The sequence below is a fragment of the Papaver somniferum genome, chromosome 9, assembly GCF_003573695.1.
Source record: "Papaver somniferum cultivar HN1 chromosome 9, ASM357369v1, whole genome shotgun sequence".
In the NCBI taxonomy this organism is placed as follows: domain Eukaryota; kingdom Viridiplantae; phylum Streptophyta; class Magnoliopsida; order Ranunculales; family Papaveraceae; genus Papaver; species Papaver somniferum.
Window position 1 is genome coordinate 25,315,032 of NC_039366.1, and position 60,948 is coordinate 25,375,979.

Sequence of the window (60,948 nt, forward strand, 5' to 3'; positions counted from 1 at the left end):
GCCTTGTGATAGCGGTGAGGCCTTGGGTATCAAAGATCCACTGAGCTTCCCTTGCCTCAATTCAACTTACTTTGACTCGAATTGATTCCAGAGGGGTTTGCTTAAATTGTAACGAATTCCCTTTCGAAGGATTAGAAGCTGGTCTAGAAACAATCTAAGTGGAGCCATCATGCTTGTTGTTTGCTAGATTTTATAGGTTTGATTTGGTCGAGTCAGCCTTGTTTGTGATTGTGTAGAATTCCCTTGCAATTAAGAATGTCGAGCTGGTATGATAGAAGCCAATACAATGATTATCGACCTGAATTTGAATATGGACATCATCCTTTTTACGACCATGTTGGGAATAGTGTTTGGGAACGCCATCCTTTGGAAGGATATGGGTCATACCCTGGTGAGCCCAATTACTATCCACACATGCATCAGTCTTACGAGCAAGAAGATTATAGTACTAGTTCTTCGTCTCTAGAGGATACAATCAAACTATTGAAAAGTAGTCCTTTTTATGATCCCTCTGTTCCTATTCCTCCTTTAGAAGAGTCCCTCAGGAAGTTAGCTGAGTCGACGCGTAAGTTAGCTGAGATGAATAGTATAATTATAGATGAAAGAACTACAATAATGAGTGAACCTTCTTTAGAAGACAACCTCAAGCGGATAGCTGAGACGAACGAAACAATTTCTCGAAATTACTTTAATTGATAATATAGTGTATCCAATAATACCCTTGAGAATGAAGATAGTTATTTACATAATCAATATAACAAGGTTAGAATTGGTAGCACTACTTGTTTTGATGAGGTTCGATCTTTTTCATGTTATTATGATGAGGATAGTGTTGATGGAGAATCATACTTATGTAGGAATAGTGATCAGGAAATGGTTACTCCAATTGAGCTTTACAATGATAATATTATTTCTAGTTCAAATCCAAATAATTTTAATAATTATTCACCTATTCAAAAGGACGAGGATTTGACTAGAGATACCCTCGTTTTAGACGATGTAGTATTTCCTGTTTACAAAGCCGATAATGATTTAGAGGAACGAGTTTATTCTGAGAATAATGTTTTAGAGTCTAGCGATTTAGAAACAATAGTCTTAGACGAAGAAGATGAACTCGTAGAGATGAGTGAGGATGAACCTGACTTAGAAGAATCAATTGACCATTTCCAGGAATCTGATGACCTAGAAATTAGGGAAGTTGTGACTAGTCTTTCTAGAGACACAAAAAACTCTAAGTTTGGGGGTGATTATCATTCTCCATGTGCTTTAAATCTTATAAAGTTCCTTCGTGTAGGACTTGACATTTATGCCTCAACCATATTACAAGATTATCTTCATACATGTTTTCCCGAACCTAATGATGTCCATAGAGAAGCTCAGTTGTTAGAAACTCATCCTCTGGTTGATGTGGTTAACCCAGGCTATGATACCAAGATTGACTTTGTTTTCCCACCAAAAACTTTTCTTACAATTGTGGGAACATATGATTTACAGATGTGTCGGATATTAAGTTTTGAGACTAAACCTAATTACTTTAGGATATTAGGGTCGACACATTTTCTTAAGAATGACCATTATTATGGTCAACTTTGTGAGTCAAAGCTAATTGACTTAGAGGATCCCCAATTATTCAGGTTGTTGTTATGTGCTTCTAAGTTCTTAGTTGAGTTTTTCCAGACTCTAATACCTGAACCGGATCTTATCTTTGAGGAAATCCAACCGATGAAAACCTTTTATTTAGACCCTTTTATAGAGCTTGAACCTGAACTACAACTAGATGTAGTTGTCTTAAGCAAGGGTATGTTCGGTATCTTCTTGGTCTGTTGCAATTTCCTCTTCTTGTGGGTAACACTTTTTGATCCAGATTACCCACAGTTATTCCGTCTACTACAATATGATTCTACGTGGTGACTAATCCTTTCTTAGTCTGGCTGAAGACTTTATACTTAGCACTTCTTGGGAGGTAACCCAATATTCATGCGACACGGTAATATCTTTCCTTATCTCTTTTGCTTCATTGGTAACAGTTTATCCTTGTTCATGCTTTTAATTTCATCTTTAGAACATTGAGGACAATGTTAGATTTAAGTTTGGGGGTATGGGAGAAAGTTCTTAGTTGCAATAAATAAGCTCCAGAGACTAGAAATTTATGCTTATTAAGGTTGGCACTAACTAATCTATGTGGATGGAAGCATTTTGGTTGTAGGATTTGAGGAACCAATCTGATTAGATGGAAACATCTAAAGAGTCTATTCATAAAAGCACAGAGCTCAGGTGTTAGAAAAAGAAAACATGGTAGTTTCCCCATATCCTCGTGATGGAAACATCGAAAGAATCCTGATCACTTCTTTTTATTTTTATTTTTACCATTGCTAGTTGACCACTGGTGCCCTTGTATATGCCAGTTGTGTTGACCTAGAGTTAGGTTTATCAACCACTGGTTCCCTTGTATATGCCAGTGTGTTGATACTAGTCCAGACCAGTATCTCAGTCCATTAGGATAGGTTCCCCTTAGTCAACATCATCCACATTTTTCTCTACCTCCATCTTCTTAATCTATCCATGTGATTGGTTGACTCCGGTTTATGATGTCCAGAAACTATCTGAGTAGAGCTCTGTCACTTTATATGAATTTTAGTATGCTTGAGTGCAAACTCGTGTACATCAATTGGAATTTCGCATCAAGGTACTTCCTCCTGTAGTCAATAAGTATGCCAACCAAGGAGATTCTTTAGTGCCTTCCAAGGTTCTGCATAGATAGCTAGGGTCTGGAGTAATGGTTTTGTGGGCACACCTCTGGTAAACCCTCCCGAGATTAACTCGGTTTTATTTTTTTTATTAGTTTTGCTCGAGGACTAGCAAATAATAAGTTTGGGGGTATTTGATAGACGCATTTATGTGTCTAATTTGTCCTCAATGTTTCGTATTGTTGGTACTCGTTTTCGTCCTTATTATGGTGTTTCGTGTATTTTTAGGTATTTTTGGAAAATAAATATTGTTGGAAAAATCGGCTCGAAAAATCACTCGGAACACCCCCGGAGGACACTTGCTATACGGAGCCCAGATTTGGTTAAGGGGCACATCAATTACTAAGGGGCACCCCAGGTCACCCCCAAAACAGGCAGCTGCTATTCGCACCCCACATCTGGTTAGGGGGACACCACCTTCTTCGTTTGAACTTAAAAATTGGCGGGAAAAAAGAGCAGCTCTCTGGTGAATTTTTCGATCGAAATTTGAAGGATTTCTGGGTAGACTAAAGGGATGAAACTTAATGGGTAGTTGTGATATGTCCTAACAAAGCTGGTATGGGTGTTTGTTTCGATCAAAATTGGCTGGAAAATCCGTGACAAGAAAACAGGGCAGCCCGTGCATGAGAAGAATAATTCACGAGTTTTTGAAGATTTATGCGTGTTCTGTTCGTGTATGATGACTCTAGCAACACTATGGACCGTGTAAAAGGAAAATAAGGAAGGTTGGACAGCTGCAGATGCTCGGATGAAGAAAAAATATCCGGAAAATATTTTCTTTAACTGCCGAGTTTAATGAAGAATATTGAGAATTTTGGCGTAATTAAATGGGGCTAAGGAGTATAAATATGTTGAGGGGATTATAGAGAATCGGGGGGGGGGGGGGAGATTTGGAGAAGTTTAGAGCACCACAGAGTCACAAAAAATCGAATTCGCAGAGAGACCACCTGTTGCTGCTGCTGCCATTGAAGAACACTGAAGAACACGAAGAACGGACCTGCACTAGCAGTCGTTTTCCTACAGTAATACCGACTCAGACCTGTGGGTCGTACATCAGGCAGACTTATTTGCTACAGCGTTTGCGACACAGCTGCAACAGTCTTATTTTGTCACTGAGGGTCGTAGTTCTCTGGTTTGTAACAAATATAATTGTTACAAACCCGGTTTTATTGTATTTCTCATATTCTCATCATTTGTAAACCATTTTTGAGCATCAATGAAATTCTCTGAGAGGTTTTCCAACATGATGAGCGGCTAATTCTCTCGTAACCAAGGCAATGGATGAAGCTATTCACACATGAACAATGGGTAACTATTTCATTTTCTCTAATATTTAATTATAATTCACTCAATCACTGATTTTGCAGAGTTCTTAAAAGTTTACATAATTTTCTTCATTAGTTGTGATTCAATTAGATAAGTTATGCTTTGGTTAGATAATCTATGCTTAAGGGATACAATTAATTTTCGAGAATATGTTTGATTATTTGTGGATTAAGAAATAAAGGATTAAAAGGATAATTAGAGTTATGAAATATTTGACATCATTCATGTGCAATAGTGGATTCTAGTGTCTTGGTACCTCTCGCCCACTTTGTTAATATTTTTGTATATAATTTTATCAAATCTTTAAATTTAATCTTCACAAGTCCGAGAGTTTGAACCTCATTACTACAACATCATCAAAAACAAAATCAACAAGTTGAGTAAAGCAATCCCAGTGGGGATTTGGCTAGAGAAGTGAAGAAATTTCAGGGTGGAATTTGAAGTGTTGAGTGGAAATCCTGCGAGTAAAGTGGGTAAAATGTTTAAGGTTGAGCTACAATGCTCAGTGAAGAAATCATGAAGATGAGATACAATGCTCGATGAATTAAGTTAAAGAATCTGGTTTTGTGTTTGGTTAGCAAGTTGTATAGAACATAACAAGGTGTTTCTAGCTTGTTAAGTTTTGTGTACCGCTGCGATGAAGAAGAATGTGAAAGAAATTTGTGATTATTGCCATGGTATGATAGCAGTACGAAGTGAGTATTTGATGATTGTTGTTAAACCAATGAAGAAGATTGGTTTTTTAGCCGAGTTACAGTTTGAGTTGCGGTTTGTGAATTGAGTTTGATAATGATGACGGAATTCTGGAATGAGAAAAGACAAGAACGTGTTAACGTTTATCAATGGAACAAGAGGAATGGAAAATGATAAAAGACAAGGACGTGCGAACGTCGATCAATGGAAGAAGAGGATTACGGAATTCTCGTTAAGTGATATCTTGGTTTAACGGAGGATGTTGGAAGTTAAACCAAGATATGGTCATTTGGTTCGTGGATCAACATATGATGTTGATCCAGTCCAAGTGGATCAACTGCTGCAGTTGACGCAGTCAAGTTGGATCAACATACGATGTTGACACACTATGCGATATTTGGAAGTTCGAGTTAACTAGAAGAGCAAGTTGTGTCGGTTGCTTGTTTTAGAGTTTTACTATATTTAGAGTTTTTTTGTGTTTCTAGAAGTGTGCTTTATTTAGAGTTTGATTTTATTAGGTAAGTACTTAGAGTGATCGTCAAGTTTGTGAGACTATAAGTAGGCTATTAAGCCATGAGTTTATGTACACCAAACTGATTATCAATGTAATCGTTTTATTTGCTTCGCGTTGTGCTCTCCTTTCTCTTGCTCGATCCTACACTCACTAGGTTTACTGCTTTAAATCATAACAGTCTTAGGTGATTGTTCCATAACTTTAGTAGACCTCTGGCCACATGATTTTACTTACGCAACTGCTTGTCCTCAACGCACCATGGTCATTGACGAAGTAAATGGATCAGCTTCGGTTGTACCATATGCTCTTTCGTATATTTGTAAGGGTAATCACAACTTCTGCTGCAAGAGGTCTTTCGTTAGCGTCTTCTTGTAAACACAATTTCACAAGATCGAGAGCTTGGACAAGTGCACGATGTGGATACTGTCCTTTCATGAGTGGGTCAGCAATTTCTGCGAACTTCTTACTGTCTTCAAGTAATGGCCGTGCCTGCAAAGCCAAAATGGAGATACGTTAAGGAAATGCATGAGTAAAGATAAAACATTTCTTCCCTTGTCTCTAGATTGGAGTATGGAAGTAATAAAATAGATGGTGGACAAAGGGAAAAAGTAATTTACCCATGAAACAATACTGCGCCTTATGGTTGGATCAAATGCCTTCTTCCCACAGATCAACTCAAGCAAAACAACACCAAAACTGTAGACATCAGACTTATTAGTGATTCTGCCAGTCATAGTATACTCTGGATCAAGATAACCACATGTCAGGTTGATCATGGTGTTATCCCATGTGGCATCATATTCTGCACAAATGAACTCTGACAGCTTTGGATTATAATTCTCATCGAGCAAAATACCGGATCCTTTCAGGTCAGAGTGGATTATAGGAGGATCATTTTGATCATGCAAGTATTTTAAAGCTTTTGCAACACCTTCTGCTATCTTCATCCTTGTCTTCCAGTCTAGATGCTTTTCCCCGGGTTTAAGGTCTACATATGGAAGATCAAGTTAGTTCTAATAACTGATTTATCATGCTATGATCCACAAGATGGTGAGAAATTAACCTTACCATGTAAATGAAGATTTAACGATCTTAATGGAACAAATTCATAAACAATAATGTGATCTTTCCCTTCATCACAATAGCCAATCATCTTAACGAGGTTAGGATGCTCTAGGCAGCTGAGTATTTGAACTTCCTTGCCCAAATTTTCCTGCCGATCAAACCTTTTCACGGCAACTTCCTGAAAATTTTGTTTATCGGTTCATCGAACAGTCATCTATCACTTAATTGGGACTAATCTTGCAAAGTATAGGTAATTAATAACAACTCGGGACTAAATTTGCTAAATATAGGTCGTACAACAACTCTTACCTGTCCGTCTTTGAGAATACCCTTATACACTCGTCCCGAACTTCCTTCACCGAAAACACGTCCTGGATTGAAATTATCAGTGGAGACAATTAGCTCTTTGGATTCGAAGACACGAACATTGTTTAGATCATACTGAAATTCAGCTTGTTCTCCTTCATAACGATCTGCTTTACCATTCTGAAATTCAGCTTGTTCTGCTTCATCACGATCTGGTTTAACACCAAGCAATTTCTCTCTGTTAATCTAGTAAAAAAAATCAATATTCAAGTAAATATAACTAGTTGGTTAAAGATTCAGAAGATTACCATCTCTTCTCTCCGAATGTGAGCGCTGCACCTTACTAAATCCAAGACAGGAGAAAAACCGAAACCTAGGCATACCCAGAAGCCAGAGGAAAACGAAATTAACAAATTGTGGGAAAGAAAATTTTAGAGCTGTCGCCTTGTCAAGTGAAACGCCTTATTAAATGATGCCGCGTTTTCATTCTCCGTCTTACTCCTCTACTTCACTTTCGGTAAGAAAACAATGTTGAATTTTTATTTTATTTTATTTTATTGGGACATTTTGATTTTGGGTCCCATAAAATGGTATACCTTTGCATTTGGAGCCTAACTTTGTCCAGCTTTGAGTTTGGGTCCCGGTCAAAGATTGACTATTCTTGACCATCCAACAATCAGTTAAATATGAGATATTTTAACAAAAATAAAACGTTTTCGTTAGTCATTTCACTGTCTTGGATAACTTGGTAGAGTTAGTAAATAAATAAAAAGTAATATTTTCGTTAAAATAACCCATATTTAACTGATTGTTGGATGGTCAAGAATAGTCAACCTTTGATCGGGACCCAAACTCAAAGCTGGACAAAGTTAGGCTCCAAATGCAAAGGTATACCATTTTATGGGACCCAAAGTCAAAATATCCCTATTTTATTTTGAGAATAAATGTGGAATTTATTTTAGATTAATAAGTTATATTTGTAAACCACTGTACAAAGCTTTTATTTTATTGGGGATTTTAATAAAGTGCCACACTTCCAATTTGCGGTTCAAGAAAATGCCACCGTTTTTTTCAGAGTTTATTTAATGCCACACATTTGACCTTTTTCATCCAAATAAACAGTTGCCATCAGTTAATGCATAGGTGGCAGTTATCCAGCTTAGTAAAAGACATATACACCCTCAAATTCATAGTGTACCCGTCTATAACCAATTCAATAACCATTGAGTTGTTCTGTTGCCATGAACCATCATGAGAACGACGAGACTCCATACCAATTTCTCTGTTTTTGTTAATTTCTACCGCTGAATGCTCTGTTTTTGAGTTTGTTTGAGTAATTTACAGCCGATTATCTATATATCTTCTCCTAGAAAATTTTATCGCGAGTCGTGACATTTGATAGAGTCAGGCAGGTGACAGTGCCACGATCAGCTTAATTGGAAGCCATCCCTATTAGGCTAGTAACCCCTTTTCTAACAATGTGACAACTGAACCGAATAGCATGTATGACTCTCATTCCTTCTATTGATTCAGATAAGTACAGTCCTAAAAGTTTATAAACCCAGTAAACCAGCTTAAGAGAAATTAATCCAGGACTTGGTACACAACCTTAATGGGGCGTTGAAAAGCAAAATTAACATGGACAAAATGATACCCTTAGCGGGTAAAACAAACTGAAAAACCCAAATCATTGATCATTAAACGGTAGCTGCGATACAATGTCAAACATCAATTCTGCAGTGCCTCCTCTCTGGTAGTAGTGGTGGACCGGTGGTGTTGCTTCATTGGCAACAATTGCAGGTCTTTGCAAACCCAAAAAGCCTATAAGAAAAATTATTGCCACTGTAGTTCACAAAACCAAATCCACTAGCATTCCCTTTGCAAAAAGCTTCACATACATCGCAGAAGGCTATATCTGAAAGACTTGGCACCACCTACCAAGCAGAATCCACAGCCAGCGCCGGAGCCGAACTAACACCCCTGTGTGTAAAATGTAGCATTAGAATAAGATCCATTTTGATTTTCATCATCTTATATATATGTATACGGTAAAAAATACATCATTACAAGGGAAAATAATTGCAGCAATGCTGCCAAATTCCTGGCAAGACATGCTAGAGCCATCAAAATGAACAGAGCAGAAGCTCTACTTTGGTTAGCGTAGAATTGCTGGGGCTCCGTGAATAGAGGAAGCTTGCACGGCTGAGTCTTAGCTAGTATGGCCTCAATTTCTGAAAGTGATGTACGAGCATGTTTCTTTGAAATTGATGTACCGCCATCAACCAACTTTTCCCTAGCCTTCTCTGGCTCTTTTATGTCAATCACTATCCTGGCTTCTTTTAGGGAACTCGCAGTTCTGATACGCTTCTCCTCAACTAACACAGCCTCAATCTCTGGCTCCGTCGATGTTACTCTGCGGGCCACACTAATGCTTTGCTGATCAGACATGAATGTATCATCCCCAACAACCCTGTGCATCCATACCGTAAACATACATCCATTATGTGTGTTCCTTTTATGAGATTCATTATTATAAATTGTAATCTGGAAAAACTGAAATGGGGTATACCTGTAATTGTAATTGGTGCCCATAACTGGTGCCTCCGGTTTGTTGATGATTCTCGCCTCCGTGTATTCACCTAGTAGAAGATCTGCTTCTTCGTCTGAAAATAGCCAAGGAAGATTTTTTATCTAATACGGTCACAAGATGTTATTCCTCAACAAGATGACACCAAAGAGACAGAACTAACTTATAAACAAGTTTTAAAACCTGTCGCACGTTACATCAAAACCCCCGATTCAATTCCTTGGTTGCTGTTTGAAGAAGTCATGTATAGGAATGGTAGGCATCCACCATCTGCCACACTTGTAAATCCCAATTCAAAAAATTGAAATCGACCATTGCTTCAAATTGAATCGGGATTTAAACATGAATCGACCCACCAATCACAACAGCTCAATTCATGTTTTTTCTGTGGATACAGCTCAATTCTTCAAATTAATACTCAAACCATTGCTTCAAATTGAAATCGACTCACCAATCGGGATTCAAATCAAAGACATCCTAAGTTATCTTTTCTCCACAGAAAAAACCCTAGCTCTTCGATTTATCTTCAAAATGGTTTCAGAACATTAATTAAACTTCAACCCCTTTGTTCTACATCTGACAGCAACCCTAACTTCAGAACTCCTATGTTCGATCTACAGCAGCAACTCCATCCTCTTCATCCCGTGCTCAAACAATCACAACAGCATCACCGACAATCAACTCTTAACGTTTCTCTTAAGTTTCTGATATCATAATCACAAAATCTTCTCACGGAAACACGAGAAGAGAAGAACAGGGGAAAGAGGAAGAAGAAAGAACTAACGGGGAAAGATGGTGAACCCATGACTAGTATAATAGGGTTTTCAAGGGTAAATATGTAAATCGTGACAGATTATTTTGACCGAGTCAGCGAAAAAGACCAAGTGTGTAGGTCCTGACAGAAAAACTAACGGTTGTGGCATTTAATAAACTCTGAAAAAAAACGGTGGCATTTTCTTGAATCGGGATTTACAAGTGTGGCAGTTTGTTAAAAATCCCTATTTTTATTTTTATTTTTTTTTGACGAATTTACTACGGTCATTAGTGACAAATTAACTTATTGTTTCAAATAGCTAGTTAAAAATTTTCCATTTTCGGCAGTCCTATTCATGTCTCACGCGGTAGTGGATAGATATCAGCTTCACACTACTGCTTTTGTCCGATGAGAAGGCGGGACACGCCACCATGATGCAAACCTTAAAACAACAAAAAAAACAAGCTTTTAAGTACCGTTTTTCATATGAACTAAGACTTTTTGTATCTTTTCTGTAGGCCTTTTCTCTTTTTTCAGCTTTTAGGGAATCCCTGGATAATAATTCAACCCACTAGCTGCGCAGAATGTTAATGCTTGGACTGGTTTCATTAACTGCACATGTATGTTGGTAACTTTTATTCTGACAGATTTTACCGCATGGTGATTTCTGCATTCATCAGTATTCCCCTAATTTGTTTTTCATCAATTCTCTGAAGTTTTCTTTTTGAACTTCTTTTCTGCTTTCTAGTTGGTTTACCAACAATCTGAAGAAATGGCTCTTGCAGTGTCTCAACAATCGCACACAATGCACTTACTGCGGAAATGAATACTAATACATTTTTGAAAACTATCATCTGCGTCCGGGGCTTTTTGCGTTAACTCTAGATAATTTTGAAATGGCTGCCTGTTCTAATAATAAGCTGACAATCTTTCGTTTTCACTGATACATCTAACCTTAAAAAGAAGAAAGTTTTTAAATACATTTTAATTCATTTCTGTTGTCTTTTTTCTCTTCTTTCACAACAAATATAGTATATTCTTCTTCTCTTTTGAATTACCATGTTTGGTATTGAAATGTGGAACTTCCAGGTATGTTCTCAGCATTAAGGGGGGATTTTAAAATTAATTAACGTCACCAAACTATCGGTGCAACAAGAATTTCGCTGTACTAAAATAGTGTTGGACCACTCGATTATAATTTTTTTTACTTTGCTGATTAGCAGTTATTTAGCATGTGATAAGTAACTAGTTAAATTTTTGGATTTGTTATTGGCCTTACGAACACACACGATAATTTAGCAAATGTTATCTTCGGAGTTGTCATCGCCGGCAACATACACTTTTTTTTTTCCCTAAATCAGAAAATTTTATTGATAGTCTGCGCAACAATTTCATCTTATTTCAATGATAACGAGTAGACTTTCAATACAAACAAACACCACCCGGAAACAAACTTGATATAAGAACATAATGATCAACGTTTGAGAACAAAGCTTGATACACAGACGAAATACAGATGAAATTACAAGAACAAAGACAAAGATCAGCAATAGATTATATAGATCAAGGTGGCATATATCAGTGTCAACTGATAATTAATTAAACCAACAACTTGTTTACGAAACTTATTACAAAGAAACGATAAAGGAAGATAGTTTCTTTGGTACCATGTCCACGTTTGGCTCATGACAATTCTATTGGAGTTGGTTGCTGTTTATCTCCAGTAGCAACATATGCATCCCCGTTGACCAGTTTCTTCATTAAACGAGGTGTCATAGTATTCATAATTCGGGTCTATATCCTTACATCCATCATCACAAAAAATGAAGGCTCCGTCACCTAACACTGGATCCACACCAAGATCAACAGATCCAACAGCCCAGCACGATTTAGCACGGACGTACCTGCATGCAATTTAGATATAGTTAATCTTTGTAAAATGCTCGTTAATATGATATGTTCCAAAAGAACAACCACATAAAGAGCAAGATATATAAAGCATGCATATAAACACATAGGAAATTAACAAAGAGTTGGTCTAACTTACGTTAAATTTGAAACACACAAAACCAAGAGAAAGCCGAGGAGAAAAGGAGAGAAGAAACTTAGATGAATAGCTTTTGCCATAATATTCTGATTTCAATTAATTGGTTCCTAGTTCGATAGAGTTTTGAATACTCATAGGGATTCATAGCCTTAATTTATAAGCTCTCTAGCTCGGTGATAGTTTCCTACTACGTACATTTTCCTATCTATTTTGTGTGCGATGTCGACATCGAAAATAACATAAATAATTGTTAAATAGAGAATCATTGACATATGTTAGGATCAGTAATATAATTATAATCCCACCAATAAAAAGAACAGGATACCTTTAGATATACAAAGACGACTTCATTGATATGGTCTTGTATTTAATTATCGTTCCCTTCAGTAATGCAACCAGGTGCGTCAGCATATGCTAAAGCCTAGTGACTTATGTTTCTTACACTCTTTAAGGTTAGTTTAGAGCCACCCAGAAACATAGTACATGCACATTGAAACATGATTGATGACAAAAGTAAAGAACTCGATGGGTTTCATGCAAAATCAGCTCAGCGGCCGGTATAACTTTCTGTTCAATTCATTGTTTCCGTAGGGTGGGATACTGAATTTTTCTACAGAAAATCGGTCATTTGTCCAAAATTTTTTAAAACATGATTTAAATGGACGAGTAAAAATTAGTATGAGTGAAATGAACACAAAAAAAGTAGTAAGGATGAAACTGGATTCATCGCAGTTTAAACTTAAAAAATAGCAAGGATGAAAATGGATACATCCTGATATAAATTAAAAATAAGAAAAAATATTTGCAAATGGGTAGGATGAAACTGGTTACATCCTGGCTATTTTTATATTTTTGTCCATTTGAACATTATCTTTTTAATTTTTGTCCATTTAAACAGTATCAAAATGTACAAGTCTTTTTCACCCAAAAATTATTGATTTTGGTCTTTTTAATCAATTTTGTGATTTTTATATGAGCAAAATCAGCTGGGTAGTGCAATTTTTTTTGTATATATGCTGCAAAATTTTGTGGGAAAAAAAAACAATATTTGTATTGTTAAAGAAGTGAATTTATTGGCCCTAGTTGATGTTAATTAGTAACATAAAATAAAGAGAATCAGATGCCCTTACGAATATACTCTAAAATGTACTTACTCAAAGACTTCATGGATAGTCTTGTATTAATCATTTATTAACTATTCCCTTCAATAATACAACCATAGATTTTACCCTGAAATAAGGTACGTCAGCATAATTCAGCCAAAAAATAGTATGTGTCAAACGCAAAAACTTATTACTACTCATCTTCCATCATTCAAAATGCTTGACAATGTATGTGCATTTTGAGGGGGCACTTGCCTTTGATCGGCCTATTTTATTTTGATGATTAATATAAGTAATACATAAACATTTTCCAATACAAACAAAATAAAACGTATAAACCTACCAGGAAATGAGAAAGGAAACTTAATATATGGTGGGTGCCATCCATATCGACGCTAGCAGATGACGGTGGAGCCAGCGGTTTATTCGTCGATGTAACATATCCTATTGTGACCCCCGATTTTATGCACGGTGCTTAAAAAATGCAATACACCACTTTTGCAGGGTGTCTGCAATTTAAAAATTATGCCAAACTACGTATATACCGTGACCATTGGTTGTCTTAAGAAAATCTACCAAAGGCTAATCGATATAAATTCACAATGGAGGGAGGCTATAAACGGAAATCTTTTGGATATCCAAGGCCAAGATGTGTAGGTAATTCATCTTCCGTCACGTGTCCACAATGACACATGTGAAGGACATGCGGCTGAGAGCATCAAGATATGATATCACACGTGGACAGCCAAGAGACGCGTCTTGTCAAGATAGCGTCGCCACGCACCACATCCAACGGTAGAGGATCGAGGAGACAGAAACACTAAAACACTGCGAAGCACTGGGGGATAACCCAAGAGTCGCTTTATCCTATCCCCAGAAAGATCTAAGATCTACGGCTGGGGATAGTCAGACTGACGCAGACAAGACAGGGGAAGAGGACGCTGTCTACCGCGGACAGACATCTCAACTACCCGCATTAAATACCCTCAAACAGCATACGTGTCAGTCAGCCTGTGGAGGAAGCGCAGATAGCACTGAATATTCAAACGGAACACGCAAAGAGAACCGAGAACACGAAAACCTCTGCGTAAGCGGCACAAGACACAAGAGGATAAGGTTATAACGGGCTTCAGAAGTGGACCCCACGTAACCACCCTATAAATACCCCTCTCTTCCAAGTGAAGAAGGGGGCGAAAAACATTGAGAAGAGAATAGGAGAGAGACAGAGAGATAGAGAAAGTGTGAGTGAAGTTCCTCCTGCTACGCAGGCTTATATTGGTGTCAAAGTCATTCGACTATTTCTGTATCCCTCACACATATAATGAAAAACCCAATCCCGGAGACAGAGATCTGAGTGAGAATCATATAAGTTAATCGTTTCGTCTATATTCATACATTTATACTTTATATGTTCAATTCGTTACTTATGGCACATCATGTTCGTACATTTTATACTTCGTCCACTATTTATCTTATTACATGAGCTAAGGAAAATGATTGTAGTTGATGAGACGAGGAAGAGTATTAGAACTCTGAGTCAAGGATTCGACATAACCAATCCATTTCCCTCAGGCGCAGCCTATTTACTGTATTGTCATGAGTCTGCGCGCATTGTTTGTGAATACTCAGATGACTTTGGTCCGTGTGTTCACAATCTGGCGCTAGAAACAGAGACTTTCATCCCGGTAAAAGATTTATCTTCTCCCGTGACTTGTTTCAGGCTTCGTTTTCTGAAAATAACGATGTATGGAACACTACGGTTTTTTCCGTTCATGATTTCAAAAACCAAAATTATGAACAGATCCGCGTTTATCTAAGTAGATCTGATTCTTCATGCGTTTTCTAAGTTTTCACACCTTTGAAAACCAAAATTATGAACAGATCCGCGTTTATCTAAGTAGATCTGATTCTTCATGTATTTTCTAAGTTTTCACACCTTTGAAGACTAAAATTATGAACAGATCCGCGTTTATCTAAGTAGATCTGATTTTTCATGCATTTTCTAAGTTTTCCCGTCTTTGAAAATCAAAACTTCGAACAGATCTGCGGTCATCTACATAGATGGGCGCCTTTCGTATATTCAAGATTTTACACCTTTGAGAACTCAAAACGCTAATAGATATCATGTGGGGCCCATTGTCTTCGTGATTTTTTCTCTCTTTTTCAGGAAAATATTAAAATATGGAGAAAAGCAAAGATATCGGGAAGGCAAAGGCTTCGTCAAAAGAGATGCCAAGGACAACCCCAGTGGTAACTAGGAGTAAGCAGAGAGGTGAAAAGCTGAAGGCAGCGGATAGCGCGCAGGATAATGCGGAAAGCACGTCCCCCATCAATGCCAACATCATCGCAGCAAATGCAGTAAATGCCACTACGGGAAAAATCATCATTGACGACTACAAATTAGAGTTGTAGTACCCCTACGACAACTCCATTTTATGCATTATGGAAGGGGGGTATTGTAGAAAGTCCAAGATTTTCTACAATGCTTGACTAAGAGTTGTAAAGGGTGATGTGATTCATGGTTCGACAATATTTTGCCAAAGTTGTGATTCTCTTTCGATTTTTTTTTGAAAGCCTAACACAACTCTTGCTTGTGTTGTAGGACTCTTTTACACAACAAAGGATGCGTATCATAGAAATATGTAACACAACACTTGTATAAGTTGAAGGGCTATCTTAGACAACCTAGGATGTGTATTGTAGAAATATGTAGCAACTCTTATTACTATTATGAATAAGATTTGCACGACACTTGTTAGAGTTGTAGAACTATGATGGACAACACCTAGTAATGTCGTAAAGACATTCTTTCACAACCTTTGGTTTGTGTAGTTGAAATATGGAACACAACTCTTATTAGAAGTTGTGTGCATAAAACTATTTTGAAAAAAAAATTTATAGCTGAAACCAAATTGCCGAAAGTATTTTACATTCACATTAAGCTGCAAGACATTTACATTCATTCAAGTTAACCTGCCATTCCAAATGCATTACCTAGCTAACTTCAAATCATCTTGTATGAAAATATGTTGCACAACGAAAGAAAAGAAAATGATAGATTTTTTGAACATGACCAAAAAAATATCATATAAATCGTAAAACGCAAACATTGGCCTCCCCCTACAAACGTGGCAGTAGCTCCATTTGTTGCATCTCATATCTACCCATTCATCTCATCAGACTCACACTTTTCTCAACCCTTCTTGCACAACCATCTCCTTCAGCTCTGCCTCAAGCCATATAGCTCGTCAACACGGTACTTAGTCTGCAGCTGCAATATAATTCTCAGCTCAAACCATTCAATCTCACACTCAACAGCAACCACCACAACTGATTTCATGGCCTCAATATCTTCATTAACATGAGTTCAATTTCAAAACTCCTGCTGCAATACTTAATACCACAACATCTTCCTGTAGCCTTTAATAACTTCCCAGCAAACCATCCAATTCATCTCACCAACAACACCTCAGTTTCTCCGGCAGTAAATATAAACCACTTAACCAAAATCCAATCTAACCACATCAGCTTCTTCTGCAATTCAGATCCCCGTCAGCTCACGGAAAAAACTCATCTTCTTAACTAGGGTTAAGAGCTAATTCAGCAGATGCAGACTAAGTGCCGAATTGCAGATGGAAGTTATCCTCACCAAGTTATGCCAAAGAAATTATATTAGCGACATATAATGGATTTATATGATCTATAAATCAAACATCAGCTTGCATGATTATAGAATCCAAGTTAATAACCGCTACAAACAATCACAATTGCTGAAAACCAAAGCATGTATAAGTGCACAAATGGTCTTAGACTATTCTAATAGATGAAAAAGAAAAGAAAAAGGTAAGCATATGCAGGTGGGAATGCTACCCGAGCTTAAAAACATGAAATCAAGGCATCATGAACTAAATATCTTGGAAAATCATAATTCATGTAGTCATCTTCCGACACAAAGTTGGTACCAAATTTACCTATTTTCTTTAAATAGCTTGGATGTGTATAGTATATTTAATAAACAGGAGTGCTGAAAAGTGCAACGTGCTTTAAATAGACACAATGCTTTAAATCATCTATCTACATGATTAACATGAAAAAAATCCTACTTAACATGAAACACATGATACATTATGTTAACCCTATCAGGTGTCTTCTATAGTCATACAAATCAGAACCGTCACTTAAATTTAAGATTCAGGTAACAAAGAAGGAGATGTAGGTACAGTTCCTGCACCACTTGATGTCTTTCAGATACTTCATAGCACCTTCGTCAACGTGCTCTGTGATCTACATTCTAGAAAGAGTAAATTAAACAAACAGTTCTGGAATTTTATTCCAACGAGGAGAAAATTGGCTAATCATATCACTTACCTCCTCCATCAAACTTCATTTGTCTTCATAGCATTGAGCCAAAAATCGGGGACACCCTTCTCTACTGCAAGTACACAATCTAGTTAAGATAATCCAAACACTGTTTCAAAATGGAAAAACTTGAACAAAGATTTAGTATATCTTATACCTTCTGTATCTTTATCTGCTTCTTTGTCAGCCTCAACCTATTTTGTAACTCCGTTGACTTCGACCACACCATTTACAATATCAAATCTCTGCAACCAAGTCAAAAACACCACTTTCAGATCTCCAAGGTGTTGTCCTTAGTTCACTTTCAAACTAAGACAATTAATGGAATCTAAACACCCAAGGAACGCCCAAAAAAAAAACTTTTAAACCTACAAATTTCTGTAAACCCAAAAACCTAATACCCATAATCAAATGTAATGTAAAGATTCACCCAAATATTGAAATTCAAAGTAAAAGATCTATCGAGAAAGGGATGCTCACTAGCACTAGCATTTGATATGCTTGAACTGCTCCACCACTTTATACCAACACCATCTGAGACTGAAGCACCACCAGTAACCATTCGTATCTTCTCTTCTCAATGAGCTCTTAACCCTTGTCAGATTCAACAACACCATCAATTCAGTATAACTTGGTGAGGATAACTTCAATCTGCCACTGATGGACTTGTACCACAAACCCCACAAACCCTCTATTCACGGCTTGCAATCCCAACACCTGCTACCACCATCCCACCAAGCACGATTCAAACCATCTTCTTCTCACTGAGAACATCACCACCAGTTCACGAATCAACATCACTCATGTTTAATCATCCATTGAAATAACATCTTCCATACCCTGTATTACCAAATCGAACCCACCATCTTCATATCTTCTAAAACCCTTGACAAACACCAACACATAGAACAAAGTCAAAACCAGTATGCTTTAAAGAGAACTAAATTAGAATTTGAATAAATAGTAACTCAACCCATAGAATTTCAACACGAAATCGAAAGAAAAGTCAATGATACAATTTACAGAAAACCTAAAAAAATCTGAAATCAAAACCCTAATTTTTCAAATATGAATAGAAGTTGTATAAAACGAAATTCTCCCATGAAATACAAGAAAATCGGTAAGTTACAAACCATAACAACAAGAAGAAAAGAAGAAAATGGTTCAGGAAGAATCAATCGTACCGTTATTTGTACAAGAAATCAACAACGAAAAGGTGAAGTTACTGAAAATTACCCAATATTCATCAGCACCAACATTTCTTCGGATTCAAACAAAGTCCCAACATCAACCATTCCATCTAACCAGCAACACCAACTCAAAATCAGGTTCGAGATTCTGCCAAGCTTGAGCTTCAATTCCTCATCTGCAATTTGAATTTCACCAATATCCTAATTTCTTCATCATAATAACCACCACCATCATATCTTGATTTCTCATCAGTTCAATCTTCTCAAACCCCTAAAATCCAGTGAACCCATCTCTGTAAGTTCAATCCTCACCTTCATTCTCCCACTTATCCATTAATTCAGCAACAAAAGCTTCATTTCTTCGACCTAGTCTTCTCGGAAAAGAAAACTTCGTACATCTGTTGTTTCTTTCTTGACTTGGCCTCAGAGGTCTCTCTAAACCGAACAAGCACATCCTAGATTTCATTTAAGTGAAGAAATCGAAGAAGAATGAGACGTTAATGATAGAGATTTAATATCTAGATTCACCGCACGACTAGGTTTTTCTTCATTTTTTCCGGCTAGAAGTTGTATTTTAAATCTTTAAATTGAGATTCAGGGTCGATTAGAGTTTCAGAAAACGATTTTGGGGGTAAGAAATTTAGAATGAATTGAGTAAGAAACTGGAGATTTAGGGTTATGAAATTGGATTTTCTGAGAGTGATTTAGCCTTAGAAGATGAAAGTTTAGAGTGGGGAAAGAGGAGAAATTAGGGTTTGCAGAGAGAGACGCAGGTAAGAGGCGGAGAATGAGTAGAGGTTTTCTCTCCCTTCTGTAGTTTAGATAACTCAAAATACTCTGGACCGTAGATAAGGAGGTCATACGGATTGCATAAATTATGGGACGGTGCAGATTAATTTTAAGATGCTCATACGGATTGAGAAACTTGTGTGTTTCTCTTTGTGCTAGTTTAAACTCGTGTATTCAGTTTAATTATCAACTTTCGATATGTATAAAAATCGAAAAAAAATATTAATAAATTTAGGACATTGTTATCGACATTCTGATATAAAAAAATCCAAAAAATATATAAGAATGAAGCTGAAAACTAAGAAGTGAATTTGATAATTGGTGTGTTTCTTTGTGCTTTTGTGCTTTCTCTTTGTGCTTCTGGTTTGAATTTCGACTAGTTACATAGGTCATGAAGTAATTTCGACTAGTCATACAGGTCATGAAGTAGCTTTAGTTCACATTAGTAGCATGATACATCATCGAAATTGATGAATATGAAGCTTAGTGTTGATTCGAACTTCAAATGTGGTATAACAACATACAAACTATGAACCAAGAACCTCTGAGAGGTTTTTGACTTCAAACTTAGCATGATACATCATCAAAATCGATAAGTATGAAGCTCAATGTCGATTCGAGCTTCAAACTTGGTATAATGGCATAAAATCTAAGAACCAAGAAGCTTTGAACGACGAATCCATCAATTTACAGGTAAGATTCCCTCGGAATATTCTACGAAACCTTATACAAACCCTATTTCTGCATATTAGATGCAAACCAGGATCCGAGATCGAAAACTGGCCGCGAGTGGGCTACTCTAAGTCAGAAACTTGGTAAGAACGACGAATACATCCATTTACAGGTAAGATTCCTTCGGAATATTCTACGAAACCTTATACAAACCCTATTTCTGCATATTAGATGCAAACCAGGCTCCGAGATCGAAACCTGGCCGCGAGTGGTCTACTCTAAGTCAGAAACTTGGTAAGAACGACGAATCCATCCATTTACAGGTAAGATTCCTTGGGAGTATTCTACGAAACCTTAAACAAACCCTATTTCTCCATATTGTATGCAAACCAGGCTCCGAGATCGAAATCTGGCCGGGAGTGGACTACTATAAGTCAGAAACTTGGTAAGAACGACGAATCCATCAATTTACATGTAAGATTCCTTCGGAATATTCTACGAAACCTTATCCAAACCCTATTTCTGCATATTAGATGCAAACCAGGCTCCGAGATCGAAACCTGGCCGTGAGTTGACTACTCTAAGTCAGAAACTTGGTAAGAACGACGAATCCATCCATTTACAGGTAAGATTCCTTCGGAATATTCTAAGAAACATTAAACAAACCCTATTTCTGCATATTGTATGCAAACCAGGCTCCGAGATCGAAACCTGGCTGGGAGTGGACTACTCTAAGTCAGAAACTTGGTAAGAACGACGAATCCATCCATTTACAGGTAAGATTCCTTCGGAATATTCTACGAAACCTTATACAAACCCTATTTCTGCATATTAGATGCAAATCAGGCTCCGAGATCGAAACCTGGCCGCGAGTGGGCTACTCTAAGTCAGAAACTTGGTAAGAACGACGAATCCATCTATTTACAGGTAAGATTCTTTGGGAGTATTTTACGAAACCTTAAACAAACCCTATTTCTCCATATTGTATGCAAACCAGGCTCCCATATCGAAATCTGGCCGGGAGTGGACTACTATAAGTCAGAAACTTGGAAAGAACGACGAATCCATCCATTTACAGGTAAGATTCCTTCGAAATATTCTACGAAACCTTATACAAACCCTATTTCTGCATATTAGATGCAAACCAGGCTCCGAGATCGAAACCTGGCCGCGAGTGGGCTACTCTAAGTCAGAAACTTGGTAAGAACGACGAATCCATCCATTTACAGGTAAGATTCCTTGGGAGTATTCTACGAAAACTTAAATAAACCCTATTTCTGCATATTTTATGCAAACCAGGCTCCGAGATCGAAACCTGGCTGCGAGTGGGCTACTTTAAGTCAGAAACTTGGTAAGAACGACGAATCCATCCATTTACAGGTAAGATTCCTTCGGAATATTCTACGAAACCTTATACAAACCCTATTTCTGCATATTAGATGCAAACCAGGCTCCGAGATCGAAACCTGGCCGGAGAGTAGACTACTATAAGTCAGAAACTTGGTAAGAACGACGAATTCATCCATTTACAGATAATATTCCTTCGGAATATTCTACGAAACCTTAAACAAACCATATTTCTGCATATTGTATGCATACCAGGCTCCGAGATCGAAACCTGTCCGGGAGTGGACTACTCTAAGTCAGAAACTTGTTACGAACGACCAATTCATTTAAGGTAATATTCTTTCGGAATATTCTACGAAACCTTAAAAAAAACCTATTTATGAATATTGCATGCAAACCAGGCTCGGAGATCGAAACCTGGCTGCGAGTTGACTACTCTAAGTCAGAAACTTGGTAAGAATGACGAATCCATCAATTTACAGGTAAAATTCCTTCGGAATATTATACGAAACCTTAAACAAACCCTATTTCTCCATATTGTATGCAAACCAGGCTCCGAGATCGAAACCTGGCCGTGAGTGGACTACTCTAAGTCGGAAACTTGGTAAGAACGACGAATCCATCCATTTACAAGTAAGATTCCTTCAGAATATTTTGCGGCTTAGTCACCTGAGCATTTTTTTTGTACATTATATTTTGTTTCACAACTCTTATAAAGGGTTGTCTTAAAATTAGTATATTAAAGAACCACAAACTTGACAGAACTTGTGATAGTGTAGGAATGGTTAGTGGTGTAGACTTTCATGCAGGAGGCTGAGGATCAAATCCCCCCATCCTCATTTCTGCCAATGTTCTATATTTTTACTTCAACAACACTTATAAGTGTTGTTATGCATTTTTATTAAGAAAAAAAATAACCAAAACTTGTGAACGGTAAGGATGGTTGATGAGCTAGACTTCCATGTAGTAGATTCATGTTCGAATCTCCCTTCTAATCTCATTTTTTCCAACATTCTATATTTTTACTTCAACAACACTTATAAGTGTTGTTATACGTTTTTATTAAAAAAGAAAAAGAAAAAAAAAACAAATTTTGTGAACTGTAAGGATGGTTGATGAGCCAGACTTCCATGCAGTAGGTTCATGTTTGAATCTCCCCTCTAACACTATTTTTGATCATCATATTTTGGTGTTCTTCAACAACTCTTGTGAAAATTGTGATAGGGTTAGTCACTACCTTTATGGAACAGAGTTGTTATAGCTAAATGTCGTCACAACTTTTTTGCTTAAGTAGTTGTCGTTTGTTTTCTTAGCGCAACCCCTTGTTTCCTAAGGGTTGGCAGTGATGATATACGACAACTCTTCCTTTGAAACCAGTTGTAAAACATATGACTTTCTACGATGTTTAGCGAAGAGTTGTAAATCTCCAGTTGTATATGTATATTTTTCCCGTAGTGTGTCGCGGCATCCAAAGAAGGAGCTTCAAGAGCTGGCGGATCCAAAGTTGGAGATCCCAGAGTAACCAATGCTCAACTACAGGAACATCAGGAAGTCGTAGCAGAGTCAGGAATACAACAACCCCTCTATGGGATGCCTTTAACCAACGAACAAAACATACCTTTTCCGACCAAGCAACCGCTTCTAATAGCAGGTCAACCCTCACAACAACTGTCGGGGTCCCAAGGTGCACGGTTAGATCCACTAGAGCCAGTAATACAGATCGTGGATGAGGAACAAACCATAGCCGACGATGAGAAATTGCGGGCAGGAACACCAAATGAAGGGTCAAATCATTCCGCTCAGATGATGGCCGAGCTGACAGAATTAAGGAAGAACCAGAATTAAGGCAGATGTTGTGGCGATATTAGCACAAGAGAACCAAACACTCAAGGAAAGAATCATTCATAGCGCAGAGGTAGAAAACCAACGCGACGAAGCTAACTCCAAGGCTGTAGCACCTAATCAAGATAGAAGAATGGTGATCGCAAACAACCCGCTTCCATTGAACCGAAGAGGAGCAAGGAGCAGCCAAAGATCGGACCCTGATTACAATCCCGAGATCTCGGACTACTACGACGGTACCACCCTCCTAAGAGCAAAATCTACCATTCGTGAAGAGCACCAGATTGCAATGGAAAATCTGCGTGCTGAGATGCTGGCAGAAATCAAGGAGCTAAAGATTAGGCAGGGAGGCGGAAGACTAGAGAAAGTGATGAAGGAAGCAAACACTACCCCGCTGACGCCACACTTGGCTAGGACTTCCATACCGCAGAAATGTTCGGTTCCTGCTTTCGATTGCTATGACGGATCAACTGATCCTGCGGCTTATCTTCGATATTATAATCGAATGATGGCCCGTTGGGATAACGAAGACTCCATACTGTGCAGATACTTCCCATCAAGTTTAAAAGGGTCCGCATTATCGTGGTTCGATAACCTGCCATCAAACTCCATCGATTCCTACGACCAACTCACAGAAAAAATCTAGCAAGCTATTCTCGCTGGAGATGAAATACAAAGAGACCATCAGAGAATATACTGATAGATGGCACAAGATTTTCCAAGCTATTGGCAACGTAGATCCCGTGGTTAGTATCAACTGCTACAAATGGGGGATGGACAGGATGAGTCCTTTGTTTGTTGAGATCCACGGGACCATCCCTACCACCGAAGGAGATCTCCGGATAATCATAGAAAATCATGCAAGGTTGGAAGAAATTCAGCGTGAAAATCCCAGAGCTCATACTCAACGTCCCACACGCACAAATTCCGTGGATCAAGCCAGCGGGTCTAAAAGAGGAATCACAGAAGAGCATCCCAACACAGAAAGGAAAGAACGAAGGTATGATAGACGAAGAGATGATCGAAAATTTGAAGATCAAGTCTATACCAAGAAAAATACCAGTTATTCGCGCATCCTGAGGGAGATCAAGGGGAGGGAGAATTTCGATTGGCCATGGTCCAAGGGAAAGAAGCCTCCTAGATTAGAAAAATCCAAGGAATACTGTGAATACCACTGTTTCAACGGTCATCAAACAGAAAAGTACAAAAATCTCAAGATAATGATTCAAAAACTAATCGACGCAGGAGACCTGAAGCAATATATACGGAATATTGATAACAAAGATAGAACCAAGAGAGGCAAGCAAGTTCAATTACCAGAAGGAAACCGCACCCTCAACACGATTTCATGTTCAGAGATTCAAGGACCATCCCTAACCGCCCAGATTGGGAAGAGATTGAGAAAACAATTCGAAGATTATTGTGAGATTTATAAGATCGATGGGAAAGAGGTAAACGAGCACGAACAATGGATGGACGCGCCCATGACTTTCGATGCGGACGATGTGGAAGAAGACATGGAAGACCATAATGATCCTCTAGTCCTCACACTCCCAATAACAGGGTGCAATGTCAAGAAAATTCTCATCCATGGAGGAAGCTCAGTCAACGTCCTGTTCTATGACACGTTCAAGCGTATGGAACTCAACGACGAGCAACTGCTGTCATCTTACTACACCATCTACGGATTCAACGGCGCAGGTACAAAGCCCCTAGGGGACATTGTCTTACAAGTAGACGCAGGACCCATGAAAGTGGGCACTCGATTCAGCGTCGTAGATGCACCTTCACCTTACAACGCCATCATCGGAAGAAGATGGGTTCACAAGCTCAAGGGAGTAGCATCAACCTACCATCAATATCTCAGATTTCCAACACCCCAGGGAGTCATGGAAATTAAAGGAGACCAAGTAACTGCGCGGGAATGTCAGACCTTACAGAATCAGATCAATAACGAGCGAGAAGAAAACCACCAGTCCCGAAGAGCCAAAAATAAGGAAATAACCATAGATACATATCTGGAAGAAATCTCCGGAAAAAGCCTTCTGAACGTAAGCACCACTGGCAGCGCAGAAGCCAGCACCTCCGCGACAAAAGAAGACGGAGAGCCCACCAAATAGCAATCAAAGAATGTTCCTCTCTTGGGGGAACCAAAACCCACGTTTACACCTGTCGTAGTAGCTAAAGAAGTCAAAATAGGTACCGAGGGAAATCCGAAGATTATCAGAATAGGCACCTTGATGGACGAAGAAAGAGAAGCCGCGCTAATCAAACTTCTAAAGGAATAAGCGTACATATTTGCCTGGAAATTAGGGGACATGCCGGGAATTGACCCAAAGTTAGTTCATCACGAACTTCGAATAAAACCAGGTACCCCCCCCCCTTTAGGCAGAAGGTGCACAAAGTATCTCCAGAATACCATTGAGCAGTTGAAGTGGAACTCCGCAAACTACTGGACGCAGGATTCATCAAAGAAGTTAAGTACCCAACATGGATCTCTAACATGGTCATCGTACCGAAGAAAAATGGCGGAGTAAGGATATGCATCGACTTCACCAACCTCAATAGGGCTTGCCCTAAAGATAGCTATCCACTTCCAAGCATTGACCAACTTGTTGAGGCAGTTGAAGGATACGGAGAAATGTCATTCATGGATGGATACTCTGGATACGATCAATTATTCCTAGCGGAAGAAGATCAACAACATACAGCATTCTATACACTGCACGGCCTCTATTACTATGTAAGAATGCCCTTTGGATTGCAAAACGCAGGGGAAACCTACCAAAGAATGGTGGATGCAATTTTTAAACCATGGATTGGAAGTACGCTGGAAGTATATGTGGATGATATGCTCGTTAAAAGCAAGCTGCGCAAAGATCATCACCAAGACCTAAAATATATTTTCCAAGCAATGAGAGTGCACAACATGAAGGTAAACCCAGAGAAGTGCACTTTTGGTGACGAAGAGGGGCATTGAAGTCGATCCCGCTAAAATTGAAGCCGTCGTAAGAATGCCATCCCCAAAGAATTTGAAAGAGGTTCAGAAACTCAATGGTTCGCTGGCTGCGCTGGGGAGGTTCATATCCAGGTCCTCGTACAGATGTAAGCACTTTTTTAATATTCTCAAAAAAGGAAGCAAATTCGAATGGACGGCAGAGTGCGAGGAAGCTTTTTGAAATATCAAAGAATACCTGGCCGAGATCCCTATATTACAAAAACCAGACCCTGATGAAGTGTTGGCACTATACATAGCAGCAACAGAAGATGCAGTGAGCGCAGTATTGGTTAAAACCAACACGAAGATCGAGCATCCCATCTATTACTCTGAACGCAGCAGAAAGGAACTACACGAAGATCGAGCAGCTCATCTTGGCGTTAGTATGGGCAACCCTGAAACTCAGAACTTACTTTTTGACTCACTACGTCCGCGTCCATGCAAAGATCCGCTAGAAGCAGTCCTTAAAAACGCAGGAAAAGTAGGCAGAATTGCAAAATGGAATACTCACCTAGATCAATTCAATATCATCCATGAACTACAACACTCTCAGAAGTCACAAGTATTAGCAGATTTCCTAGCAGACTTACCATTGGATAACTGCGAAGAAGTCATCATCGAAGGACGAAAGGCAGCAGGACTACCAGAAATGGACGAAGGTAAAGACCCTATAGACATCTTGGAACCAAAAAATCCTAGGCAATGGGAAGTCTTCGTAGATGGGTCGAAAAATAAAGAAGGGGCGGGGATAGGCATCGTAATCACCACCCCAACAGGAGACAGGATCATACATGCTTTCAGGTTAGAATTCAAGGGGCATACCAACAACATAGTTGAATATGAAGCAGTGGTGCATGCCCTTCAGTTGATAATAGAAATGGGCATAACTGACGTGCGTCTGACAAGCGATTCACAGCTAGTCATCCGACAAATAGGGTTGCAATATAATGTTTATGACAGAACATTGTCAGCATACATGGAATTGGTGCAAACACTGGCATCACAAATCCCAAACATCAAATTCCGACACCTGGCAAGGAAGGAACTCAGGCACGGATGCCCTGGCCTACATATCATCGATGCTCAGAAACGAGGACGTCAAAGCAATCAAAGTAACCAGGATTTACGAGCCTTCAATTGATATTCAAGAACTCTGCGCTGCACAGCAGAGGAACCACGCAGAAGAAGATATATGCAGATGATGACGTGGGAGAATTCATCGCGGATGATTTCCAAGAAGACGACATCATGGCTAAGGCAGATCAAGATGAAGACTTCAGCAAAGAAGAAGATTGGAGATCTGAGATTCATCTTTTCCTAAAAGAAAGAATTCTACCCTCGGATCTAAAGCAAGCCAGAAAAATACAGTCAAAGGCAGGAAGATATGATCTGAGAAAAGAAATTTTGTACAAAAAATCTTTTCTCGGACCATTATTACGTTGCCTATCCAGATCCGAAGGACATTTGATTTTGAAAGACATACACCGCGGCGACGCAGGCAATCACAGCGGAATGAGATCCCTAGCAGATAAGGCGAAAACTCAAGGATATTACTGGCCAACAATGATACGAGACGCTGCAAGAATGTCAAGAAGATGCGAAGAATGCCAGCGTTTCGCCAAAAAAATCCACGCACCCGCAACAATGTTAAACCAGTAGACAGCCCTTGGCCATTCTCAAAATGGGGCATAGACATCGTGGGTCCCCTAATCGAAGGATCAGGGAAGAGAAGATTCTTGATAGTGGCCACGGACTATTTCAGCAAATGGGTAGAGGCTAAAGCCCTGGCAAGGATTCGAGACGCAGATGTCTTCACATTCATTTTTCAAAACATCATTTGCAGGTTTGGCATACCAGCTGAGATTGTATCTGACAATGGCAAGCAATTCCAGGGAAAAAACATCGACTTACTCTTCGATACTTTCAAAATTCGAAAGAACAAGTCAACACCAATTTACCCTCAAAGCAATGGTCAGGCAGAAGCCACAAACAAAACCCTCGCACTCATCCTCAAAAAGCAGTTGGACGAATACAAGAAGCGTTGGTGTGAGCAACTACACAACGTTTTGTGGGCTTATAGGACAACTCGAAGATCAGCCACGGGAGAATCCCCATTCTTACTCACCTATGGAGCCGAAGCTATTATCCCAACAGAAATAATCATGCCAACTACGAAGACTGAAGCATGGGAAAAGAACCTCACAGCGGACATGATGTTGGAAAGGTTGGATGATCTAGAAGAGAGGAGGGAGGCAGCACTACAAAAATGGAAAACTATCAAAGGAAACTAGCAAGGGAGTATAATAAGAGGGTTAAGCTTAGAAATTTCGTAGAAGGGCAGTATGTGCTGAGGACCATTCCCCAATACCAACAGAGAAAAGAAGTGGGGAAAATTAGCACCAACATGGGGGGACCCTTCGTCATACATGATGTTGCAGGAAATGGGTCTTATTATCTGCGCAACCTAAAAGGGGAGATCCTCAAACACCCATGGAATGCAAAATATCTCAAGCCATACTACCCGTAGAGGGCAACGCAGACCTGCATCTACGTGAAGAGCGCAGAAGAAAAAACGACGCTTGCGATCGACATGTTTCTATCTCTGAGAGAGGAATAGCAAACCTCAACCTATCAATCAAGCAAACTTTTGGCAAAAAATAGTCAATACATGGAGCAACATAGTAACAAGACGACTGCGTGTAAATATAACACCTCACGAGAACCCTACACCTGTAAATACAGCCTCCGCGTCAATACTCATCTCCTGTTTTTTACTATTTGCTACCTCAGAGGTTCCATCAATGGAATTCTTTAAATGTAACTCAACAAACTGAATAGACACTTTAACCCTCTTTCACCCGTGGACGTAGACACTCTGCTGTCGAACCACGTAAACACTGGTGTTAATTGTTGTTCTATTTTACTTGGGGAAAGTAGTCACCTACAATCTCTCGGGACTCCCCTATCAGCGTCTATAAGTGTAGGACCATGGGGAAGGCATCCAGCAGAAAGAGATACCCAACCAATCTTATGGCAGCGGGTTGACGGAATGAACGTACATTCCAAACAACTCATATCCTAGAACGCTCCCGACCCCCACCGTCTGGGAATCCTCTGGCCCAGGATTAGCCAGCGGGGGTGACAGGTCTCAAGACGTTCACGAAGATACACATATCTTCGGGTTCGCACTCAAACACTTCACTTACACTTATGGCAGCGGGTCGACGGAATGAACGTACATTCCAAACAACTCATATCCTAGAACGCTCCCGACCCCCACCGTCTGGGAATCCTCTGCCCAGGATTAGCCAGCGGGGTGACAGGTCTCAAGACGTTCACGAGATACACATATCTTCGGGTTCGCCACTCAAACACTTCACTTACACTTATGGCAGCGGGTCGACGGAATGAACGTACATTCCAAACAACTATATCCTAGAACGTGCCCCGACCCCACCGTCAGGAATCCTCGGCCCAGGATTAGCCAGCCGGGTGACAGGTCTCAGACGTTCACGAAGATACACATATCTTCGGGTTCTCACTCAAACACTTCACTTACACTTATGGCAGCGGGTCGACGGAATGAACGTACATTCCAAACAACTCATATCCTAGAACGCTTCCCCGACCCCCACCGTCTGGGAATCCTCTGGCCCAGGATTATCCAGGGGGTGACAGGTCTCAAGACGTTCACGAAGATACACATATCTTCGGGTTCGCACTCAAACACTTCACTTACACTTATGGCAGCGGGTCGACAGAATGAACGTACATTCCAACCAACTCATATCCTAGAACGCTGCCCCGAACCCCACCGTATGGGAATCCTCTGCCCAGGATTAGCCAGCGGGTGACAGGTCTCAAGACGTTCACGAAGATACACATATCTTCGGGTTCGCACTCAAACATTTCACTTACACTTATGGCAGCGGGTCGACGGAATGAACGTACATTCCAAACAACTCATATCCTATAAAGCTTCCCCGACCCCCACCGTCTAGGAATCCTCTGGCCCAGGATTAGCCAGCGGGGTGACAAGTCTCAAGACGTTCACGAAGATACACATATCTTCAGGTTCGCACTCAAACACTTCACTTACACTTATGGCAGCGGGTCGACGGAATGAACGTACATTCCAAACAACTCATATCCTAGAACGCTTCCTCGACCCCCACCGTCTGGGAATCCTCTGCCCAGGATTAGCCAGCGGGGTGACAGGTCTCAAGACGTTCACGAAGATACACATATCTTCGGGTTCGCACTCAAACACTTCACTTACACTTATGGCAGCGGGTCGACGGAATGAACGTACATTCCAAGCAACTCATATCCTAGAACGCTGCCCCGACCCCACCGTCTGGGAATCCTCTGCCCAGGATTATCCAGCGGGGTGACATGTCTCAAGACGTTCACGAAGATAAACATATCTTCGGGTTCACACCCAAACACTTCACTATCTCTGATTACAGTCAGTTATATTCCAAATTAACCATAACAATAATCAATTAATTAAAAGTTGATTACAGGCTTGGCAATGATACGCGGAAACAAGAAAATACAAAAGGAATCTCACGAAGCCTCATAATCAACAAGGATCAACTCTCTACAAAAATCTACTTGGATGGTTCAACCCCACCAGCAGGTTTAGCAATCTTCCCCTTCTGCGTTGAAGGTACGCTCCCACCCGAGGAAGGGCCTGAAGAACCAGATGTAGGGGGCGGAGGTTTCTCACGGCGCGGATAGCTCTTGATAAGGCCATGCTCGGTCTTAAAATCATACTCGATGCTATCCAGAAATTTGTTAGTCTCTTCCACTAGTTGACACCGTGCCTTGTACGCAATAACAGTATTCATCATCTCAGCCTTTGACAACAACGAGGAAAGGAGACTCACTTCCTTCGAAGCGGATTGGGCAGCCTCGTCCCTTGTTGTAGCTAAACCTTTATGATAATTAATCTGACTTTCCTGATGCACTAATTGAGATTGAGCCTCCGCAAGCTCTTCATTTGCAGTGCGAAGCTGTCCCTGGAACTCTGCAAGGAAAAGAAAAACGCAGATGGTTAGGTCCAGGAAATTACAGAATCACACTCGATAATATAAGCATATACCTTCGACTCTCGCCGAAGCTATTTCATATTCGTTAATAGCAGCATCACGGGCTTCACCAAGAAAATCATACTCATCTGACAACTTCTTATAATCCACTTGAAGGGTTGAAAGGGCGTACTGACTCGTATCTAATTCTACCTGTTTCATTGAATCCAAGTGACGAAGATGATTGACCTCATTGTTTAAACCCTCCAGACCCTTGTTGAGCCGATACATATTTACTTCAAGATTTCTCTCAGCCTCAGCTTGGCGTACCACATCAGCCCTAGACGCAGCTAAAGCTTTGCTAAGAGCACCAGCCTCAGCCCTAGCGTCATCTCTCTCCCTAGCAAGACGCTGAAGGTAATATTTAACATCAGAAGACTGAGAAGAACGAGCTTGACGCAATTCTTCTTCCAAGAGATTGATTTTAGCTTACAATGATGAGACCTGTTCTCGGGATTCACGAAGATTATCATGCGTCCGCAACAACGTTCCATCAAACAAACGACGATCATTGTTATATTGGTTCTGCAAATCAATCATTTGTACTCGTCTGACCCGCCACTTCTCTGCCAAAGCATTATGTTCATCGGCACGAGCATTCCACTTATCAGCCTCGCTCTTTATCTTCTCTACCAACTCTGCGATGCGAGATTTCTGACGCTGCCGCTCTTTCCGAAGCCATACTAACTCAGGAACTCCACCCACTGAAGATAGGGTGGGGGAGGGAGACTCAGACATAACACTAATTACGGTAAAGGACAACAACAAGGAAGAGAACAGATAATCAAACCTGTAACATCCGAAGAATTCTTCTTGGCCTCCTCCAACTCACTACGAACCATAGCAAGATCCATACGAAGCTTATCCTCATCCTTGCCTTGTTTCTCCTTAGCCTTGAGGAGACTCTTCAACTCACATATCTCCCTATCCCTATCAGCAATGACAGTCTCAGCCGCAGTAAGATCCTCTTCCCGAAGACGAAGCTTAGCCTCCAACTTAAGGGATTTGGCCTTAAAAAACTGGTACAACATGTGATTGCAATGCTCACTCCTCATCATCTGCGAATCAGAAGATTAGAACACCATGACTCTAAAAATTGCTAAAAATTGATATCAAACAAAATGATAAGAGAACTCACCTCTAACATCCGTTGTTGGGGAAATCCATACTGATACCCATCAGCCAACGTCATCATATCAGCAACAGTCGATGGAGCGTCGACTACTAGAGCAGCTTCCGAGGCCCGAAAATTCTTATCCCACGCTTATACAACCTGGTCCTCGGGAGACAATTGCATCATCTTACGGGTATAGGCATCAGATTTCTTCTCACCCTTCACCACAGGAGCCGGATTGGGTACGAACATCAAGTTCTTCTTCTTAAACCAAGATAAGATGGCATCATCATCCTCAAGGATCAGTGACTGAGGAAAATCATCCCCAGAAGACCCAACCGAGGCCTTACCCATGTCCGTGAATTTAGCACACGAATAGTTCGAGGCTACTCCCGCGTCCAAATTTGGAAGGTATCTAGCACCGCTCCCCTATGGAACATCACTAGCATCCACGACTCCCTTGACCTTTCCATCCACATTGTTAGAATTACCAAGCACATCCCAATCATCATTTGGGGAAAGCAGGTTGAACTCAGAAGCCAGGCCCAGGGCAGCGTTTATGTCAAAACTATCCTCCGCAGAATAAATCCGACCAAAGGAAAACTCCTGAGACATAGAAGGAACTTCACCACCAACACCCTCATCACCAAGGCCAGTGCTATCATCACCAGCATCACTGCAACCCGCAGGATTAGCTTAGGCACCAGCATCATGACAACCTGCGGGATTAATTTCACCACCAATACCGCTGCCACCAGCGGTAGTATTCCCTTCAAAAAATTCTTCATCATCATGACCTGGAGGGGATGTATCAGTACGCTCTTCTATATCAGACACATCTTCATCCTCTCCAAGCTCATTCACAGGACTGTTAACTTCTTCATAAACCTCCGCCTCCTCGATTTTTGCGGTGGTGGACTGCTTGGGATTTATCCTCCTCTTCTTCGTCGCCTAAAAAGACAAAGCACAAGAATAAAAATCCCTGACTTTGAAAAGAATTAAAACTGCCTCAACTAAAGGACAAGGCACATGAAAATCTTACCTTGACAACCGCAGCATTCTTCGCCTGAATATCTGCATCGGAACTCTCTTCGTCATCTCCATCAACAACATCGAGGGCATATTGGAAATTCATGCCCTCAAAATTCAAATGCCAAGGACGGAAATTCCCATAACGAGCAGGAGGAGCCGCACGTATCTGACTATCTGCGGTAGGACACCATCCTTGCGGACCTGGAACCCACCCCCAAGCCCAGGGACCAACGACCTCAATAACAGTTGGATGTCATTCATAGTCATGATCACGCTTGATCCGCTCACGAGTAGGAAACACCAGTTTGTTAGTAGAATTCTCTGTACCCGGGACGTACTTCACCTTAGCACCACTTACTTCACTCAGAAGGCGGATCTCACCACGAGGAGCGGCAATATTCCGAAGACTCACACTCCACGGTTTACGATTCCTACTGTTAACATAGTCACCGAAAGACTTGTTAAAATTCTCAGGCGTATACCACTCTCTTTCCTCAGGATTGGGAACATAAAGAGTCATTATTGTCTCTCCTTTTCTCCGAAGATAACACTCCCTCAGTACACGAAGATAATTCCCATGAAGTTGGGAAATAGAGCGACAGTGCGTGTTCTTCGAAGAACCCTCTTGACCAGCCAGCACATCATAATAAAAAGAATCCACAGACTTGTACAAAGGCAACATAAGACCCGCTTCAAAGGCCCCCACCGTGGTCAGCAGATGAAATTCATCAAACTTATACGTCGATATCATCTCATAAGTAATATCATCATCAGCAGCGTAAAAACTAACATCGAATAGCTGAAGACCATGTTTTTCCTTGAAAACCTCCAGATCAATATGTTTGAAGGTCACTTTCTTCTCCCTAACAGCGACGATGCGTATCTCCTGAGAAATATCCTCCTCCTCCACGGGATCAGGCGCAGAATCAGTCTTCGAAACCACTTCTTTCGAAGACTGAGGGGGAGGTAGAGGATGTTGATGAGACGCGGAAGGAGGCGCCACTGACCGAAGAGGTAGGACATCCCGCGTTCTCTTAGGATCATCACGCGGATTAACTGAGGGACGAGAAAAAGCATACCGGGAGCCAGGAGCCTCTTTTGGCCGGTCCCCCTTCTGCGTATTCCCTCTATGCGACTCACCCCTCTTAGAAGTTAAGCGCCTCTGACCAGAAGAAGACGAAACCCTATGAACGCGGGCATCACCTTGGGAAGATTTAGACGAACCTCCACCAGGCGGAGAAACATCAGGATCCCTACGCGGAGGAGATCTACGCGGACTAGGCGGTGGAGTTTGATAAGAAACCTGCGGATGATCAGCCATGTTTGCGTAGTACACAAACAAGTTTCATATTTCCGCGGAGACAAAACAAAAATCAAAAAACCCAATTTCATCCGGTTCTTCATAATCATGAACCAGATGGAAAATAAGAACAAAACCTAAATAAAAAGGGGAAATAACAAATAGGGGCAAGCATGCACGAAGGAAGATATCACCACTGTTTGTAATGACGAACAGGGGCAATCATACACACATCTACATATATGTTATTCATCACAAACACATATAGCAACAACAGAAAACGAATATATTTTTCAAAAGATAATCAAACACAGTAGAACCACTTACCTATAAAGGAAAAATCAGGGTCGTGAAAAAAGCCTCGACGAACAACAGCAGCAGCAGAAAGCTTCGAGGAACAACAACAGAAGCAGCAGAAAGCTTCGAGGAACAACAACAGCAACAACAGAAAAGCTTCAAGAACGACAACAGCAGCAGCAACAGAGACAAAAACAACAGTAGCAGCAACAACAATTAATAACAAGGAAACAAAAGCAGAGAACAAAAATTAAAAGTTCTGAGAAAAGAGAAGGAATGAAATTTATGACTAGAGAATTTTCATATTCCTTCTCATATATATATACAAAGAGAAATAAAACCTCCCCACTACCCAAGAAGAAGTTATTGCAAATAGTGGGGAAGGTGCCCTAAAATCTAGGAAAATAATGAATAGAATATGAAGAGAGTAACAAAGAGAAATAAAACCGCCCCACTACCCAAGAAGAAGTTATTGCAAATAGTGGGGAACGTGCCCTAAAATATAGGAAAATAATGAAGAGAAGATGAAGAGAGTAACACGTTTTTTCTTCCCACTTTGACTAACCGCCCAGTAGGATGAAAAGGGGCAAATTGTAGGTACACGTTTCATCTTTCGCCACGTGTCCACAAAGACACACGTGGAGGACATGCGGCTGAGAGCATCAAGATATGATATCACACGTGGACAGCCAAGAGACGCGCCTTGTCAAGATAGCGTCGCCACCCACCAGATCCAACGGTAGAGGATCGAGGAGACAGAAACACTAAAACACTGCGAAGCACTGGAGGATAACCCAAGAGTCGCTTTATCCTATCCCCGGAAAGATCTAAGATCTACGGCTGGGGATAGTCAGACTGACGCAGACAAGACAGGGGCAGAGGACAGCTGTCTACCGCGGACAGACATCTCAACTACCCGCATTAAATACCCTCAAAAAGCATGCGTGTCAGTCAGCCTGTGGAGGAAGCGCAGATAGCACTGAATATTCAAACGGAACACGCAGAGAGAACCGAGAACACGAAGACCTATGCGTATGCGGTACAAGACACAAGAGGATAAGGCTATAACGGGCTTCAGAAGTGGACCCCACGTAACCACCCTATAAATACCCCTCTCTCCCAAGTGAATAAGGGGGAGAAAAACATTGAGAAGAGAATAGGAGAGAGACAGAGAGATAGAGAAAGTGTAAGTGAAGTTCCTCCTGCTACGCAGGCTTATATTGGTGTCAAAGTCATTCGACTATTTCTGTAACCCTCACACATATAATGAAAAACCCAATCCCGGAGACAGAGATCTGAGTGAGAATCATATAAGTTAATCGTTTCGTCTATATTCATACATTTATACTTTATATGTTCAATTCGTTACTTATGGCACATCATGTTCGTACATTTTATACTTCGTCCACTATTTATCTTATTGCATGAGCTAAGGACAATGATTGTAGTTGATGAGACGAGGAAGAGTATTAGAACTCTGAGTCAAGGATTCGACATAACCAATCCATTCCCCTCAGGCGCAGCCTATTTACTGTATTGTCATGAGTCTGCGTGCATTGTTTGTGAATACTCAGATGATATTGGTCCGTGTGTTCACAAGATGAGACTGGAAGTGTCCGATCCAGGGGCGAATCTATCTCCAACTACTTATATTTGAGCAAACATTTTTCAAAACAAAATCTTTTTGTTATACTCGTAAATCCATTTAGATTTTTCTATACAAGTTTCCGTTCAAAACGAATTTTCATCACTCTTTTAGACTTGGAAACATGTTGTACCTCTGTTAAGGATCGAGCAAGAGAGAGGAGAGCATAAACACGCGGAAGCAATAGACTACATTGATAATAACTTGGTGTCTCTTTCTCATTAATTCTTCAAGATATTTATACAATCACAAGACTTGGTTCTCAAGACAATTCCTAATATAACTCTCACAACTTAAAGTGCATATCTCCTAAATATAGACTCTCATATATTATTTCCTAATAACCTCACCTTACTAGTAAAAAAAAAATCAATATCCAAGTAAATACTAGTTGGTTAAAGATCCCTTTAGCATATTACCATCTCTTCTCTCCGAATGCGGCTACACCTTACTCGATCCAAGACAGGAGAAAAACCGAAACCTAGGCATACCCGGAAGGCTGAGGAAAAGAAAATTGTGGGAAAGAAAAATTTCAGAGCTGGTTTGATTTCGGAAGTGTTTCGAAATATTAACTGTCATATCAAAAGATTCTTTGTATCATTGGCCTTCTTATCCTTTTTCAGCTTTTGGGGAATCTGTAGATAATAATTTAACGGAATTTAACCCACTAGCTGCACAGAATGCTATTGATTGGACGGGTTTCATACGCTTGCAGTGGTACTTACTGCACATGTATGTTGGTGTAGGTGTAAATAATCCACAGATCCATGTGGAGCAATCTTAGGTAGTAAATCATCGACAACAGATGAAGTGTGAAGCATCAAATCATCTTATATGACCTTGGCGCGAGAAAAGAGACATCAAGGGAACCCGTGAAGATAATACGTGTAAAGGTAGGAGGAGACTGAAGAGATAGACATCGAGTACAAGAGCAATAAATGAACTGACGAAGTAGTTGAGAAGATAAGAAGAATCTGGTCAAAGTAAGACTCAGCTAAACATATCAAGCGACATCGGCAGCACTCATTAAGCAAACGACACCGGACAAGAGGACATCAGGAGAAGGTATTACTAGGCTCGGCCCAGTATCTCGAATGAAACCTTATCTTTAACCCGAGAAGGATATCAAGGAAGATGTACCACGACTTACACTGTAACTTGGATGTATCATCACTTATGGTTATAAATAGAGAGCTATGTAGAGCGCTAAGGACCAAGTAATCAGTAAGGGTGGAGAGAATATCAAGAGATTGAGAGAGTAAAGAGAGTGCTTGTTAGTAAGATACATGTTTTGTAACCTTGAATCGAGCAATAAGATCATCCTTTTACCCTCGTGGATATAGGTAATCATACCGAACCACGTATATCTTGTGTTCTTGTGCATCTCTTGCATGTTTACTTCATTAGGTGTGTATGTATTTCTTTGGATGTAGTTGTAGGATTTTCCACATCTACACTCTGGCGCCGACTAAGGAGATCGTGTAACATATTTTGATACCTTGCATCAAAACCATTAAAGAGAGATTCAAAATCTTCTAAAACATCTTTTGATGTTAGTTCATGCTAAGTGAAAGACTCTTATGGTTAAGGCATATGAGTTAGTAGATGAGTCTTTTAAAGCAACTTTTCCTTCGAAACTCGAATCTGTTACATTCTTTTTTATCTAATCTTCGTTGAGCTTGCAGAGTCCTCATTTAGAGTCAAAGGATCTCGTCAACAGTCTGAACTGTTTTGCTCTTGTTAAACAAGATTCTCGTCGCATGTTAAAATTCTTCTAGTCTCACGATTTCGAGTCCAAAAAAAAAACTTGTGATTTTTGTTGTTTTTGAAAACATTTTCTTTACGTCAAAATCCTTGAAACAGCTTTGATTAAGATCTCAGGTTTGAGTTATGGTCGATCGTGTTTTCTTCTATGACTAAGACGAGTTGGTAGAAAGATTCAAAGCTCCCAAAAGGATCACCTTTGATTCTTGGTAGAATCTAGAATGAAACTTCATCTCACTGGTCATATCTCGTTGTGGGTTAATTAATCACAATAGTAGCAGCGGCAAAACCAACTCAAGATCATTGAGTTAAGGTTTTCCAAAGCCATGGCTAGAAAGGGTACGGTGAGCACTTCGACGACAGTCTCATCCTAATCCAATAACAAGAGCCTTACAGCGTCATCACAAAGACAAAAGGAAGAGCAAAGTTGCTTTAGTAACATGTGCAGTTGAGACACCGACAAAACGATTGACGGAAGTCATCACCACAAACCTTAGCCAAGAAAGAAATTTTCTGACCAAATGTACGGATGATTAATGATTTCTGGCACAAAGAATGTTAGGACAAATAATGATTAATGCATGGGAAAAGTACCGAAAGAGACGTAACAAAACAACATTTCAAAAAAAAAAATCGTCTTATTAGTCAAAACCACCTCTTTTGCTGAGTTCAACATGTTGAAGTAAAAAGGAATCGTACTTGGTTGAACTTTTTCCTTTTCTGAAATTCAGAACTGATGTACCTCGTCCTTAATTTTTTTCGAAAACAGTCCAAAGTGAGGCGTTGTCTATTTTGCTGACGTAGGTAGGGAAGGGCGAGCCAAAGAGTATCAATCATACCCGAGCCGATGGCAAGTACTTCCGGGACGGGAAAGATCCTGAGGAATCGAACGTTAGCAGAAACTAGCGCGCAGGAAGGAGTAACGGACTCTCGATAACAAAAAAGTCAACAACACCGGCAGGAAGAATCCCGGGCACCGGGTGGAGGAATGGCAACTGTCAATGAGGAAGTGCACCTAGGCCGCGATGATGATCTCTCCCCGAGAGGACTAAGGATCAACCCGAGCCAAATAAGACCAGGGGAGATGATAGACGGAATGACTGCATCGGACACAGAGGAAGACGAGGAAGTGTGAATGATGCGAGAGGATCGTAGACGAGCAACACAACGTGCGGGATATCGGTTGGCTTTGGAACAAGAAGGCGAAAGGCTTAGACGAGTGCATCTGGAATTGGGAAACACCACCAGGGACATCCCGTCAGTCGCCCCCCCCCCCCCCCCCCCCCCCCGTAGATCCTCATGTGGAACCACCAGTTCCACCATCCAACATGGTAGGGAACCATGCAAATGGTCATCCCAGTCACGAAAGCACCGACATTGCTAGCAATTCTGGCCAATCATAGAAGACAGGAAGACATGATGAGGGAATTACAAAGAAGGAATCTGGCATTAAAGCATGAAAACTATCAACTTCGGAACCAGAGGTCTGGGTCACGAGGGTCATCGAGACGAGGAGCTTCCAGCAGTCACACCCGATTAGGACGAACCCGAACTCCACCCCTTTTCCGAGGACGCATACCCGACCTTAACCGAACAAGAAGCGGTATGGCCCTCCCGAGAATTCCTCGACCGATGAAGAAGTGCATAATGGGAGACCCGAGGCGGTGACTGAGGCTAAACTCAAGCAACTTGAGGAGATGGTTAAGAAATTGGCTGGAGATGGTGAGGACGATAACCTAGAAGGCGAGGCGAAGAACTGGTTATATACTTTGCCCGATGAGTCCATTGGCAATTATGGCGTCCTAGTGGAAACATTTCTCGAAACCTACATGCATAACAGCATTGCTCGCCCAAGGGTAAATAAACTATTCACACTGGCACGAAGGTTCAGGGAACCCTTAAGATCTCTAACGGACATATGGAGGAAGCTGTGTACCGATATCGGGAAGGTACATGTCGACCAACAGATCTTCGGGTTTGAAAATTCATTAGGAAGGTATGACCCTATTTGGATAGCAATGTACACTGAGAAACCACAAACGTTAAGGGAGATGAGGAAGATGCAAGAGCATTACATCGCATTGGAGGAGACACAAGAGGGGGCGAAGGATAGAGGAGTACAAGAAGCCAGCGCGTCAGTAGAGCCTGTTCCTCGAGAAGACCCAAAGTGATCAGAAAAAAGGCCGATGGCACCACAGCAAGGCTCGGGCAAGAAGGAATGGGTCGAGAAAGGAAAAAAGCCTCGTCATGAACCAAGAACATACACGCCTTTGAACGCTCCATTGGAAGAATATTCAAGGAAGTAGAAAAGCGAAATGACATCAGATACCCAAAGACTAGGGGGATCCAGTTTGACGAGACAAGAAACCATCCCGATTTTTGTCATTACCATCAGTACCGAGGGAACTCGACTAACAATTGCCGAGAGGTAAAAGACATCGTCCAGCATTTGATCCGAGATTGGTACTTACGACACTTTGTTAAGACAACGCCGACATCTACCCAGCCCGATGCTCCCGTGCATCAAGTGAGGATCGACCGAGGAATTCAGTTCACCTGCATTACCATCTCACACTCGGCAATTCAAGGGTTCGACTTAGGGACCATCATTACTTCTAGAATCCACAAGAGGGATCGGGCAGGAAAGGAGATCTTTAGTGTAGCAAAAACTTTGCATATGGAGCCATGGATGATGCAACCGATCACCTTCTCCGTAAAATATGTCCCATAGAATGGCCTAGCACATGGAGATCCCCTAGTAATCACCTTACTCATCGAGGAGTGGGGGGTGAAAAGAATATTGATGGACAGTGGGAGTTCAGTCGAGTCCTATTCTACGACACGTTTAAAAGAATGGAGCTATCCGATGACATTTTAATCCCTTCAACTTATCGGATCTACGGCTTCACCGGTACAGTGACTGTACCAAAGGGAGAAGTCACTCTCAGAGTCCCTGATGGACAAGGATATTTTTACACACTTACCACCTTTTGTGTAGTGGATATCGTATCGCCCTATGAGAAAATTCTCGGCAGGCCTTGGATCGCGGGCATCAAAGGGGTGGCGTCGGCATACCATCAGAAATTAAGGTTCCCATCTTATCGGGGGGTTGTGGAAGTATTAGGCGATCCCCAGGATGCAAGACAATGCATGCAACTGGATATTCAACAAAATGAAGAAAGGCGATCAAGACAGCGCCGAGAAAAGAACAAAGCTAAGGAAGCTAAAGAAGCGGAAGAGTTGGAGAAGGCACTCTTACAAGCCATTACAGCCTACGAAACAGGCGATCAAGAGATCTTATAGTAATCAAAGGAGGCGACGTCGGTCGAATAATCAAATCCCAACTTCTCGGCCTTAGAGACTACCCGACAAATAAACTTAGGGACCGAGGAGGAACCTAAGTTAGTGAAAATTGGAACCCTACTATCATACGAACAAATAGAGCAGCTAATAACCTTGTTAAAGGAACACCTGGATGTGTTTGCCTGGAAAATGCATGACATGGAGGGAATTGATCCGGAGGTATGCTCACATCACCTAAGGATAGATCCTAAATTCAAACCAATCCGACTAGAAATGTGTAGAATTGCACCCGAGTTGCAAGCAGCGGTAGAGGCCGAGTTAAAAAAAGCTACAAGTAGCTGGGATCATTCGAAAGGCTCAATATATCCAATGGATATCTAACATGGTGATAGTCCCTAAAAGGAATGGAGGGGTCAGAATCTGCATCGACTTCAGCGACTTGAATAAAGCTTGCCCAAAGGACAACTTTTCCCTCCCCAACATCGATCAACTGGTAGAATCCATAGTTGGGTACAAGGCGATAACACTAATGGATAGATACTCGGGATATAATCAGATTCCCCTGGCTCCCGAGGATCAAGAACATGCGTATTTCTTCACACCCAAAGGGTTATATTGCTACACCAAAATGCCATTCGGGTTGAGGAACGCCAGCGCCACTTATCAAAGGTTGGTGGAGGACATGTTCGAGGACAAAATACACAACACCATCGAGGTCTATGTTGACGATATGTTAGTTAAAAGCAAAGTGGCATCCAACCATATTGACGATCTTAGGGAAATATTTCAAACCATGAGAAAATATAAGATGTGAGTAAACCCGGCCAAATGTACTTTTTGGGTTACCTCGAGTAAGTTTCTGGGATACCTAATCCCTGATAAAGATATAGAAGCTGACCCGGAAAAGATTAGAGATGTGTTGGAATTGCCGTCCCCGGTGACAGTAAAATATGTACTGTGGTTAAACGAAAACTTGGCAGCATTAGGGCGATTCATTTCACGGTCCTTGGATAAATGTAAAGACTTCTTCGGAACGTTAAGAAAAGGAGAAAAATTCAAATGGATCGAGGAGTGTGAGGATGCATTCCAAAGGATTAAGCAACATCTTACGAGCCTACCAGTGTTGCAAAGACCCGAGCCCGATGAAGTGCTTACCCTATATCTCGGGGAAATGAGTTATGCCATAAGTGCGGTCTTAGTCAAAAATGTGGGGGCAGGAGAGAAGCCTGTGTACTTCATAATCAAAACCATGAACCCAGCGGAGAAGAACTACACCAGAACTGAGCAATTGATATTAACCTTAGTATTTGCAACACAAAAACTTCGAACGTACTTCCAAACTCACAGAATTCGGGTTCTTACGAAGTCTTCCATTGAATCAGTGATCGACGATGCATCGAGGTCGGGAAGGATTTCTAAATGGAGTGCTCAAATCAAACAGTTCGATATCCTCTATGAGATGAGAACGGCACAGGCAGTGGCCGACTTTCTGGCAGATTTCCCTTTAGACGATGAGAATGAAATCGAAGACATTCCGGGCATGGAAGAAGACCGAGAACATCCCTCCGACCTCCTTGAAACTTGCAGTCCCACGCGATGGGAAGTCTTCGTCGACGGGTCGTCCAATAAAGATGGGTCGGGCCTAGGGCTAGTCTTCACCACACCAAAGGGGAAGAATATGGTTCACTCCTTTAGACTGGAATTTAAGGCCACAAACAGTGTCACCGAGTACGAGGCCGTGATACATGCTTTACGGATGATAGTAGAGATGGGGATTCACGACGTGAGGCTGACTAGTGACTCTCAGCTAGTCATTAAGCAGATCAATGGGCAGTATGCTATACATGACCCAGTATTGCAGAAGTATTGGGAGCTCGCCCAATTTTATATTGGCCAGATACCAAACATCAAGTTCTGACACATCTGCAGAAAAAGATAATCGACATTCAGATGCACTGGCATACATCGCCTCCATACTAACAGACTCGAGCATTGAAGGCATCAGAGTCCTGAGAATCCTGATGCCATCTGTACCTGAGCCAGTAGACACAAAAGCATATGTAGTGGTAACTGCAGCTGATAAATACGAAAACGACGATTGGCGAAAACCCATTCACCAATATATGTAGACGAGAGAGTTGCCTAAAGGACGACCCGAGATCAACAAAATTAAAAGCAAAGCAGCGGCATACGTACTACGAGACGGTGTTTTGTATAGGAAGTCCTACCTAGGGCCACCGTTAAGGTGCCTAAGCAAATAAGAAGGGCACACAATACTGAATGAGCTACATTATGGGGTCGCGGGAAATCACAGCTCAGGTCGGAGCCTAGCAGCCCAAGCTAAGACCATGGGATATTTTTGGCCCTACATGAACGAAGATGCAAAGCACATGGCATTAATCTGCGATGAATGCCAAAAGTTTGGAAAAAAAGATACATGCGCTTGCAGTAACTCTGAACTCAGTGATCGGCCCCTAGCCTTTTGCCAATTGGGGGATCGATATCGTAGGACCCTTACACTTCGGGTCGGGGCAGATAAAATATTTGATTGTGGCTACTTACTACTTCACCAAATGGGTGGAGGCTTCACCACTAAGGCACATTCGGGATAAAGACGTTTTTCGCTTCATCAGGGAATACATCATCTGTCGTTTTGGCGTTCCAGCGGAAATCGTCTCGTACAATGGAAAACAACTCCAAGGTAAGAACATTGACCTATTGTTTAACACCTATAACATCCGCAAAAGAAAGGAAACGCACATTTACCCGCAAAGTAATGGGCAGGCCGAGATCACGAACAAAACCATAGCCGACAACCTAAAGAAGAAGTTGGATGGAGAATATGGCGAGTGGTGTGAGGATCTCTACAATGTTCTGTGGGCATATAGGACCACCCGCAGGGACGCGACGGGCTTATCACCTTTTATGTTAATATATGGGATTGAAGCCATCCTTCCAACTGAGGCAATGATACCTACTACAAGGACCGAGGCGTGGAGAAGAAACATCTCAACAGACCTTATTTTGGCTAAGCTCGATGATTTAGAAGAAACTAGAGAAATGGCCCTACAAAAAATGGAAAACTACCAAAGGAGGTTACAACGTGAATACAACAAACGAGTTCGACCGAGAGAATTTCAACCCGGGAAATTGGTGTTGAAGGAGCTACCCATCTACGAGCGTGACAACAAAGGCGGGAAATTAGCGGCACGACGAGGCGGACCATATATCATTGTGGAAAAAGTTGGAGAAGGGGCGTATAAGATACTGAAACCAGATGGAACACCCGAACCGCGACCATAGAACATTCGGCGCCTAAAGATATATCACCCATGAGAGGTGTGTAAACAGGTATGATACTCTGTCATTTATTTCCTTAAAAGTCCACGTGGGGTAGGGAATGTGACAATTGCGTCTAATGGTCATTCGTACTCGAGGTGACGGCAGTGTGCAAGTGCCGAGGTGACTTACACTCGAATGGACATTCGTACTCTGGGCGATTGCAGTGTGAAAGTGCCGAGGTGTCTTACACTCGACGGGCTATTCGAACTCGGGGCAGTGGCAGTGTGCAAGTGCCTAGGTAGTCTAAAGGCCCTGGTGGTTGGAAACCAGCGGCTGATAGTCAGGGCACGAGTACCCGACAGTCGAGCATACAACATTGCTCCCATCGCAAGTGGCCGAAATCACTTTCCCAAGCTAGTTAATTGTTAACTTCTTGGGGATATAGATCCAATAAAACCTAGAAATAATCAAATACCTTACCACTAGATCAAAATTGACGGTGATGAGATACCTCAATCGGGACATGGCATTGAGCCCGATGAACCTCCCTGTTGAGTGTGTTCGACAGAAATGGCATTTATACTAACACATTAAAAATATTTTGTTGCAGGAAACAATAAATTCACCATAGACAGAAAACCGAAGTACGGCCATAACAACACAAGTTAAAAATGTCAAGCTACAAGAAACCGACCGATTGGCGACGCAGCACCCCATCATAGAAACTTATAAAAAATATGAAGATGTTCAAACGAATTACAGCCCAACATAAGGAGCACAATAGTGGCGCAGCATTATAAAGGACCTACCTATGCCTTTGGCGGAACTGATCCCGAACCATCCTTCTTAGCAACAGCATCGGGCCGTTTCTTTTCCATGACCGCCTTCACACCTTCTTTCACCTTGGCGACAAGCTCAGTATTAAACCTCTCCTTCTCGGCAGCAAGATCCCGAGTCAGTTGAGTCGATGCCGCCTCAGCAGTAGCTACCTTCCCGAGCAGTTGGGTCTTCCTCTCCTTCATCCGAACAGTCTCTTCCTCCAAAGACTTCACTTTTCCTTGTTCAACTGCAAATGAGAAAATACGGTTAATAACATGGGCACTAACATCATAACATCAAAATGGAAACAAATATAACACAACACAGCCACAACACCTTCAAGCAAGGGAAAAACTACTTTAACTGTTTCCTCGGACTTAAGTAAACTACACTCGAGGGACGAGATCTTAGCAGTTAACTCGTTATAGTGTTGTTAGTTGAACTCATTGGTGGGGAAATGTTTTTTTTTGGTCGCTCCAGCTAGCCTTCTGCGGATCATGAGCCAACTGCAGGCCCGACAACTGAGCCTGAACCCACTCCAAATTTCGGGATACCTCATCAAATTGTCGAAGTCTCTCTCTTAAATCTTGGTTAGACCTTTCAGCAGTATCTTTCTCTTTCAGTATTCGTTTACGATCAACATATAAATCCCTAATATGGAGTCTCAACCTACCACACTGACTTTCCAAGTTGTCAGCCAACAACGTTTTATCGGCAGCAATCCCTTGGGCCCGAGAAAAATTCATCCGAAGATTGTCCATCTCTTCCGGAACATACTCAAATCTCTGATATCGAAGTAGCTCATCTCGAAGTTGCTCGAGCTCGGACTCTTCTCGATATATCTTATCGTCCTTATTCACAATTCTTTGGCGGAGATTGTCAACATGGCTCAGCTCAATATCCAGTTTTCTTTTTAACAAACGATATTCAAAAGCTGCATCGACATCTATATTAGACATCTCGGCTAACAAGATAATACTAAATTCAGGATATTGGCACTACGGAATCAATCATAGATACTTAAGTTTTGAATAAATACCTTGGGTCTCGGCCAGTTGCTTCTCTAACTCTCGGGTTCGCTCTTGCTCTCGCTTTAATTGGAGACGAAGACCCTCCTTTTTTGCTAGCTCCCTTCGCCGAAGAGCAGCATCCAACAAATCCATATTGGCAGCCTAAGAACATTATGAGCATTAACAACCATCCCACGTTATAAATATACGGTTAAAGAAAAACAATTCACCATCCGATCAAAAGTTCCCTTCAGACCGGCAGTGTACAAAGACACGACATTGATCATATCTTCATCGGACATAGAAGCAAAGTCGGGAGAAGTGAGAGCCCTCGAAGAATTGCACATCGGGCCCGAGATAGTAAATAAGGTAGTCCCACCCGAGCTCGGGGCAGAAATAACAGGAGGAACGTTTTTCAACAACTCGCCCCCAGGAACAACATTGTCTTCACCAACACCATACTCTTCTGCTTGCGTCGGCTCCTCTTTCTCGCCCACACCACCAATACCTTCCTCCTCATCAAAAAGATATTCATCATCATCACCATCAGATACCAGAAGCACAACACCATCGACGAGGTTGACACCTCTACCAGTAGACTGCTGGGGCATAACCTCCCCCAGGGCAGACTCATCGCCCTTCGGTTCTTTCCCCTTTCCACTAGGCTTACCACCTACAACGGTAGAAGAAACACCAGAAGATTTCTGAGGAAACTTCCTCAGAAAATAACACAAGGGAATCCGATCGTCGGTATCCTCACCGTCAGTCGCCGAAACATTCTCCACATTTCCCCTATCAGCTTTCGATTTCTGCACATGAGTCTTCGTTAGATCCATTCAAGGAAAAAAATAGGGGCAAGTACTTGTACTGTAGGTAGAGCAGTATATTTGTTACCTTCCCTGCCTCTCCCTCGACTCCTGTGCTAGGACCTCTATCCCTCTTCTTAGAAACCGAAGCCTTAAATTGACTGCTTTGAGACTGAGGCTGCAAAACAGGAATAAATCAAAACATGACCCATCTAGATACCCGGGCTGACAAAGTCAAAACAGGCGAAGCATCTTACCTAATCGATGTTTACCACCCAAAATGGATAAGGCTCGGCTGGAGGAGGAAGTCGACCACTCAGAAGAGGACCATAAATAGCAAGAGGGACCCGATCCCAAGCAACATCACTGGTATGACGGGCGTGCTTTTTTGAAGTTCCTCTCTCTGGATCCTCATCCAACAACAGATTCTTGACACCCTCGGGGAGAGTCTTATGACGATGAGGACTAGCAGTGAAACCAGCAAGATCACCATTAGTGGAAGTTCCACTCTGATAGTTGGCAACAAAGCTGGCATGGGTGTAGTCGCCCGCCTCAGAAGGAACATAGGTCGACCATGGAGTGGGACTGCATTCTCCTCGCCCTAGCCTCTCCCACTCGTTTAGGAGACGAAAGGTATTGCCATTCCATTAAGCTAAAGCACGAGAAGGACGAATCTTTGAAAGAGCTTCGTACATGAGGGGACGGCTAGGATCGTACAATGGGATGCACAACCCGAGTTCCAACTGACATTTGGTAATGATGGTCGCCTCGGCTGAGTAAGGAAAGTTCATGACATCAGCTTTTTTCAAAACACCTTTTTGTCCCGATAAGAGTTTAATGTCATAACCATGGAGATCAAAATCATCTTTTAACTGTTGGATGAACTTTTCATCAGTTAAATCCTTGGCAACTCTCTTATCATTCCTACATGAAAACGAAGGAGAACCGTCAGAAAGGATAGAATTAAGGACGCGATAATCATGGTGCGAAGGGCTGTCAACAATAAACAAAGAATCAACAGAAACACCATCATCATCAGAAAAGATATAACTGACACACCTCTTCTCTGTCATGGAGTGAGGCGAAGAAGCCATGGAAGAACTGTTGGGAAGAAACCTCGAATCAAAGAAGATAACAAACGGTAAAGGTCGCAACAGCAGCAAGGGGAAAGTAATGGAAGGATCAAAGGATGATTGAAGCTCTCAAAAAATCCGAATACGAAGAGATATCATAGCAGCAGTTGGAAGAAGAAACTAAGGAAAGAGAGTGCAAGGTTTTGGAAATAGTAAAAGTGAAAAACCAAGGGTTTATGGCTTGAATTTATAGTCCCAACGATTGTAACAGACGAAGAAGGTAGACAGGTCATAAAGACGAGTGTAGTGGGGAACAGCATGGCGTGAAACACGGCATGGCAGCGGACGTGGAAACGAAGCGGTTTCTTCCCTTCGTGTCGATCATACGAGTGAAAGAAGGGCATAAATGTAGGTGTAAATAATCCACAGATCAGGTGGAGAAATCCTAGGTAGTAAAGCATCGACAACAGATGAAGTGTGAAGCACCAAATCATCTTATTTGACCTTGGCGCGAGAAAAGAGACACCAAGGGAACCCGTGAAGATAATACGTGTAAAGGTCGGAGTCGACTGAAGAGATAGCCATCGAGTACAAGAGCAATCAATGCTCTGGCGAAGTAGTTGAGAAGATAAGAAGAATCTGGTCAAAGTAAGACTCGGCTAGACATATCAAGGGCATCGGCAGCACTCATTAAGCAAACGACACCGGACAAGAGGGCATCAGGAGAAGGTATTACTAGGCTCGGCCCAGTATCTTGGACGAAACCTTATCTTTAACCTGAGAAGGATATCAAGGAAGATGTACCACGACTTACACTGTAACTTAGATGTATCATCACTTATGGTTATAAATAAAGAGCTATGTAGAGATCTAAGGATCAAGTAATCAGTAAGGGTGGAGAGAATATCAAGAGCTTGAGAGAGTAAAGAGAGTTCTTGTTAGTAAGATGCATGCTTTGTAACCTTGAATCGAGCAATAAAATCATACTTTTACCCCCGTAGACGTAGGTAATCATACCGAACCACGTATATTTTGTGTTCTTGTGCATCTCTTGCTTGTTTACTTCATTAGGTGTGTATGTATTTCTTTGGATGTAGTTATAGGATTTTCCACATCTACAGTTGCTAACTCTGAATTTAACGCTCGCCCTTAATTTTGTTTTTCATCAATTCTCTAAAGTTTTTCTTTTTGAACATCTTTTTTGCTTTCAACAACCGCACACAATGCACTTACTGCATAAATGAGTACTAATACATTTTGGAAAATTATCATTTGTGTCCGGGGCTCTTGGTTATGGGCTATGGGATTTTCCTATGCTGTGCTAGGCGCTTGGGGAGCCCAAGGCGCCCAGGAAAAAAAAAAGGCTCACAGTTTTTCGCCTTGGGCCGTTTTATTGCTAGGCGCCCCTTGGACAACTCGTGTGCCTAGGGCGCTCGTCTTTGATAACATAGGAATTTGCATCGTGGAACATGAAAACATGCACTTTTCTTGCCGTTCCTGGCATTTGAATGTTTCATTGTTTTGTGTTTTCTAGGGATGAATATCGTTAGGAAACAAATTTCATAATTTGAAGATTTTCAATCTTTATATTCATTTAAGAGATCGCTACTCGTAATGTCTACTGCCCTTCACATTAGTCACACCTACATACAAATTTCAGAAGAACAGCTAACAAGTTCCACACTGTGTGGTACTAAGGTACAAATTTCAGAACAACTGTAACTTTACTAGACCTCTCAACCATGATTTTACTTATGCAACCGCTTGTGCTCTTGACGGAGTAAATGGATAAGCTACTGTTGTACCCTATGCTGCTTCGCTTATTTGGGAGAGGGGGGCTAAATTTGTTAGAAACATCACAACTTCTTCTGTAAGAGGTCTTTTGCGAAAGTCTTCTTGTAAACACCATTTCGCAAGATTGAGAGCTTGGACAAGTCCCCGATGTGGATACTTTCCTTCCATGAGTGGGTCAGCAATTTCGGGGAACTTCTTTCTGTGATTAAGTAATGGCCGTGCCTGCAAAGCCAAAATGGTGATATGTCAAGGAAATGCATTAGAAAAAACATGTGTTCCGTTGTCTCAGGATTGGAGTATGCAATAAATGGTGTGGGCAAAGGGAAGAAAAATATTACCCATAAAACAACGTTATTGTATCCATTAATTGCCTTCTTCCCAGAGATCAACTCAAGCAAAACAACACCAAAACTATAGACATCAGATTTCAAACTGAGATAGCCAGTCATAGGATACTCTGGACCAAGATAGCACAATGAAAACTTTCTATTGGCCGCGGTGTGATTCAGGGTAGGACCATGTTCTGCACAACCGAAATCTGACAGCTTTGGATCATAATTTTCATCGAGTAAAATACTGGATCTTTTCAAGCCACTGTAGATTACAGGAGGATCCTTTTGATCATGCAGATACTCTAAAGCCTTGGCCACACCCATTGCTATCTTCATCCTAGTCTTCCAGTCAAGAGGCGTTTTTCCGGGTTTAAGGTCTACAACATAGAAGATCAAGTTAGTTTTTATAACAAATTTTACAACGTCACGATCCACAAGATGGTGAGAAACCTTACCGTGCAAATGAAGATCCAACGAACGTAATGGCACGAATTCATATACTATAATATGATCTTTCTCTTTATCACAGTAACCAATCATCTTGACAATGTTAGGATGTTCTACGCAGTTGAGCATTCGAACCTCCGCCCACAAATCTTCCTGCTCTTCAAACCTTTTCACGGCAACTTCCTAAAAATTTTGTTTATCGGATCAGTAAACAGTCATCTGTCACTAAGCACTAAACTTGCTAGGTATAGGTAATTAACAACATTTCTTACCTGTCCGTCTTTGAGAATACCCTTATACACTCGTCCTCCTTCGCCTAATACACGTCCTGGACTGAATTTATCAGTGGCGACGATTAGCTCTCTCGATTTGAAGACACGAAAACTGTCATCATGCTGAAATTCAACCTTTTCTGCTTCAACACAATATTGGGATTCAGTTTAGTCTGCCTTAACGCCAAAGTTGAAGCAATTTAATCTAAATTCAAGAGCCTCACAACCAAAAGGTCTAAAACCAATTTTCAAAAAAGATAAATAACAAAAGACTACCAACAATAAAAGCAGATGTTAATCTAGCAGTTAAAAGAAGAAGAAGAAACCAGTTCAAATATTCAGAAGATTAGCTATGTACCATAACCATCCCTTCTCTTGAAAAACCGAAACATAGGCATACCCAGAGAAAAGCAAATTGTGTTTGGTTCGGAAGTGTTTCGAGATATCAACGGTCAAAACACCCACTAGTTATTTCAATTGGCTTCTTTTATACAGTTGAAAGTTTTCCTTCTTCGGCAATCTTATTAATATGGTCCATGGGTTGATGTCTCACGCGGTAATTCTTACATTGGTGGGTAGATATCAGCTTCATGCTACTTGTAAGTGGTTTAGTCTGTCTAATTGTTCAAATGGCTTCTTTTATAAAGTTGAAAATTTTCCATTTTCGGCAATCCTCTTGAATATGGTCCATTGCATGGTTGTGTCCTATTCTATTGATCTCACGCGGTAATTCTTACATTGGTGGGTAGATATCAGCTTCATGCTACTACTTTTGTCCCATGGGACACGTCATTTCTGTTGGCTTTTTTCTCTTTGTTACAAGAAATGTATATTATTATTCTCTTTTGAATTACTATACCGTGTAATTTGGTGTGTCTGGGTTACGCCACGCTCCGTGGCGATACATTTTTGATTTGGTGAATCGGGGGCTTCATCCTGCCCCGTGATGATGTATTTTTGATTTAGTGTGGCGGGAAAACATTAAATAGGTGGAGAATATGTACAGATTTATTTGTTTTTTTCTTTTATTTTTGTAGAAAATATGTTAATTTTTTTTCTCCTTTATATATTAATTTGGAAAAAAGAGTCCTAATGTAGTAGTTATTTGGACTTCCATAAGTAAATTAGGTTTTCCTTTTAAATTTGTAATTTTTAAACTAATCCTACGTTGCCAAGTGTCATCACCTAAATATTATCACGTCATGAATTCCAAAGTGAATTGATTTCCTTTTTTTTAATCTTTTTCTTATTCCTTTTAAACCAATCATATGTTGTCAAGTGTCCTCATCGAAGCGCTCGTTTCACAAAACTTAAAAAAGACCTATTTCGGCCGTTAGGAAGAGAGGATTTCCTTGCCGTTTAACGTGAGAGCTTTATTTGTCTAGGCCTTTAAGTCTTTAGATAGATACCATGTTTAGTATTGAAATATGAAACTTCCAGATACCTTCTCAGAGTTAAGGGGGGATTTTAAATTTAGTTAACATCACCAAACTATCCGTGCAAAAATAGTGTTGGACAAGAATGAGCCTTTGGAAGCTAGCTCCTTCAATAAACAAGTTGTACTATAGGGTAAAAACATGTTCAAAACTTTACTACACCTCTCACTACATGATTTTACCTTGTGCAGCTGCTTGTGCTCTACGCACCATGGTCGTTGACGGAGTAAATGGATCAGCCTTGGTTGTACCCTGTGCTTCTTCTTAAATTTGGGAGACTAAACTGGATAGAGTAGTCATAACTTCTGCTATACAAGGTCTTTGCTGAGCTTCTTCTTGTTGTAGACACATTTTCGCAAGATTGAGAGCTTGGACAAGCCCACGGTATGGATACTGTCCTTTCATGAGTGGGTCAGGGAACTGCTTTCTTTCCATAAGCAATGGTCGTGCCTGCAAAGTCAAAATGGTGACATGTTCAGGAAATTAATGCACGAGTAATGGGAGTTTAAAAGAGAAGAAAAAGATTACCCATGCAGCAGTATGCCATTCTTCAGAAGTATAAAATTTGGTTTCATCAACTGCCTTCCGCCCAGATATCAACTCAAGCAAAACAACTCCAAAACTGTAGACATCAGATTTCAAAGTGAGTTTGCCGCAAAGAGCATACTCTGCAGGAATATAAGTATATAACCATGTGATAGGTTTTCATCATTCGTGGTGTAAACCCATATAGGACCATGTTTTGCACGGCAGAAATCTGACAGCTTTGGATTATAATTTTCGTCCACTAAAATGGCGGCACTTTTCAAGCCACTATAAATTATAGGAGGATCTTTTTGATCATGCAAATATTTCAAAGCCTTGGCAACACCTTCTGCTATTTTCATCCTAGCACTACAAGAAAAATTGGATTAAGCGACCAGGCATTTTTGGTTGGAAAAGCCCATATCGAGTCGCTCTATTCCTTAAAGCGCCTTAATTTGGCTCTCGCTCTGGAGTTGCAAAAGGTGGGGTTTCAACAAGTCTAGAGCAGCTAGACAATCGCTTTAGTAATCAAGCAACTACCATGTTGCATCTTTTTTCTTAATTGCTTCATGGCTAGACCGACCTTCCTAGAGCAAGCAAAATAGTGATCGCTTTAAAGCTATATTAACCAAAATACAGCAAGTGAAACAGTGATCACTTCATAGATAAACCAACGATAATAGAGCAAGTGAAACGTCGATCGCTTCGTAGATAGACCAACCATAATAATAGAGCAAGTGATACCTGAAGTTGGTTGCTTATATTTTTGAGCTACCGAACTTTTTGCCGGTGCCGAAAGTATCTGGACGATTTCGATTTAGATAATCCCAAATTGAAATTAAAATTAAAATTACAATTAAAATTGATACTAAAACAAATTATGAAACAAATTAAAAACTGAATCAAGTTTTATTATATCACATAGATCATTTACATCATTTCTTAAAAAAAAAGACAAGATCTGTTGTTTGTTACTACATAAGATCAGTTTTACAGAACTTCAACACCAAAAAAAATTAAAAATCTAATAACACTTTTGTTTTAGTAAAACCTTTCTAGCCCTTGGACACACCGACTGCACCAACACAACACCAGAGCCTGCAATACAACTGCCTAACCATTGCTTCATGATTGGAAGGCCCCTTATCAAGGCCTCCGCAATTGTTCCAAGTCCAGCCTACAAAAAATAATAATCATAAGAACTAAAAACAAGACAATGCAAGTAAAGATGGATAAAGTAACCAATGGGTTTCCAGGAAAATACTAATAAGAAGAAATGTGTCTCCATACTTTGGTTATAATGCAGTCACAAGCACCCATCCATTTCTCCATTTGGGTCTCGAATCATCTGATCTGTGGTGAACAAAGAAAACTGTTATTGACTCCAGTAAAAGCATCTAAAATTGATTTTATCAAAAAACAAACCCACTTGACTACATAGTTAGATATACAGAACAAGTGAATTACCTATTACCTTTACTGGACTTTCCATGGTGATCTGTCCAATTGGTTTACCAAGTTCTGCATTGAATAGTGCTTCGCCGAGAGCTCTTGCAGTTTTCTTTACAGCCGAAAAGTGAGGGCCTGACGGGCAAACCAAACACGCGAATCTGGGAAGACTCTAGGCCATTAACCAACGCCCTCTTGGCAACCTCGTCCGAAGGGCAGTAGCATTGGTTGACACCAGTGTTGAACCTGAAACAAAAAAGAATGATTGTATAAGCTCACAGATCATCCTCAAGCAAACTATGGTTCGTTCGTATTATGAATAAACTGATTCCATTTTTGTACATCAAAGGCATGGTCTAAAATATTCTTCTGATAAAATGATTCACTCATTTGAAAGGCAAGTTTGAATGATTGATCTGATAACGTGAAAGCAACATATGTACTAATTCACACTAATAAGAATAAGGAACTCACCATGTGCGATGGAAGGTGTTGAGATCTGTAATAACAGTAACAAAGACAACCTTCTTCTGAAGGCCCTGCCAATTAAGCTTCATGTAAGCTGCAATGGCTGCCATTCGTTCCTCATCTCCACCAGTCTTCCTACAACAAAACAGTAAAGGTCAAACACATCTTCTTCACCCATACTGAAATAAGCACAACATCATTGCACAAATAAATACTAGCTCCCTTGGCAGTATCATTGTCCTAGAAGTGGTTATGTAACTAAGACTGAGTGGTATTGTTGTCGTAACTCTTGAGCATGTAAGATTGGCAGGAAGAATCAACTACAAGTTGAAATTAGTAATAAAGAACTAAGAGAAAGAGAGAGACAGAGTGAGTTACCTAAATTCCTTTTTCTTAATTGTCGTTGCCTCGCAGTCATGTTTTCTTGAGCCACAGCCTTTGAGAATTGGGAACGATATGTAGCCATGTGAAATCCTCGCAATCATGTTTTCTGGAATCTCTTTGTTTAAGAAACTGTGAAGCTTACCGAGCATCTGTTGTAAGCTCAACAATTCAAGAAAAGTAAGCAAACCAACATAAAAGAGAGAAGAAAAATAAAAGTGAAGACTGGAGTCTGAGTTACCATGATTTCTATTCTATCCGCACAAGTAATCGCCATTTGTGCATTGAAGAATTCCTCCAGTTTAGATCGAAGATCCTAAAAGTGAGATGCAGACAAGATAATCAGTCAGTATCATATCAAAGTAGTCTCAAAATTTAAAAGGAAGCAAGAGATATACCCTAAGTATGCCTAAATTAACTTGTAAGTCCTCCTGGATTCATGAATTTTAGAAATATGTCTACACAGAAGAAGCACATATTTCTTAATAGCAGCTTTTATTGTAGAAAAGGTTCCGAGATTTCCAAGAGACTTGTTCAGCTTACCTGTAATAATACAGTAAATCAATGAATTAAATAAGAAACCCTGTAAAAACATTTAACCCTATAGATACCCCCAAAATCTTATGAATCCTGTAATTGGATAACAAGTTACAGAAAAGAAAGAAAAAGAAGAAGAAATTAGATAAGACTAATTCTTAAGAACAACAAGAGATTTACCTTAGAATCGAAAGATATTGTCGTGTCGTGGTCAATGGACAAAAGAAGGAATTGATTACAATGCAGTCAATATCATCTCCACTTTCTTCTTCACGGCAACCTGAAAGCAACACTCAGTCTATCGACTGCAATTTCTTGTTCTCCTTGAAACTTCTCCTTCTTAAATCTCGCAATCAACCACTCTTTTCTTCCCATCACAATCCCATCTCCATTCTCCGAATCGATTGCACCGAACTCAGCCAACTACAGCCAGCAACAACATCTCTTCACAGACCACATATGAACCCCCAAATCGGATCTTCATTTACCAGTAACACAAGTTTAATATACCCACTAGGATGTGAAAAGTAAAATTAGTGATCTGACAATGTGATCAATAGTAATATTGACAAAGAATCACTAATTCACAATATAGTCTTTTTACATACTAATGAACTCGTCTGCCCTATTAAGCTAGCATCTTAATAACAGCTAAAAATGAACGTAAGCACAATATTACGCGGCATGGAATGAAGTTTTCCCAGATTAAAATATATAACAAATGTTCCTGCAAGCACTAAAGTGAAATGAATGATGTACTAGAACCTAGCCGCAACCTACTACTGCCATATCCTTAAAACTACATCAGGGCTAAACCCAAGCACCATCACCAAATCCAATAATACTTCAACTGAAGTTATAATTTAATGAAACACTTTCACATGGAACTAGTGTCCTTTAGGGGTGGCATTGGAATAAAGGGACAATACCGTTCTTTGTTTACATTTTAGCTTAACAATATTACTATAACCAGCATCAAGCCCATTTTTGATTAACAATGGCAATTGTAAAACACTACCACAATAACATTGTACCAAATACAAAAAAGAAAAAGAAAAAAACTAGCAGCTAACGGTGGATTTCACACAATATTACTTGGTACCCATAAAAAAAGAATGCAATCAATTTATTTGGAAAGGACAAACAAATTTTAATTCTCCGTATATGCCAATGGTGATCTCAAGAATACTAACTTGTATCATTCGATCATTCTTTTACTTCTGTATACTCTATTGACATACTAACGAACCCCTTTTCCCACTTAACATACTTGAAAATATTGATGCACATGGACATCAAAGAGTAAACTAAGATACAGTATCATTTATGACAGAAAAACAGAAAATTCACATTAAGGCATTTCATCAAACAAGTATGGTGTATCATCTGATTCAATTAATAAAAGAACATATTTAAGTATAGAATTCACATTGCATTGTCAAAACTCAACCAAAAATTAGCTTGACAGCACTGTTATGGCCATACTTTCCAATCAACTTATAACACCAAAAAACAATCACAATTTTATTAACAAGCCCAATCTTATTTTTAGGGTTAGAAAATGGATTTTCAACAGAGGGAGAGATATAGTACCTGGAAACTGGAAGTGATGGCAGCTGCTCGGATGATGAAGGTGATGCTCTCAATTCCTTCTTTTCTATAATCAGTTCCACCCAATCAATTCCACTAATACAACCACCGTAATTACTCTGACTACCTAACTCAGTGATTCCGTGTAATCCCCATCTCTACAACACAATCACAGAATACTCGATTATCAGCAGAATCCTCCATACATTTTATTTGCTGCTCTTGAACCCTAAATTCACCAGATCCCCTTTTCTTCCACATGAATTCATCTCAGCATCTCAAATCCGTCAGACCCATTAACTCAACATATCATACCAACAACACCCATCTTCTAATTTATCACCAACAGCTCCATAATCATCTTCCTAACACCACCAGAATTCCATTCCACAACCACTAAATCATCTACTGAGATAATAGGGTTGAAAAAATTGTTTCGATTTCGTTGAAGAAATAATAGGGTTTTACTGAAATTTGGTTGAAGAATTAGGATTTTGATTTTGAGGAGATCTCGAGATTTGGTTTCGTTTCTTCAACAATGAGGATGTAGGGTTTCTGATTTGCTTCATACTGAAACAAATCACTGGTGAAACAAATCTTGAGTGAGGTTATTTTTTTCCGAGGGAGGCGCAACTTGACTTTGGGTTTTTTTTTTGAGAGAGGGGAAGATGAGAGACGATAAAAGTGGATGAAAGAACAAAAAAATCATTTATGTAAAAGAATTTTAACGGACAAGATGTGGTATGATGGGGTCATACGGATTATGAAATTTTTTGGACGGTGTAGATTTAAGTTAAGAGTGTCATACGGATCAAGGAAAGTGTGTTTTATTGTGCATTGTTTTTGTGTTAATACGAACTCATTTTTTCGGTTCAATTATCAACCTTCGACATGAAAAAAAATCTAAAAAAAATATTAATAAATTTAGGACATTGTTATTGACATTCTGATATAAAAATATCCAAAAAATGTATAAGAATGAATGGGGAAATGAAAAATGAATTCGATAATTGGTGTGCTTCGTTGTGCTTTCTCTTTGTGTTTTTGTGCTTTCTCTTTGTGCTTCCGGTTTGAGTTTCGACTAGTCGCATAGGTCATGGAGTAATTTTGACAAGTCATACAGGTCGTGAAGTAGCTTTAGTTCACACTGGTAAACTCAGGTTATAAGATTCCTAGAGATGGACCACGAAATTCAGAATGGTTCTGTCTTCAAACTTAGCTAGATACATCATCAAAATTGATGAATATAAAGCTCGGTTTGATTCGAACTTCAAATGTGGTATAAAAACATATAAACTATGATCCAAAAATCTTCGGGAAGGTTATGACTTCAAACTTAGCATGATACATCATCGAAATCGATAAATATGAAGCTCAGTGTTGATTCAAACTTCAAATGTGGTATAACGACATATAAGTTATGAACTTAGAAGCTTCGGGAGGGCTCTGACTTCAAAATTAGTTGGATACATCATCAAAATCGATAAATATGAAGCTCTATGTTGATTCGAACTTCAAATGTGGTATGACAACATACAAATTATGATCCAAGAAGCTACGGGAGGGTTCTAACTTCAAACTTAGCATGATACATCATCGAAATCGATAAATATGAAGCTCGGTGTTGATTCGAACTTCAAATGTGGTATAACGACATAAAAATTATGAACTTAGAAGCTTCGGGAGGGTTATGACTTCAAACTTAGCTGGATACATCATCAAAATCGATAAATATGAAGCTCGGTGTTGATTCGAACTTCAAATGTGGTATAACAATATACAAACTATTAGCCAAGAAGCTCCGGGAGGGTTCTTACTTCAAACTTAGCATGATACATCACTGGAATCGATAAATATGAATCTCAGTGTTGATTCGAACTTCAAATTTGGTATAACGACATATAAATTATGAACTTAGAAGCTTCGGGAGGGTTCTGACTTCAAACTTAACTGGATACATCATCAAGATCGATAAATATGATGCTCAATGTTGTTTCAAACTTCAAATGTGGTATGACCACATACAAACTATGAGCCAAGAAGCTCCGGGAGGGTTATGACTTCAAACTTAACATGATACATCATCGAAATCGATAAATATGAAGCTCGGTGTTGATTCGAACTTCAAATGTGGTATAACGTCATACATTTTACAATTTATCGCCCCGGGAGAGATCAAACCCTAGTTATTCTGGCATATTGTATGCAAACCCTGGCTCTGAGATCGAAATTTGGCCATGAGTGAACTACTATAAGTCGGAAACTTCGTAAGAACGATGAATCCATCCATTTACATGTAAGATTCCTTTGGAATATACCCTAAAACCTTAAAAAATCTATATTATGGAATATTAAAAATCCATTTACATGTAAGCGCCGACGGTGTGTTTCGGAGGAGAGGAGAGGTGTTTTTCGGAGGAGAGGAAGAAAGAAAGAGAGAACCATATAGGAATTAGAGTTCGAGTGGTTGAGGGATACAACCAAAAACGAAAATTAAAATGATCGACGGACCACATTTCGTTTGATCCACTCATACGGTTCAAGAAAAAGATCTTGACGATTGATATTATATTTGGGATGCTCATACGGATTTAGAAGCAAGTGTGTTTCTGTTTGTGCTAATACGAACTCATGTATCCGGTTTTGTTATCAACATTCGACACGAAAAAAAATCCAAAAAAAATATTAATAAATTTAGGACATTGTTATCGACATTATGATATAAAAAAATCCAAAAAATACATAAGAATGAATCGGGAAAATGCAGTATGTCTCTACTTCTATTTCTTCGGTCTCAATTTAAAAATAGATTCCTGATTATAAATTAGACCGACCTTGTT

At 40.4% G+C, this 60,948-nt stretch overlaps 3 protein-coding genes and 2 long non-coding RNA genes across 8 annotated transcripts; all 5 read right to left on the reverse strand.

Annotated features, from left to right (window-relative positions):
• Positions 1-5,298: 5,298 nt before the first annotated feature.
• Positions 5,299-7,125, reverse strand: LOC113314294 (probable serine/threonine-protein kinase PBL7). Of its 2 annotated transcripts, XM_026563084.1 has the most exons (6): positions 6,960-7,125; positions 6,828-6,863; positions 6,655-6,716; positions 6,349-6,523; positions 5,898-6,268; positions 5,387-5,769 (listed from the first exon to the last, which is right to left on the reverse strand). In XM_026563084.1, exons 1-6 carry the CDS (start codon positions 7,030-7,032, stop codon positions 5,563-5,565), a joined length of 924 nt encoding a protein of 307 aa, XP_026418869.1. In that variant the 5' UTR covers positions 7,033-7,125; the 3' UTR covers positions 5,387-5,562. The 2 variants fall into 2 exon arrangements, with proteins under 2 accessions (XP_026418868.1, XP_026418869.1); XM_026563083.1 differs by having other exon boundaries at positions 5,299-5,769; positions 6,655-6,863.
• A 4,293-nt stretch (positions 7,126-11,418) lies between these two features.
• On the reverse strand, positions 11,419-12,160 carry LOC113309615. Its single transcript, XR_003340689.1, has 2 exons — positions 12,040-12,160; positions 11,419-11,896 (listed from the first exon to the last, which is right to left on the reverse strand). It is a non-coding gene; the product is annotated as an uncharacterized LOC113309615 (long non-coding RNA).
• A 38,292-nt stretch (positions 12,161-50,452) lies between these two features.
• On the reverse strand, positions 50,453-52,190 carry LOC113307809 (serine/threonine-protein kinase PBL27-like). Of its 2 annotated transcripts, none has more exons than XM_026556262.1 (5): positions 52,081-52,190; positions 51,723-51,865; positions 51,459-51,633; positions 51,010-51,380; positions 50,453-50,893 (listed from the first exon to the last, which is right to left on the reverse strand). In XM_026556262.1, the coding sequence occupies exons 1-5, from the start codon at positions 52,118-52,120 to the stop codon at positions 50,684-50,686; spliced, it is 939 nt and encodes a 312-aa protein (XP_026412047.1). In that variant the 5' UTR covers positions 52,121-52,190; the 3' UTR covers positions 50,453-50,683. The 2 variants fall into 2 exon arrangements, with proteins under 2 accessions (XP_026412047.1, XP_026412048.1); XM_026556263.1 differs by having other exon boundaries at positions 51,723-51,862; positions 52,081-52,178.
• Positions 52,191-53,422: 1,232 nt separating this feature from the next.
• On the reverse strand, positions 53,423-54,045 carry LOC113311613 (probable serine/threonine-protein kinase PBL7). Its single transcript, XM_026560431.1, has 3 exons — positions 53,895-54,045; positions 53,687-53,826; positions 53,423-53,608 (listed from the first exon to the last, which is right to left on the reverse strand). The coding sequence occupies exons 1-3, from the start codon at positions 54,043-54,045 to the stop codon at positions 53,423-53,425; spliced, it is 477 nt and encodes a 158-aa protein (XP_026416216.1).
• A 751-nt stretch (positions 54,046-54,796) lies between these two features.
• On the reverse strand, positions 54,797-55,252 carry LOC113309292. Of its 2 annotated transcripts, none has more exons than XR_003340502.1 (3): positions 55,158-55,252; positions 54,974-55,036; positions 54,797-54,860 (listed from the first exon to the last, which is right to left on the reverse strand). It is a non-coding gene; the product is annotated as an uncharacterized LOC113309292 (long non-coding RNA). The 2 variants fall into 2 exon arrangements; XR_003340501.1 differs by having other exon boundaries at positions 55,151-55,252.
• Positions 55,253-60,948: the final 5,696 nt, after the last annotated feature.

Bases quoted from the DNA above. Each gene is read 5' to 3' on its own strand.
- LOC113314294 (XM_026563083.1), bottom strand. From the start codon at position 7,032: ATGCCTAGGTTTCGGTTTTTCTCCTGTCTTGGATTTAGTAAGGTGCAG. The intron at 6,524-6,654 runs GTAAGAGTTGTT...CAAAATTTTCAG, and splicing joins GTATTCTCAAAGACGGACAG to GAAGTTGCCGTGAAAAGGTT. The intron at 5,770-5,897 runs GTAAATTACTTT...TTGGCTTTGCAG, and splicing joins GGCGCAGTATTGTTTCATGG to GCACGGCCATTACTTGAAGA.
- LOC113307809 (XM_026556262.1), bottom strand. From the start codon at position 52,120: ATGCCTATGTTTCGGTTTTTCAAGAGAAGGGATGGTTATG. The intron at 51,866-52,080 runs GTACATAGCTAA...ATTGTGTTGAAG, and splicing joins CAAGAGAAGGGATGGTTATG to CAGAAAAGGTTGAATTTCAG. The intron at 50,894-51,009 runs GTAATATTTTTC...TTGGCTTTGCAG, and splicing joins ACAATAACGTTGTTTTATGG to GCACGGCCATTACTTAATCA.
- LOC113311613 (XM_026560431.1), bottom strand. From the start codon at position 54,045: ATGAAAATAGCAGAAGGTGTTGCCAAGGCTTTGAAATATTTGCATGAT. The intron at 53,827-53,894 runs GTCCTATATGGG...ATATTCCTGCAG, and splicing joins TTTCTGCCGTGCAAAACATG to AGTATGCTCTTTGCGGCAAA. The intron at 53,609-53,686 runs GTAATCTTTTTC...TTGACTTTGCAG, and splicing joins AATGGCATACTGCTGCATGG to GCACGACCATTGCTTATGGA.